Consider the following 72,089-nt stretch of genomic DNA (forward strand, 5'->3'; position numbering starts at 1 on the left):
TCTGAATTCTAAGGTCAAATGAGATCTTGTTTGTAAAGTATTTTTTTCATTTACAAAATTCCATTTTTGTGAGGGGTCATTATTACTTTTATAATTTTCAATTTCTTATTTTATTTAGTAGAGTTTAGATAAAAGCCATCCTGGGACAAGACACAACATTACTATTGTTCTTTTATGTTTCGTGTATTGTACCATGTTTGGTCATCCTTCATTTTCGAAAAGGACCAACAGCATCTTAGAATGATGTCTTGACTCATGGGTGAATTGGATTTAAGTGAGGCAGAAACCGTCAGCCTCACTCTCCCTTCCAGAGTCCTCACAGTCCAGTGGCAGGACAGAAGTCAAGATGACTGCTGATGGCAGTGGATGACCTTGGCTTTTGTAGTCAGACCAGCCTGTAAGTGCTCCACAGCATCTGCTTCAGCCACCTTCGTGGCTGTTGGAACAAATTGTTCTCGTTCACCCATTCTGCTACGTCACATGCTTGGGGTAGATGCCTCCTAACTCACCAATGGGTTTGAGGCTTGTCAGTTACCTTCAACGTGGTTGAGCCCATCTGCCAAGATGGTTTCACCAGGGTGTGGCCACTGGGCATACTACAGCTTTTTGGAGTCACAGGTGAGAGTTAGGTGGCAGGTGACACCAAAGGTAGATGAGTAGCCTTGAAAAAGGCAGCCCCAGAGGTTTTAGTCCTCCATGAATGCCCCATAGACCCCTGGGTGGTGCAGTGGATAGAGTGGGGGCCTGGAGTCAGGAAAACCTAAATTCAAATCCAGCCTCAGACACTTATTCACTGTGTGACCCTGGGCAAGTCATTTAACTCTATTTGCCTCAGTTCCCTCATCTGTAAAGTGCTCTAGAGAAGGAAATGATGAACCACTCCAATATCTTTGCTGAGAAAACCCCAAACGGAGTCACAAAGAGTTGGACTTGACTGAAATGACAAGAAATGTCTCATCTATCTCTAAAATTCTACAGTTTTGTGTGTAGTTATAGAAAATAGATACTTATATAGTCTAATAAAAAGCTAAAAGTCATTACTGTTGTCCCTGTTATTAACATCGTCTTTATTATTGCTATTCTGTGGTGAAAAGAGCAGTGAAATCCATGGCCCAACAGTAGAGGTGAGCCCAGCTTGTCCCCACCCAATTGTGTGACCTTGGGCAAATTCTCTCCCTTCTCCGAGTCTCAATTTTCTCATGTAGAAAATAAGAGTAGCAAAATATGAACCTGCCACTGGGTGTTGTGAGAAAAATGCTTTATAAACTCTTGTCATACTATATGAATATAAGCAAGACACAGGGAGGAAAGAGGAAGTCCCTGTTGAGCACCTTTATTGGTACATTGGGACCTTGGGATACTTGATCAAACACTCAGGGGAAGATCCTGGGATTCTGGGTATGCCCTCCATGGAGGTTTAATGGGAGAATGTGCATAAGGGTCAAACAATGGGTGAAGGTGGTCTGGTTCAGTGGTGGGAGGTTCAAACAGGAGGAGATTATAGATCATAATGATACTATTTCACTGCTAGAAAATGTTACCATACTTCACAGTCAGTACAAGGGGAAAGCAAGCCAGTGCTTGCATTGTACCTAATGCTAGGGTATAACATGAGACTGGAAGAGGGAGGGACAGCTTTTATGAGAAATTTCATAAGCCACATATTTGTCATTCCTGAAAATCCTGCTCTCCATAGCATGGAAAGATTCAGTGATAAGTCAAATTGAGTGCACTGCAGCGATGATAGTGCCTACGGAGAGTGAACAAATGCCTCTGGACAGCAACCTTTTGAAAGTATGTCCTGAGTCCAGGACAATGGAAGAGACAGAGATAGGAACAAATCATGGTTTCTGACCTCAAGGAACTGATAGACTCCTAAGGGAGACAAGACAGAGCACAAAAGCACAAGAAAGTACAAAGGCAATGTCGACCTCCCATTTGTTTTCTAGGGCAGGACGTGGACCTGTGTTTACTGACTCTGAGACATGTCTCCATGCTCAACTCCACAATAATGGCATTCAATATTTTAAATATTAATGATGGTAGCAATGTCCTTCCTGCTATTATTACTAATAACAATAGTATCAATGCTGTTATTACCAACAATGGTGGTAACAGTACTACTAATAATGAATAATAGCTCATCTTTCTGGAGGGATTTCTAATCTGCCAAGCATTTTTTCTCTCTTGCCTCTGTGAGGAAGAAAAGGTAAGAAGAGCTGATGCCCCCATTTTACAGAGGAGAAAACTAAGATCCCAATAAAGGCAATTATTTGCCCAAAACCAAGCAGTTCACTAGGAACAGAAACAAGATGAAGCTTCAGCTGCTTGACTCCAAGTTCAGTTCTTTGGGTCTTTGCTTATCCTATCTCATTAGCCATAAAACCAGTTGGAACATTAGCTGAACAAAGGCAACGTTGCGAATTGTCCTCAGCAGGCACGTCTTCCCAGGACAAATAAGATGCAACTCATCCAGACACCACTCTGGGAGCCCGGGTTCACTCTTCCAACATGGGCTACAGCCAAAGGTTGCATCTGTCAGGGAGCTAAGGTAGGATGGTCAAACTTACTAAATGTTAGGGACCTCCAAATAAATCAACTATGGAATATTCCAGTAGGGCTAGAAGGGACGTGAGATGTCACAGCCTCCCCCTCTCAGTTTATGGGAGAGGAATCCAAAGCCCAGGAAGGGGGTGGTCACGTAGGGAGAAAGGGAAGAAGTACAGTTTGGGATTCTGGATTCTCTGCTTCCTACCTGGGACTCACTGTCCTTCACTACCCACCTCCCATACCTCTATCCCCAGTCAAGTTGTCCCAGGGTTTACGATGTTTCCTGGAATTCTTCTCCTGTCTCTTACTCCCTTTCAAAGCCTCAGTTTTGTCATCACTGAAAAGGATGATAATCATCCTTGCAGAACTTAGCTCATAGAGTTGTTTAGAGTAGCAAATCAGAGAGCCTATGCCACCTGCCCACCTTCAAGTGGGGGAGCCAGGCTCTGCCTTCGCAAGTCCTGGGTTCATTTCCCATCTCTGACACTTACATGTAGGATGCTAGACATGTCTCTCTGGACCTCTTCTTCCTCCTCATCTCTAAATGAAAGAGTTGGACAACACCAGAGACTCATAATCCTGCTGTGTAGAAGGCCTGGTGAAGCCCTTCTCAGAATTACATTTTTAAATGCATAAAATAAAATCACAGTATGACAAAGGAAGCCATTTATAGTGAAATATGCTTATCACATATTAAATTTTTAAAAGTTCACAGACTCCGGGTAAAAAGTCCCTGTGTCCAGCCACAATCCCTGAGGTCTTTTCTGGCTCTGGATCAATGGTCTCCAGTTCTGGGTAAATGTTGGAGATGATAGTGATGTACCCATCGATGATCATCAAGAAGGAGAAGGAATAATATCATTGGAGTCCTTTCTCCAGGAGGCACAGCTCAAAGAACAATGTCAGATAATACCCAGTAGAGACTGTACTACCAGGATCTGTAGGCAATGCTAGCCAAGACTGGAAAATATTTGTATTTTGATCAACTGATAATGACCTTTTCATGCACAAAGGATCTTGCAGGATACAAAGAATCATAGTGGAGGTAATCCTTTGGAAAGAATCTTTTTACAAACTCCACTTTTTAAGAACACCAGAAAAGGTTCTGGTTCTGGGCTCAGAAGACTTGAGTTCAGATCCTTCTACCATTTATAATCTGTGACATCTTAGGCAAGTCACTTCCCCCACTCTAGGTCCCAGTGTCCTCACCTACAAGCTAGAGGTGGGAGGAGGAGACAGGCAAGGATTCCATCTGCCAGTCTAAAAAGAATTATCCTTTGAGTATGAATATCCCCTTTCAATGTTAAAAAAAAGTTATAAACAGATCTCTTCACATGAAAGCAGTTGTACTCTTGAGTATTCATTGATTCATAATTTAAAAAGAGAGGGTGACAGACTAGTTCAGTAATGTTTTTAAAATAATGTGTAATTTATCAATCAAATATATTATTAGGCATGTACATACATTTGAATAAATAGGCATAAAGCAGTGAGAGATAGGATCTATTTCACCTACAAGAGATGTTGCCTGCGCAGAGGGTTCCTGGCCATAGTTTCATGACCGACAGCCTGAGAACCACTTGATGACATTATCTCTGAAATCCCTTCTAGGTCTGACATTCTATATTCTATGTTCCAAGGTCATTCCTAACTCTGACATCCCATGTTGCAAGATGTCCTAAACATCTTCCCAAATTGAATACTTCATTTTTTTCTCTTTTAGGTCCCTCCCAATTCTGACTTCTCTTATCTCCTAAGGTCCCTTTCTGCTCTGACCTTCCCTGTTAAATTCTACAGTTACTCCCAGTCTAAAGCAGTGTAATGTGAACCAGAACCAGACCCTGGTCCATTTCAACCTTGCAATGCATCAGTTTAGCAAGGTAGCAACATTTGCTGACACTTACTAAACACTTTAAAAGATCAGTGTCCTAAAATTTATTTTCTCTTCCTTCCACCCTAGCTGACCCCCACACCCTAGGAAAGAAAAAGGAAATGCTTATCAAAAATGTGCAGGTCTGAGGAAAACAAATTCCTACATTGGCTGTGTCCCCAAATGGTTGTCTTCTTCTGCACCGAGGACATCATCTCTCTCTCAGGGAATGGGCATTTTTCATCCCCAGTTCTCCATAATCATGACGCACACTTCATCAGCATTTTTAAGCCATTCACAGTCAGTGGAGCAGCAAACACCCTGACACATACAGGATGACCTGCTAGCACAGGTTCTTAGATCTGCTTTTCTAAAAGGAAAGCAACTTTTGAGGGATCAGCAATCTTCTTTAATCACATTCACCAACAGAGGAAATGTAAGCAGAGAAATAAAGACCAACAGAAAAGACTTTTAACTGTCTGACCATAAGCAATACATACATCACAGATCAACAGACAGATCCAACTGCCTGACTGTTACATACATACAGAGTTACCAGAGACAGAATCACCATCATCTGGGTTTCTGGGCTAGGAGGAGGAGGGGGATCCTTAATGTTTACCCAGAGTCTCATCTGGCACATGAACCTTCTTCCAAAGAGTAAGCCCCCAAGCAAAACCTCACCTCAGAGTATATATATATATACACTTGTCAGAGCCAGAGGGCATCACAGCCATCATGGCCCAGTGCCTCATTAGCCATTAAGAAAAGGTGGGACCTTCCTACAAAACAAGCTTCCCTTAATGGGCTCCACCTGAGGTCTACTAATTTGTGGGGAAGATCTTTAACTCCCATTATTACAGTTATTTTTTGCAATTGTTATTGTCTAACTTGTTCTGTTTCTGTTCACTTCCCTTTGCATCAGTTCATACGAGTTCTTCCCAGATTTCTCCACAACCATTCCTTTGTCCTTTGCTACCACAACCCCTTTCAAAGGGCTTCACCCACGTTATACTATGTCTTCCTTACAACAGTCTTGTGAAGTCATCGAGGGATGCCTTCTAACCCAGACTGGATAACTTCTCCAAGGCTTTGAAAATGTCATTGTTACAAGCTGAATTCACCCCCAGTTCTCTTGACTCTAAACTCAAGGGCTTTCTACTCCCCCACATACCACCTACTTCTCCAAGGTGAGTCATAACAAGGGAAAGTGAGCATCTTGTCTCCCTACCTAGCTAAATCACTAAAACATTACCCAGGCGTGATTCTGGAAGAATGAAAATCTGTGTGTTCCATAGCAGAATGTATCAATACTCTCAGGACATCTTAACATTTCCTGTGCCTGATGTTTTCACTGAATTTCTTGACAGGGCAGAACCTGAGCCTCTTTCCACGGCCGTTATTGTCCAACCTGGGCTTCTCTGCCCCAAACAGCCCAATTGGCCCCTCACTCTTTGTCTGGTCACTTTCTTCATCTCTGTATCTTATGGATTCTCTGAATGAATGGGTCCCAGCTACTTGGATCCTGCCTGTGCTTCCCCAAAAGAGAGGGAAAACTAGCCACAGCAGAGCAGCCTTGGGGAGAAGCAGTTTCTACTGAGGTGTCAGCTTCAAGACTCAGGACTGGAATTCTAAAAGGCTCTTCTTGCTCTAGGTTCTAGGACCTAGAGAGAACCTTTATTTTATCTCTGGAAAATAGAATCTTTCTTGACTGAGGTTTTGGACATTATCCATTGCAAGATGGATGCTGGTGATATAATACAATGGAGTTCAGACAGAAGAGAAGCAAGGAACTGGGCTTCTTCAGCTACGGACACGATGTCTGACTTTAGAACCCACCTGGCTGTTCTCGAAACTTCCACTGAGAAGTGATCACCCAGCCTGGACTTGAAGGAGAACTTGCCACCTTAGAGAGGGTAAGCTTACAACCCCTTGGGACAGGTCACTGCACCTTGGGACAGTTCAAATTGTTAGAAAGGACTGGTCAAGAAAAACCCAGTCCTGGGAACATGAACAATCAGTATGATTCTGGAAGTTTGTGATAACATGGAATGGAGGGCACATGAACAGATATTGTGGGACTGTTTCCTTACCATGTGGCAAAGAAAAGATTTTTCATTTTTCATTCTCTTCTAAACCAGAACTGAGTGTATTTGCAAAAAGCAACAGTTTTGCAAACTGACATCTCTCTTTCCACTGTAGAGCGAGCAAAGAACTTCTGTGGTCATCCTGGTGAGGGCTGCCCTCTCCCCCCAAGGTCAACCTTGACTGGAAGATATGGTGACAATGTTGAGTAAGTTCCCTTAATTCTTTTCTGTTTAGGGAGGAGGAGGGTGGGGAAAAGAATGTGAGATATGAGATACCAAAGCACCCCCAGAGCTGACCAGCTGGCAGCGCTGCCACAGTATTGAGGGGCAAGCTTTTCCACCCAGTCCAGCAGTGGATCGACCACATCCTGAAAGCAGGGACATGGCTCATTCCTTCCCCATGCTGGATCTAGTAGTGAATCGGGGCAGGGCGAAAGCTTTGTAGCACCTTAGAGGCCACTATCTCTGGGAACTGAGGAGGGAAAATGAGCCTCGGATTATATGGGGACGTCTTTGTACTTCTACTCTTGCTTGTAGCTTCTCCGTAAATCTCCCTTTATAAAAGCTAATTGCTGTTAACTGGTTACTCACCATAAAGGAGAAACCAATAGGTTAAAATGATAGTAGGATGCTGAGTTCAGGCATCAGTGATGTTGAGGAGATGCTCAAGCAAGGAGCATGCCAGAATAAGAATTTGAACTGACAGTATTAGAATAGCTTAGAGTCCCTGGGGGTAGTTCTGGAACCTTAAGGCAAGGTGGAGCAGAAGCAGCACTCTGGACCTGAACTCTTGGCCAGTAGGGGTGAGAGCTGAGAAAGGAAGTTCAGAGTGGTGGTGGTGGGGGGGGGGGGGATGTTAACAGCAAAGTTCCATTAGTCTCTTTTCAACTTTCCCCCATTGCTCCTGGTTCTGTCCCTTGAAGTCAAACAGACTCTCCCAAATGATGGGCCTTGAAATGTTGGGACATGACTCTCCTGTTCCCTCCCACATTCTCTTATCTGAGCTAAATAGCCCCAGTTCTTCCAACCAGTCCTCACAAGACATGGACTTAAGGACGCTGGCCATCTTACTTGTCCTCTCTGGACCCTTGTGAGCATCTGGGTGCCCCTCACCCACACCCCAATGTAGCCCAGATGTGAATGTGGTCTGACTATAAGAGGACAACAGGAAGATGACTTCCTGCATCCTGGGCATTGGGTCTCTCTTAATACACGCCAATTTTGTCTGCCATACCATACTATTCATAGGAGATGTTTTGTTGTTCAGTCATTTCACAGTCAAGTTTGAGTCTCTGCAGACCCATTTGGGATTTTATTGGCAAAGATACTGGAGTGGTTTGTCATTTTCCTCTCCAGTTCATTTTACAAATGAGGAAACTGAGGCAAATAGGATTAAGTAACCTGCCCAGGGTCACATAGCTAGGAGGAGTCTAAGGTCCGATTTGAACTCAGGAAGATGAGTCTTTCTGGCTCCAGGACCAACATTCTGTCCACTGCAGCACCTCCTAGCTGCCCTTGAGTGACTAGGGACCTGAGGATAAAAATCAGGGAGTGTCCAAACAGGAAAAGATCACTGGGAGTAGTGAATGGAGTCCTAAATCTGGAGTCAGAAAGATGTATGTTCAAATACCATCTCTGATACTTGTTAGCTTTGTGACCTTGGACACATCATTTCATTTTTCTGGGCCTCAGTCAGGCTGGATGACCTCCAGCTCCAAATCCCATCTTCTTTATCCCTCTTTCAAGCTCCCACCCTCCTCTCAGTTCCCTGGCTCCTAACCTCCGAGTCATCCTAGACCATCACCGTATCTTACCCCCCCAGATCCAATCTGCTGCCAAGGTCTTTGGATGTCACCTCTGGACATATCCCCTTCTCTCTCGGACACTGCCCCCAGCCTGGTGCACACCCTCATCATCTCACACCTGCATTATTGCTGTAGCTGCTGGGGCAGGAAGTGTCTGCCTGTCTCAAGTCTCTCCCCGCTCCAAATCATCTTCCAATCAGGCAATAAAATGATTTTTCTAAAACTCAGGCCTGACCACGTCAGCCCATCCCACCCCTCAATAAACTCCAGTGGCTGCCTATGGCCTCCAGGAGCAAATAGGAAATGCTCTGCTTGGCATTAAAAATCCTCCCTGACCTAACCCCTTCCCATCCTTCCAGTCTTCCTTCACTCCCCACCATGTCCTCCTCAATCTGGTGACCCAGGTCTCCTGGTTATTCCACAAACAAGACCTTCCATCCTTCAGTTCTGGGCATTCTTTCCATGTGTCCCCGGGCCTGGAATGCTCTCCCTCCTCATCTCTACCTTCGGATTTCCCTTGCTTCCTTCAAGTCTCAGCTGAAGTCCTACCTTCCACAGAAAGTCTCTTCCAATCCCTCTTTATTCTAGCACCTTCCCTCTCTCAGAGATCTGTCTTTGTATAGCTCCTCATGTCTCCTGGGCACTTAGGAGAAGTCTGCTCAAGTGAACTCCAGAGATTGTGAGAATGAGGTTGGGGACTGTGTGAATTTATAAGAGGAAAAGAAATCGTACTGATTCATAAGCCCCAGGTCTGCGCTAGCGTTAGGAGGATGATTAGATTATTCTTTACTTAGGCAGTTAATGCCAGAATGGACTGGGCTGGGCCAGGCCAGTTCATTTTTCTTGATGAGGTAAGCCAGTGTATAACTGATTAAAACTCAGAGCTTAATTAACTTCAAATGCCCATACAGAGATTACGATGGTAGACCCCTAGAAAGTTAGGATTAGGAGAACACTCGGAGGCCATTTAGACCGAATCTGGCCCGAAGCATGGATCTTCTCTCCAATCCACAAAAGGTCAGTTAGCCTCTCCTGGAAGCCTCCAGGAAGGAGGAGCCCAAGTCCATCAAGTCAGCTCATTATGTAAGCACTCCTTGGGAAGCTTCCATTGGTAGGAAGAAACCCCTTACGCTAAACCAAAATCCCACTCACTGTTATTACAACCTGTTGGACAGAGTCTGGCTTCCAAAGCAGCCTCAAACTAGTCAAATCCTGTTTCCATAAAATGGCCTTTGAGGGACCAGAAGCCATCCATCCCTCTCACATCCACACATATGAGTCTTCTTGCCTCCTGTTTGAACATCCCCAGTTACTACAAACTGCCTTCCAGTTTAAGAGATGAGGAAACTGAGGCTTTGTGAAATGATCTTAGCAGTCATCAAATCCAACTGCCTCTTTTGACAAACCAGGATTCAAACTCCTTTCCAAGTAATTCCCTTGTCATTTTGTAGCATTGGCTGGATAACAAGGGAATTCCAGGGAAAGATCGCTGGAAGCTGGAGCTCAAGGATCTGCATTTGAATCTCAGCTAGTTGGCAGCAGAATGAGGATTACCCCCTAGCCTTTTTGCTATTCAGTGTTCTACACCCTACTTATTCCAGAGGGGGCCAGACTAGATGGCTTCCACTGAATGGGCTCCCGAGTTCTCAAAATCACCAGTTCTGTGATTCTGCCCCCAAAAGTCCTTGTCTGTACAGCATTGTAAAATTAAATGAGTCCTATGAAAGTAACAACAAATAGCAATAACAGTTATAAAACGCTTTAAGGTTTGAAAATGCTTTACAAATGTTTCCTCTTTATTCTCACAACAACCCTAGAATGTAGGGGCTATGATTATACCCATTTTACAGATGAGGAACCTGATAACTATCACTCGAGTGTCTTCTCAGAGTTCTCTAGTAAGTTTCTGAGACCAGATTGGAACTCATCTTCCCAATTTCAGGTCCAGTGTTCTATCCATTGCACCACCCAGTTGCTAAGTAGTTGGTAATGGTTAAATGCCAACATGGGACAGGTGTCAAGAAGAGTGCCCTAGAGATCTAAGGATTTCTGCTTGGTCTTTTCAATGACTGGACAAAGGCCCAGAAGGTACGTTCATCAAATTCAGAAGGCATCAAGGAGAATTAGCACAGTGAGTGACAACAGTCCAGGCCCAAGAGACTCCAGACATGTGACAGGATTGAGCTGAGTTGAACAAGAGGAAATTCAGTAGGAACAAATACCATCTATGCTTCAAAATAAAACTCAACTCTGCAAGTATAAGATGGGGTAGATACTTGGTTGAATTGAAGGTGATGAAATTCAATAGAGGTAAATGTGTAATCTTTTGATTTTTATACAAAAAAAAGTCAATTTCCTAAGAGCAAAGTGGAGGAAATATGGTCACAAGGCAATTTGCCTAAGGAAGATCTGTGGATTTTTCCCAGATGGAATGGGAGCTCAGTACAAGTCAGCAGAATGACAGAGAGAGCCATGGATGCCAATGAAAACTTGGGCTGCATTAAGATAGGCGTAGATTCAGACAAGTTGAAAATGGCTCCAATAAGCTCTTCCCTGGTCAAACCATTTCTGGGTTATCGTACTCAGTTCTGGGTTCTATAGTTAAGGATGGACAGTAGAAAGCTGGAGAATGAGCAGAGAAATGTACCCAAGACAGTGAAAGGCCTTGAGTTTTCACTAGGTGAGGACGGACTCAGTTGAAATAAGTGGAGATGTTTAGTCTGTAGAAGAGAAGTCTAGCCAGGGGTGGGGTGGGGCAGAATCTGGGGATTCTCTAACAAGTGGAGCTGTCCTGGAGAGGTCTGGGTGGCCAGGGAGATGGCGGGCACCTCCTCCTTGGAGGGCTGCAGCAAAGGGGCGGGGGGAAGAAGACGTCTCAGAACACAGTTTCTCATTTTTTATTTGTGACTTCCACATTTCTTCCTGCCCCTTCCTTCTTTCCATTCCCTTCCTGTTCTAGCATCAGAGGCAGACTGTCAGGGAAAGGTTGCATAGAGAAAAGCATTCTCCAAAGGATCATGGTATGAGGCTCTGCTTTGGCTTGGTATATAAGAACAACAGGCTGGATTCTGAAGAGAAAACTTCCCTGTGAATTTTCCTGTTAAAGAAGAAAGAAGAACCTTGAGTCAATTAAGCAGACTCTGAGAAAAATAATGACCAGGAGGAAATACCAGGGGAGAAAACACATTGTGCAGACTTGGCTGTGACGATCGGAGAAAATAACTTTCTGGAATCCAGCTTCTAATTTCAGAAAAGTCACAGTTGGGAACCAGGGGAAGCTGGGAGGCAGGCTGCCTCCATCTGAGTCCCAAAGGGGCCTTAACTAGAATACTGACAGCTCCCATTTATACAGCACTTTGCAGTCAGAGGGCCTCTGCACATATTACCCTCACCACGACCTTGAGAAGGAGGCAGTGAAGGTACTGAGATTCATATTTGACAAAAAAAGAAACTGAGGCTGAAATGATTCTGCTGAGGCTCCAACCTGGGGCTCTGAACTGGCAGACCAATGTTCTGTCCTTGAAATGATGTTGGGACTCAAAAAGCATGTTTTAATAATAATTAGGATAATTTTAGCTACCATTTCAAGGCTTGTAAATATATGCATTTATATGTTTAATATTGTATTGTATAGGAAAGAAATGCATATTCTACAATATGCATATTATATATAGTGTCTCTGTATTTATCAATAGTTATAGTTACTCAGAAAGCAGGACACAGATTTGGAAATGACTAAAGAGACTCATCTAGTGTTCCTGCATCAGATTATGAGGTGGGGTGTAAGTATACACACACGTATGTATGTATGTGTGTGTATGTGTGTATGTATGTATATTATACATATGTGTATGTATATATGTGTATATATGTATCTATGTGTATATTTGTGTGTGTATGTGTGTATGTATGTATATACACATATAACTTGAACTCAGGTTTTAAGTATTTACTGTGTCCAGAACAAACAGAGGAGCAAAAGACAGTAGCATAGAGATGACCTCAGGGTCTGGAAGACCTCCAGGTCCCTCCTCTGACCTACTCAGGCCATTTAACCCCAGGCAAAAGGCACTTCACCTCTAAGTGCTTTGGGCAGATCTCTAAACCTATCAATTGAAAAAAGATGCCAATAGAAATTGTGTGATGTGTGTGTGAGTGTGTGTGTGGGTGTGGGTGGCTGTGTGTGTATGTATGCGTGCGTGTGTGTGACTGTGCATCCTAATTTCAGATGCTCCCCTTCAGGAACTGGACTCTGAAGCTACAGTGCAACACCAGCCACTTCCTGACCCTGACCCCACGAGGGTCTGGCCTCCCTCACGTCCCTTGCCCCACCTTGTAATCTTCTTCATATCCAACTTTCTGATTCTCTGCCTTCCTCCAAGACGGTTCCAGCATCCCCTCCTCGTTGAGGTCTTCTCTGATTACTTGTACCAAAGTTTTTATCATACCTAAAATCTTCATGTTTTCTTTGCATCATACTTATCGATGCACATAGTTCATCTCCCAGTAGAAAGTCAGCTCCTTGAGATCAGGGACCATTTCATTTTTTTATCTTTAACAAGCAGGAGGCCCTTCTCATTTAAAAAGTCGTTAATTAATGGATTAATTATTTGAAAGAAGGATTGGCATGTACCAGAAAACAACCAATGAGAAAACCTCCTTTTCGCACACGAATGACTGTAACGGTCTACAGTGTTACTTGGGACACTAAGAGTTAAGTGCCTCGACCCTGGAGTCACACATCTGGTGTGGGACTCAAGACAGACTTCCTCACTCCAAGGCAGGTTGCCCAGCGAGCCACTGCTCTGCACGGAAAAGAAACAAAAAGTTTGCTGAATTGTACCTTCTTACTTCACCAAGGTCAGAGACTCCACCAGGCAGTAGCCAGAAAGGTTCCCTGAGGAGTCTGGACTAATCATAGAGACATGGATGCCTCAGTTTCCTCCTCTGTACATGGAGGGGGGAGGAATGCTTAGATCACCACAAAGGGCCATTCTGTGGTTCTACAGTTTCATGTTGGCCATCTCAGACTGGGGGGTCCCAGGAAGCAGGGCGCAGATTTGGAAATGATCCCAGGGGACAAGTCCGTTTTCTTGCCACCTATTGTTCTTAAATCAGATGTCAAAAAACGTTCTGCCCCATTGTGTCCTGAACCAGAACTCCCAGTACTTACTAACATGAAAGGGAGCGATGGGGTGTTGCATCAGGAGCGGCCAAAAGCAATGAAGAAGGAATACATGGTACAGCCATTGGAAAAGTCAAGGGCAGATCCCAGAGAGGCTGGAAGGGTGGAACTCACTCTCTGGTCGAAGCACCTTTCACACGAGCTTCAAAGATGAAGGCCCTTGGCATAGCCCGGCTCTCAGAGGGTGACAGCTCCTTCTAAGCTTTCACCGCATGAAGGAGGGCTCACTGGCCAGAGCATCTGAGTCAAGCTGTAGCTCTTCTGTTTCCTGTCAGGGTGACTGGATGGATCAGTTCCACATCACTTCAGTTTCCTCATCTATTAAATGGGAACAGTAATGTTTACCTTGTCTCCCTCACAGAAGACTGGAGTGGTCAGTTGTGAGGACAACCATAAAGACCTGTGGCAGGAGCTCAGTTTAAATCCCAGGTAAAGCAGGACACTTGCGAAGTGGAAAGTGGACAGATGAGGGCAGCCAGGAGAGAGAGTGCAAGGTCGTGAGGTTCCTATAACCAATCATGCAAAATTAGTTATAGGAACTGGATGCATTTAGCCTGGAGAAAAGGAGATTGGGGGAGAGAGATGTAATTAAGAGTTGTTTACAAGTGTGTGAAGGGATGTCATGGAGAGGAGAGATAATGTTGTCCTGCTTGGCCCCAAAAGGCTGAACCAGGAACAATAGGTGAGGGGCAGATTGCAAAGATGAAAATTTAATCTTTAGGTCAGGAAAAACTCTCATGATCAGAGTTGTTAAATAATAAAATGGGCTGTCTCTGGAGCTAGTGAGTTCCTCATCTCCCCATTTAGGGTTAGGGTTAGGATTACATCTTCAAAGCAGAGCCAATGACTACCTGCTACGGCAGGCATATGTATGGGTTGATCTAGATGGTCTCCAAAGTCCCTTCCTACTTGCAAATTGTGGAATTCTGACTTTATAGTCTTGTGGAAGAGACAAGCTACACATATATGAAAGATCTATCGAATGAAACTGGACCGAGTGAGCAGTGCTGAGGTCCCCTCTCAAGAACTCTGGCCTGGAGATCAGAAGCCCCATTCTGGCCCTGACTTTGGCCTCTCTGAAATTGAAGGGAAGGTAGCTGACCTCTCTAGTCCTCTGGCATCCCATTTTTTTCTATTTTGCCTTGTTCTAGCCTTGACAAGGTAATATAGAAACAAACATTCTGTTCTGTTCCTTTACAAATAAGAAAAACAAGATAATATGGAAACATTCCATTTTGTTCTAAAAAAAGAAGATAATGTGGCAACATGGGATAGGAATGGTTCATAATCTTAGAAACAGTACTCGTATATTCCATTTTCAATCCAAAATGAGCCTAGAAAATGAATTACTTATTGCATTCATAAAATCGTTCTTTGATTCACCCTTGGTTCCATGATCTGTTCTTCTGGTGGGATTCAGAACCAGCTGGTATCTCCAGGGGGTCCCCTGGACATGGAAAGACCAAGGTCTATGGTGTCTCCAGTCATAGAACCTAGAGCCATACCCAGGTGGCCATTTTGTCAGGGATGGCTGAACAGAAGATAGTCAGGCAGGAGACCTGGCTTCCAGCTCTACTTCTGGTATCATGCCACTGTAGGCAAATGGTTTCATTTCTCTAAGTCTCAGTTTCCTACTCTGACAAGAGGGATAAGGGTAATGAGAGAGAGAATGCAACAAAGCATGTCTCAAGTATTTACTATAGGTGAGACATAAATCCAAACAAGTAAGACAGGAGGTGATATTTTAATGGGGAAAACAATGCACAAAGGGGAATAAAAAAGACACAGAGGTGGAATTGGGCAGGAAGGGTCCTGGAGGCCAGATTCTGGACAAGAGAAGATGAAAGCACAGCTCTCAGAGTTTGTGGCTCCAGAGGCAAAGTCCAAGGATCCAGTGTGGGGGGAAGGGGATGATGGCCACAGTGAATGTGGCTAGGTGGGGAGATGGCTGGGAAGACAGATCATAGACAGCAGGAGCAAGATTCAAATGCAGATCCTCCAACTCCAGCTTCTAGTGACCCTTCCATGGAATTCCCTTGTTATCCAGCCAATACTACAAAATGGCAAGGGATTCTAGTAATTGTCTCTTGAAGGAAGACCAAGCCCTAAGTGGAGAGAGAAAGGCATGAACTTACACAGATCAAATCCTAGCAGCTCACTGACCTCCTCAGCGGAAAGGGAAGATTTGGAGCACACTTGGACCAAATGTGTCTATGCCTTCTGACTACTTGCATGACCTTGGTCAAGTCATTTTGCTCATTGGAGCCTCAGTTTCCCTTCCATAAAATGAGATTGGGTGGTCTCCAAGGACACTTTCAGCTTTGACACATGCACACACATACATATATACACACATATACACTATATATATATATATGTATATGTATAATGCCATAACTTCTACATCAAATAAGAATATTCCAAGGTCCTTTTCCACTCTAACATTCTGTATTCTAAGATTCCCCTCCAGCTCTGGCATTCTGTGTTCTAAGGTCCCATGTAGTTCTTCAACCTTGTAACTATGGTTTTGAAAAAAAATGCAAAGGGAAGACCAGCCAGTCCGCAGTTCTGGCCAGGGAGCCAGTTCTGAGTCTGTGTGGAATATCACCTAGTTCAACAGTAAGTCACAGGACCCTGTAGTCTAGCCTCCATACCCCAGCAGAAGGCTGCTGGAGCATTTGATTAACAGCACTCTTTGGAGACACTGGATTTTTCCTTTCTTATTCAGTCCCCAATACTGTATCAGACATCACTACTGAAATAATAAAGTTGAAAAAACAAAGCCGGTCTCCCAGATCCATGAGCTTAAAAAATAAAAAAAAAGCAAACAGCCAGGCAGGAAGAATTGTGCATTCCATTTTATTTAAAGCATCTCATTTTGCACGGGGTCCTTGAGGGCAGAAGACAATTCATATGTGTTACAAATTGGTAGTGTTACAGCACAATATCACCAGAAAGGAAGAACTATTAAGGGATTTTCTTAGATGAGAGGAAAAGGAAGGATTATCCTATGGGGTAACGTAGCAACACCTGCTTTAGATGACGCCCTTGTGGACAAGCCTGCAGGATAGACATCTGGAGCCTGATAGGCTACATGACTTGGCCCTGCAAAGCAACACCGCAGAGTCCTGTGTCTAGAGAAAGCATTGGCTAACCTGCAGGGGACAAGTTAGGTGCCTTCGGCATTGGTACAGAAAGTGAATAGCTGGGAGCCACTGGATAACATGAGACATCAGAGGTCAGAACTTCAAAGGATCTGAGAGCATCAGACAGAAAATCCAGATTTCAGAACACAGAGCTGAGAATGACGAAACCAGAGGGAGCCTACCCCGCTGGTGGTGTTCTTCAGTCATGTCCGACTCTCCGTGATCCCCTTTGGGGTTTTCTCAGCAGAGATACTGGCAGAGGGGTCTGCCATTTCCTTCTCCAGCTCACTTGACAGAGGAGGAAACTGAAGCCTGTGGAATTAAATCACTCGTTCAGTCACCCAGCTAGCAAGTGTCTGACGCCAGATTTGAACTCAGGAAGAGGAGTCTTCCTGACTCCAGGTTCTGAGCTCTATTATCTGAGCTTCCTAGTGCCCCATTGCTTAAAACATAGAACATAGAATCTAAGAGCTGACAAGAACCTAGGAGCATATAATGTAGAATTTCAGAGTGGGAAAATGTCAGCATATAGAATAAGAAATGTCAAAGATAAAAGGGAACTTAAAATATAGACCCTAGAGTAACAAATCTGAGAAAGAGATAGAGACACCTTAGACCATGGAATACAAGATGTCAGAGTTGGAAAGGACATTAGAAACCGGCTAGTCGCATCCCCTAATTTTGCAGATGGGGAAAATGAAACCCAGAAAAGGAAAATGACTTGGCCAAGGGCACAGCAAATTATTAGTGATAGAACTGGATGGACAATTCAGGTTTCTAAACAGAATCTCAGCTTCTTTCCAGCAAGCCAGTCAGTTGGCTTTATCAAAACTTCTCCGCCAGAAATTCAAAGGCTAATGTTTACATGACTGGGAAAGATTCAGATTAATTAACATTCGTAATTTTCTGACCTGCAGAAATAGGTTCAGGAAGCTTGAAGTTGTAGGAGATTATACAGTAACTAGGAGACTATTAACATAAAGCAATGATTGTTGAAAAAATCAGAGAGGTATCTTACCATAAGAATTTGGTCACTCACAGACTTAGGAAGAAATGTTCACAGTTCCATTGAGTAACTATCAATCCAAGTCAATATGTCATTATCGAGGACGTTCTGGAATTTTAGGGATCATGTTGAGGAAAATTCTTGGAGATCACAGAGTCCTCCACTTCATTGAATAGAAAAGGAAGGACAAGACCAGAGAGGGCATATTAGTAGGAGAGATGAGATTCAAACACAGGTATCTTAACTCCAAGTCCAGTGGTCTACCATACTGTACTGTGTATCTAGTATGGTGCTAGGCATGGTGTGGGATCCAAAAGTAGGTCATTGCCCTGGTTTGTCCTGCTCTCAGGAGAATAATTGGAGTGATTATGGAATAATTGGTGAGATAAGACTTACACACATGAAACAATTAATGAATTTTTCAGGGCAGAATCTCTTTAAATCCTCAAATGGATTCTACAGATTGGAAACATGATAGGTCAGAGGTGAGAGTGATCAGCATAGGCTTGTGTTGGGTCTGGAAAAATAGAATGTCATCCAACCTTCTTGTTTTAAAGATGAGGGAATTGAGGCCCTTCAAGTTTAAATAATTTGTTCAAAGGAGCCCAAAGAGTTCTGGTTTCATTTTATTTCAATTACAATTCATTATAAGCATTTCTTAGACAGACCAGTGCCAGATGCTGAGCTAGGTGCTGAGGATATAGACACATAAGGAAATATAAGAGTTCATGTTCTTGAAAGTGACAACAAACTTGTTCTGGTATCAGGGGTCCTGGGTACAAAATGTCCTTGTGCCTCCATTTTTTCATCTATAGAATGAGGGGGGCTGGATTGTATGGTCTCTGACATCCCTCTCAACTCTAAATCTGTAAACCAATGATAAGACAGAACGACTGATTTGCAATTGAAAACTTCTGAAGCCTCAATTTGGAAACTCACTGTCCAAATTCACTCTGCCCCAGACCATCGGTATGACCTTGGGGACTTCAATAAGCTTCAGATCCTTATATGTAAAAAGGAAATTAAATTCCCTGTAATAGGACCTGAAGAAAGTGCTTTGGAAATGGGGAAACACTTGAAAGATGCGAATTGTTCTTGTCCTCCCAAGAGCTCAAGCTCTGGCCCCCTCTTTTTCATGGCCAAACTCTTTGGCAAAGTTGTCTACACTCAGTCCTTTTTTCTCACCTGACATTCTCTTCTTGATCATCTACAACTTGGATATCAACCCAACTTTTCAAATGAAATTGTTCCCTCTAAGGTTCCCACTCGTCTCTTGACTCATAAGTTCAATGGTCTTCCTGGTCTCTTGGAAGCATTTTGGTCCTGAGGACCAGTCTCTCCTCATGGATGCCCTCTTCATTATGAGTTTTCCTCCCACTGACCTCTCTTGCTTCTCCTTCTGTCTGACTGATTTCTCTTGGTCTTGCTTCATGAATTTATGATCCATTCCCTGACCCCCTCCCCAATAGTGGGTGTTTCTCAGCACTATTCCTTGGAGCCTCTTTTCTTCTACTCTCTCTACTCTACTCTCAGCAACCTCATCTTTGTTCATAGATTGACCTGTCTTCTTAATGGAAATAATTCCAAGATCTCATCTCTTTCTCGATCTCTAGAGTTACATCTCCAAATTACAAATGCCTACTGGACACTTGCAAATGGATATTCCATAAGCATCTCAAACCCAACACATTTAAAACTGAATTAACTTTCTTTTCCCCAAAACCCATTTTTCCTCCCAACTTCTCTATTTTTCTTCAAGATACCATCATCTTCATAGTGATTTGGATTTCCATTCTTGGAATCCTCCTTGTTTCCCCTTATGTTATCCCTCCTTCTCCCACCCAATCAAGTGCCAGTCATTACCAATTCTACCTCCTCAAAATTTTTATATCTGTTCAGTTCTTTTCACTGATGACAAAACTCATCTAGTTCAGTAAAATACCTGGCATATAGGAAGGATTCAATAAAAGATTTTTTAATCTGTCTATCTATCTGTCTGTCTGTCTGTCTATCATTTATCTATCTATCCTTCTATTGATCTAGCTATCATCCATCTCATCTATGAACAAATTACTTCTTGCCTAGACTACTGCAACAGTCTCCTTCCTGCTCTCAATACTTCCAGTGTCTCCCCTGACTAATCCAATCTCCACAAAGATGCCAAATTAATATAACAAACCCCAAATATAATGACACCACCCCTATCCTGCTCAGGAAGTTTCTATGACTCCCTATTGCCGTTAGGATAAAGTGCAAATTCTGCCATTTGGCATTTAAAGTCATGCACAATTTGACTCCAACTTTTCCAGGTAAGTTATCTAATATTCCTCTTCGGTCTCTGTGCTTGAGCTAAACTGGTCTACTTGCTTTCCATACCTTTGCCTAAGCTGTTCCCCATGCCTGGCATGCTCTTCCTCCTCCCCTCTACTCCTCACTCTTTCAAAGATTGAATTCAATTGCAACTTTCTTCATTTCTGTTTTGGGCAGGTTTGAATGTCACCATATGCCCCCATTGCTTTGTAGTTGTTTGTATATGTTTGTATTTCTTAATCTGCAAATGAGTTTTATTCCACTCCCTCCCCCAATAGAGCCTGAGTCCCTCCAGGGTGGGGTGCCTCACTTTTGTGTTCCTGTTTCTAGCTCCTAATATCTAGGGGCCACTGGGCTGCCCCACAGTGCCTAGAGAGCTGGGCCTGGAGTCAAGAAGATCCGAGTTCAAATCTGGCTTTAGATACAAGCTGTGTGACCCTGGGTGCATCGGTCAGCCTCCATCTGCCTCAGTTTCTCCATCTGTCAATGGAGACAATAAGACCATTTACTTCTCAGTGCCATCGTGAGGATCAAATGAGGTGACGTTTGCACAGTGTTTGGCACATAGTGGGTGCTCTCTAACCGGCGGCCATTGTAATTATTATTCCCATGTAGATGCTTCATAAATGTTTATTAGCTGAAGGTTTCGATCAAATTACTCTAAACTTCAGTGTCCCTATTTAAAAATGAAGATGATGTTTTCACTATATATATATATATATATATATATATAATATATATATATATATATATATATATACCACTATATTAATAATAATCACTCAATAAGCATTCGTCAAGAGCCTACTCCGTCAAACACAAGTGGCCACACAATTATTGAACTCCAGGGGCAGTCAGGAAAATGCTCTGGAGACTCCAAAGCCACATAAAATTGGGAGCTGTTCTTCTATTAAATGTCTGCAGGAATGGCTATGAGCCTCAGTTTCCCCCTCCATAAAGCAGGGACAAAGATGCTTGTACTACCTTAGAAGAGCATTTAGAGGGAAAGAATCTGGAAAATCTGAAGGGGACCCAGAGAATGGATCACAAGCTGAGGTCAGACATCCAGAGGAGAGGAGGGCAGGCAGAAGACACCAGGGAGCAAGCCGGCCTCCTAAAAAACCGGAGAGGAGGAGGCAGAGGAGGAGCTTCAAGACTGAGGGCACCTTTGCACAATTCTAATAAGCCATTCGGCCCTGAGCACAAGCCAGGATTCTGATCCGATGACGTCTTGGAAAGCCACGCACATTTCATTAGAGAGAAGACATTTGGTAAGCCAGAGACAGTCCTGAGACCACATAGGGACATGAAGGAGCTGCTTCCCAGGACCCTGGGAAACATAGATGTGTTTCAGGGGCAATACCCTCCTGGCCCGTGGAGCAAGGGCATATGTGCTTACCCTTTGTTTTTTTACAATCTTCCGAATAATCTCTAGGCCTGGACCAATCTCTAACCTCCCATGACACTCAGTTTTTTATCTGTAAAACAGCATACAAATCTTTACCCTAATCAACTCACTGAGAACTTTGTAAGCTGGAAATGCTGGAGATATAGAAGCCACTACTCCCCCCTACCCCAGGCATGCTGAGGAACAGGAAGCCTTCCTAGTCTGGCCAGCTAGGGCCTTCTCCTCTCCGGCCCCTCTCCTATTTTGTATGCATCTTGTGTGTACCTAATGATGAACTTCTTGTCTCCCCATTCCTAGGTAAGCCTCCTGAGGGTAGGAATTCTTTGTGGTTTTTGTCCTCTCTATCCCAGACCTTATCCATCAGGGCATTCGCAAACATTTCCAGGGACATGTTTGAAAAAACCTCTAGGGTCTTAGTGGCCTGCAAATGCCACATGAGTGGAGTGGAGTTGGGCTGTGTCATCCAAGAAAACCTGTGAGATTTTGAAATGCATTAAGAGAAGTGGGAGTATTGAGCTCAGTTAGATCTGGGCCTCAGAGATTAGGAAAATCATTGACAAGCTAATGGATGTCCAGAGGAGAGCACCAGGATGTGAAGGGCCTCAAGGTCATGCCATATGAAGATCGAAACTGGGAATGATGAGACAAAGGGGAAAAAAACACAGCAAGGATATTGAGTCCTGGGGTCATTGATTTTACAGCCATAAAGGACTTTAGTGATAATGGGACCATGGATTTAGAGCTAGGACCATCTTTGGAAGATATTTTCAAGTTGGGGAAACTGATGCCTAAGCTTGCACAGGTTATTCATATTAACTGTGAGACTGGAAACTAAGTTTCCTAACTCCAGTGTAAGGGTTCCTTCCAGAAAGTTACTTTATCATTTATAGGAGATGGAAAATAGAAACAATTAGTACAGGTTGGGGAGGAGGAAGAGAAAGGGAATAAGCATTCATTAAGTACCTACTGTGTGCTAGGCACTTTATGAATATCATCTCATTAAATCCTCCCAACAACTATTCAAGGTAGGTGCTATTACTGTTCCCATTTTATCACTGAGGAAACTGAGGCAGACAGGGGCTAAGTGACTTAGCCAAGGTCACACAACTAATCAACATTTGAGGCTGGATTTGAAAAGAGGTCTCTCCTGATTCCAGGTGCAACATTTTATCCACTGAGCCACCTAGCTACCCCTAGGGTACTAGTCATCAGGGGAGGGGAATTTGAGATATCTTTCTTACAAAGCTGGTATTGAGCTGAGACTATAAGGACTCTGGGAAATCTGAGAAGCATGATTAAGAAGCATGTTCCAGGCTCAGGTAATAGTCAATGCAGAGCCAGGGAGAGGAGAACCAAGGAGCTAAGATAGAGGAAGAGAGAAAATCAGTTTGGCTGTGGGGTAGAATACTGCCTAAGGAGGCCAGAACGGGGCTACAGGGACAGGTGGAGAAAGGCTGGAAGCCCACCCAGGTGCTCTCAGCCTGTTCCATGCCTGTTTACGCCCTTCCATTACTCTCCAAAGAGGATCTGTCCTATGCACTCAAGGTGTGGCCCTTTGCCTTCTTTCATTTCATAAATATTACACCAGCACTTTGGGGGAGATCTACCATTTCTCTTCCTGACCCTTTATGTCTACAAAGATGTCTTCTCCATTATTACTGGAGCATATGCCATTACTGACAACTGACTGTAGCCAACTGATCCCCCTCAGATGTTTTACAACAGCCCTTTTACTCAGCTAGGTGATGCAGTGGATAAAATGATAGGTGTCGAGGCAGGAAGTTCAAATCCCATGTCTGTTTTTCCATCCCTAAAATAGGGATAATAATGCCTCCTATCTCCCAAGGTTGTTTTGAGGATTAACTAAGCTAACACAAGTACAGAGCTTTACGAACCTTTAAGTACAACATGAATGGTCAATATTTTACTATGATTTGGACGCCATTGGTGGAGTATACCAGAAGCATTGAATATAAAGTCAGAAATACTGGATTCAAATCCTGGGTCTGCCCTTTCCACTTCTGTGATCCAGGGCAAGTGACTTAGCTCTCTGGGCCTTAGTTTCGTCATCTCTGAAATGAGATCGTGCCTTAAGGTTCCTTCCAGCTCTGGGCCTCTGAACCCATCGTCCAAAATTGTGCTTCTTCTTCCATCGAGGAGTCCTGTGATTTGTTAGCCGTGGGTGATTACTGAAGGATATGAAGGCTATAAAATGGGCCCTGGCAGCCCCTGAACCTCATGTTTATATCCCCCTTAATGGTTTCCCAATTGCTTTCCCATCTATCACCCCATTTGATCACACAGTTACAGAATGTCTGAGCTGATTGGGGCCTCGGTGGTCTCTGAGCCAACCAGACCAATAGAGAATCCCCTACCCACCAGAGCTGACAAACGGACATGAAGCTTTTGCTTCAAAATCCCAGGGAACAGAAGCCCCCCACCCCTAGAGCAGCCCACCTGGCTTATGGACAAGCTCTACCTGTGAGAGAGATTCAGCCTTAGATCAAAGCAAATCAGCCAGTGTCATTTCTAGTCATTGTTCCTAATTCTACCCTCCAGGATCAAGCAGAATGAAACTAATCCCCCCATACACCTTGCTTGGCCCTTGGGACCAAGCAGAATCACGAAGATGTTATTAGCCTCCTAAGAGCCCTGTGGTGTAGGCTTATTTTTAGTCTATTTTTGAAAGTAACAGCCAGTTTTTCCTCCCAACACAAGAATGATTATCCTCATTTTACAACAGAGGGAACTGGGACTTAGAGACAGGGGAGGTGATAAATATGACCTTAGAAAGGCAGTGTGGCATGTCAGAAGAAAGGGCTTGGAGTCGGAGGACCTGGGTTTGAGTTGCTGCTTTGCTGTTTTCTGGGGAATTTGCAGTAAATCACTTCCACTCTCTGGGCCTTGGCTTCCTTATCTATAAAATGGGGGGAGGGTTATCTTTTAGGGGGCTCCTTTCAGCTTCGAGATTCCCCAGTTCTATGAAGGGTCAGGAAATCCTTCCTAAACCCTTTGTGGTACCCTGACTTCTGAGGTTCCTTCCAGCTATCAATTTTCTTTCCCTACACCCATGATTGATCATCCAAGGAATTAGTTGTATGTAGAACCCAAGTTCCCCAGATGCTCGGTTCAATGTTCTTTCCATTACCTGGGGCTGTAGCTCTCTGGATACCATCTGGGCAAGGAAGGAAAAGCCAGATTTTTTCCTATTTTCACTACATGGGCTCCAGGCTGGTACCTCCCTTATTTCTCAGGCTGATTACTAACCAGATGTTTACCACTTTCTGCTCCAGGTTACCCATATAGTTGATGCTGTAGAAGAATGTATTCTTCAGATTAAAGGATTTTAGAGAAGTATGTAGCACAGGTCTGCTAGTCAATAGGGCATTGAGTTTAGAGTCAGAAAAATGAGATTTTAAATTCTGTCTCAGACATTGCTAGCCTCGTGACCCTGAGGAAGTCCCTTAACTTTTCTCAATCTCAGTTTCCTCATCTATAAAATGAAGGAGTTAGGTGGTAGAGTAGATTGATCACTGGACGTGGATCCAAGAAGATCCAGGTACAAATCCAGTAAATACTTACCAGCACTATGACCCTGGATGAATCACATAACCTCTCATAACTGGAAGGGACCTTAGAAAATAGGATATCGAAGCTGGGAGGGAACTTAGAACATGCATCAGAAACAATACAAAAGAAAGCTCAAAAGAGGAAGAGCCCTGCAGAGTGCTTGGTGCAGTCCTCTGTCTCAGAGACAGCCTGTTCCTAAGCAGGTAGGTAACCAAGAGTGTCACCAACTTATGGCAGTCTAAACACTCTGAACTGAGCTGAAGTAAGAACGGTCCAACCCCAGCCTGAGCCTCTTCAGAACTCTGAGGATGGGGAGGGGGAAGGAAAGAGCCCCCAGTAGGATCTGCTGAGGTCACCATGTTATCATGGAGCACTGATAGGATTGAATTTTTATCTTCCCTCACATTCAGCATCATAAACATGAAGAGATATGAGGCCAGGGGAGGAACAGACTGCCCATTCTGTGTCCAGGGACAGGAGGAGGAGCCAGGACACGTTGTACTAGGTGGACATGTTGTAAATGTTTGCACACAAGATTGGATCTGGGAGGGGGAGGAAAGAGGGGGTGGGATGGGAAGGTCCTTCAGCCCAGAGCCTGGAGCTACCAGGAAAACCATGTGAACATCAGACTTAGAGCTGGGTAGGGCATTAGGCACCTTCAAATGGAACACAGAAGGAAACTGAGGCCCCAACGTCATACAGAGAGCTAAGGAAAATGTCACACATGGAGACAGGAAGACCAGAGTTCAAACCCTGCCTTACATGCTTACTAACATAAAACTGTGTGGCAAAGTCACTGGGCATTTCTGAGTCTGTTTCATCATCAGAAAAAGAGGTCTGATGACTTAAATACCTTCCATCTTGGTCTGGGATTCTCTGGCTCCTCTCAGGTCCACCTCCCTGCCATTCTAAGGCCAACCCTCTAACTAGGCCACCTGCTCATTCCTGGGTCCCTCAAGGCAAATGCTTGGCCCAATTCCCTTCAGACCCTGGCTATTCCAGATTGTATGTGGTAAAGACCTGCATGACCTTGCCTAGTGGGATTCAGTTCAATTGTGATCAGCTTTTATTAAAGCTCTCCTAGAAAGAAGCATGCTGTGCTCATGTAGGTAGCAATCAGCTAAGTCATGGCCTCTGCCTGCCCTCCGCAGCTCCCAGTCCAGCACAGCTAGGGGAGAGGAAGGGAAGCAATCAGCCAGTATCCAGGAGAAATCAAGTTGCCCCAAAGACCTGTGTTTATGAAATTGGTGGAAGCTGGAGAGTTCACAAATCTATTCAGGGAGCCCAAATCCTATGGGTAGTCATTCTGCAATTAAAAAGCTTCTAAAAGACTGATTTCCTTCCCTCCCCCCCCTTCCCCTGCACACAACAACACTTCTGGTCTGTTTATGTAAATAAATCTGGAAATCCATATGCTTTTTCTAGTTCTCCCGGCTTATATCATTGGAAGGGTTCACCTTTTCCCCTTCCTCTTCCATCCAGAAGCCCAATTACCATCTTATTACAATTTTTGTTTAACCAGCACCAGGTCCTAGCTCTTGTCACAGGTAACCCTGAATGGTACCATTGTGCTCATGAGATGAGAAGGGAACCGAAGCAACTAGAGCTAGATTCAAGTCCTGACCTCCCCTACCCCAACCCACCTCACTAGTCTGGTAATTTAGAGTAAGATAACATTAGAATGAGCCTGTTTCTCACAGGCAAGACAGGGATAATAATAAGAGTTCACATGTTCCTGCCTTGGGAGAGTGTTTTCAGCACAGTGGACAGTGGCAATACTGATTTCTCTCATTTTACAGCATAACATGGGGGACAATGCTAGGCCAAGAGACAGGTACTATTCCCACCTCTGGCTCCAGATGTGTTACTCTGAGCAAGCCACCTGATCTCGAGTACCCTGTATATCTTCCTAGGACTTACCTGTAAATTCACAGAGGTGCTATGATCAGCGTTAGAGGACGCATTTCTACACTGGGGATTCCCCAAACTCTAGCTCTAGACAAGTTGGAAGGGACCTTAGAGGTCACCTAGTCAGGCCCCTCCCTTCGTACATAAATTGAGAAACAAAGCCTTGGTGCCAAGCCAAAGGTCAATAAGTAGGTAGCATGGCTGGCATTCGAACTCAGGAGTTGTGACTGACTAAAGTTTCACATTCTTCTGGATTCACCAACCTGCCCACTAAGACACCTCTTTCCTCTCCACACACGAGACACCCACAGAGCTCTGCAGAGGGCCTGTGCCCCAAGAACAGGACTCTTTCTATCCATCATCCCTCGTTCAACTGGTTCTGGGGAACCCGCAGGGCTATTGTTGAGAATCAGTGAGGTCGTGGATAGAAAATCTGGAGCAGTAAGGAAACTTTGGGACTTTGGCTGGAAGATAGTGAGCTCCCTGCCCGCAGACCCCAGTTTTGTCTTTCTTTATAAACAAAGTGCTTGGTACAGTACCTGGCTTCTAACAGGAGCTTAACAAAATGCTTGCTATTCACTGGCTAGAAGCTGAGTTCAACTCTGCCTTGGAGGATTAAAATGTGTGACCATAAACAGACCACGGCGTCGCCAGGGCCTCAGTTTCCTCATCTGTCAAATGGGGTCAATGATACCCATAGGACCTAGCTCAGAGGCTTGTGAGGGTCAAAGGAGAAAATGTCTGTAAGGAGCTTCGGAAAGTTTAAAAGATTCTAGTACCAGGTATTATTACTCTTATTAGTCAAGTGTGACATGAAGACATCCTTCCGTCTGTTCCCCCTGATGGAGTAGAAAAGGCCCCATATGTGGAGTCTGAGGACGAATCTCAGTTCCGTCCCCTCTCTGCCCATATCATCTAGGATAAGACATGTCCTCTCTCTGGCCTCAGTTTCCATTTCAGTACCGGTGTGAGCTACACTCAACAGTTTCTAAGCCCCGGCTTGCTCCCAGTCCTGGGATCCCACCGTCCTGGCCACAGGGTCCCAGGCCCAGGGAGGAGGAAGAGAGGTGAAATGAACAGATTGAATCTAGGGTTCCCTGCTGCATAAACTGGCATGGGGGGGCGGCAGGGATCTGCACCTTCAGGGGGTTGTATGGGCAGGTCTGCAAGTGCGTCCGCGAGCTCTCGCGGTGGGGGCAATGCTAAGCATCTCCGTGGAGTCTCTAAAAAGGGGTTTAGCCGGAGCTCTGGCAGGGGCAAGAGGGCGCTGAAGGAAGGCGGTCCGCCCAGGGGGAGCTGGGGAGGCGGCCGCAGAGGCGGAGGCTGCCGCAGCCCGCAGGCAGGCAGGCGGTCCGGTCCGCCCGCTAGCTGAATGGGCCCGGGCTAGGGCGAGACTTAGTGGGGCGGGGCTGGCTCGGAGCGCTTTTATTCCCGAGGGTTGCCTTTGGCACAGTGCAGGGAAATGCGATCTTTCCGGAGCTAGGGAGCTAGGAAAGCCGTGGCCTCGGAGGGAGGGAGTAATCGCGAGGGGGCCTGTGGCAAGGGAGCGCGCCCCGTGTGCGCCCGGACCCGGGGCCCGCCTCAGCCCGCCACCCCCCTCCGGCTGGGCTTAGGTTAGCAGGGGAGGAGGGGGAGGAGACGGCGGCATGGGGGCGTGCGTGCGTGCAGGCGTGTCAGTGTGTGTGCATGGGAGAGTGTGCGCGTGTGTCAGCGTACATGCACGGAAGAGTGCGAGTGCAGGCATGTCGTGAGTGTGCATGGGGGAGTGTGCCAGGCGTCCCAGCGTGTGTACATGGCTGAGTGTGCAAGAGCCTGGCGGGGGGAGGCAGGAGGCCAGCAGGGACCCAGCTGGCGGCTGGCAGCCCTGCCCAGCGCGGCTGGGCCACGATTGACACCCTCCGGGGCCGCCCCCTGCTCGGGGAGGGGGGCAGGGGGGGCCGCTGCAGCCAATGAGCGCCGGGTGGGGCGGGGCGCCCTCCGCCGAGCGGGGGCCGCGGCTACTTAGGCAGGCGGCCGCTGTCGGGGGGAGCCCAGAGCGGAGCCGAGCGGGCTGGGCAAGGCTGTGCCAAGGGTGGTGAGCGCGGCAGCTCCGCCAGGAGCCGGGGATCCATCTGGGGGCCGAGGCGGCGCGGGGGCGGCGGAGGGACCGGCTGGGCACCGGCTGGGCACCTGCCTGGCTGCCAGCTCCTGCGAGCCCCGCGACGAGCAGAGCGCAGCCCAGCCGAGCCGAGCCCTTTCTGCGGAGCCAGCGAGCGAGCGCGGCGCACGGGGCCGGCGCGAAGCATCCCTGCGGTGCGCGCCCAGCACCCCCGGAGCCGCCGGGGCTGCCGCCCCCATGGGGCCGAGGAGACTTTGAAGGAGTTTGGGGCTTGCTTCGGGAGCAGGGAAGCCGCCGGTACGAGGCCCCACGGCGTTCCTTCCCTTCGGGGCTACCCCCTTCCCCCGCTGCCTGTCCCCGGCTCGCCTCCCGGATCGGGTGGCGTATTTCTGCGGGGTGCCTGCTGCGCCTCCCGCCCCGGCCTCCTCCTGCCTTTGTGCAGCTGCTCCTTCTCCCCCTTGGCCCCCGCTCCCCGCCAGCTTTCTCCAAGGCTGGAGAGGGGAGGAGGGGGCGAGCCGGGATCAGCCTCGTCCTGTGGCTGCCGCCGCAGCAACCCACGGACAGGTGGGGAGGGGGCGCAGCTGGCTCGAATGCATCTGGAGACCGTGGGCCAGGGAGGTTTCAATCCCAGCTCTGCCGCCTACCGGCTGTGTGACCTTGGGTTGGTCGTTTACACTTTCTGGACCTCCGCCCTCCCCCCTTCAAAATGGGGAGGGGAGATAGAGGATCGCCAATTTCCCTTGCAGCGCTAAATCTTTTGATGCTCTACTGTCCATTTCTAGTTATTAACTGAGGGAAGACTTGTGTATCTGTGTCTATGTCTGTGCCTGTGTGGACTCGGGGATATTTTCGAGAGCTCGCCCTGAAACACTAGAATTTGTTGTATTGAAGAAACAGGAGAGAGAAGTAAGAGGAAGCGTGTGTGAGTGTGTGTGTGTGTGTGTGTGTGTGTGAGTGTGTGTGTGTGCGTGTGTGTGAGCGTGTGTGTGCGTGTGTGTGTGTGTGTGCGTGTGTGTGACACAGAGGGACTCGGCAGGACTCCCAAGCAGTGCGCTCTGAGCTGAGCTGCGCTGGGAGGCGCGGGGGATTCCCGTCGTCACTATCTTCCCTCTAGGCCCTGGGGACCCAGAGACTTCCCCTCTGGGCACCCCTGCCCTCTCTGCCAGTCCCTGGACTCCTCCCTCCTAAAAGCCAGACTCCTCAGAGACACCGCTAGCTTCCCGCTCCCTCCACCCCACCCCCATCCCCCTGCAGCCTGGGCAAATTGGAGAGCTGCGCCCAGTAGCCCTCATCCTTCTTGGGCGCTGGGCACGTCCTGGCCTGAGGGGCGCCGAGGCCAGGCTGGGCAGAATGGGGACCTAGCCTCTGTACTTCGGCTCCTCCGCCCAGCCTCGCTCCGTATAGGCCAGACCCTGAAAGGGCTGAGGTGGGCGAGGAAGGAGAAGGCTGGCCCCTCCGAATCTGAGAGGAGGGGGTTCCGGAAAGTGCTAGGCTGGGTTGAGGTGGATCTTGGGGCCCGAGAGGGTTGGGAAGGGCGAGGCAGCCGCAGGCCTGATCCCTGGGAGAGTGCTTAGGGCGGGAACGAGCTTCGTCTCCCAGGCAGCCCTAGGCCAACTTGTGTTCCCCAGGACCCGCAGAGAGAGGAATTTGTTCTCTTTCTGGCAAGAGGAAGGGCGGGCAAGCAGTTCGGGGGGGCTTCGGTCGGCGGCCACCGCCTGTTCTGACGGCTTTTTTTCTCTTGCCTCCTGCTTCTCACGGTGTTTCTTCCCGGGATCTGGGACTGGCTCCTTCGTGCCCCGCGCCCAGCTCCCCGGCCTCGGCCTGTCCTTGATGGGAAACCAACTGGACCGGATCACCCACCTGAGCTACAGCGAGCTGCCCACCGGGGACCCGTCGGGCATCGAGCAGGACGAGCTGCGGGTCGGGGTCGCCTACTTCTTCTCCGATGAGGAGGAGGACGTGGATGAGAGAGGCCAGTCGGACAAGTTCGGCGTAAAGGGGCCCCCTGGCAGTGGGGGCAGTGGTGGTGGCGAGGGCGACGGCGACGGCGGGGGCAGCCCGGGCCCCGGGACGCCCACCCACCACCCGCACCACCTGGTGCACCAGCTGGTGCTACACGAAGCCCAGTGTTCCGCCTTCCGTGGGCCCGAATGCATCTTCTCCAAAGGAGGCGGGGGCGCTGGCGGGGGCGCCGGGGACCTGGGAGTCTACGCCGTGACTGCCCTGCCCGCGCTCTGCCAGCCCGGAGATCTGGTGGAGCTGCTGTGGCTGCGGCCGCCAACAGCCGCCGCCGCAGGGGAGCCCCCCGGGTCCGCGCCGCCGCCTCCCCCGCACTGGGCAGTGTACGTGGGCGGCGGCCAGGTCATCCACCTGCACCGGGGCGAGATCCGCCAGGACAGCTTGTACGAGGCAGGCGCTGCCAACGTGGGCAGAGTGGTGAGTAACTGGTACCGCTACCGGCCCCTGGTGGCCGAGCTGGTGGTGCAGAACGCCTGCGGCCACCTGGGCCTCAAGAGCCCCGACGTGTGCTGGACCAACTCGGAGAGCTTCGCCGCCTGGTGCCGCTTCGGCAAACGGGAGTTCAAGGCTGGCGGCGAACTGCCCGCGGGCAGCCAGCCCCCGCAGCTGCAGTACTATCTCAAGGTGCACCTAGGGGACGGCAAGGTGCACACGGCCAGGTTCCACAGTCTAGAGGACCTCATACGCGAGAAGCGGCGCCTGGATGCTGGCGGCACGCTTCGGGTCATCAAGGAGCTGGCTGCCCTGGTAGATGGCAAGGAGTAGCCCGGGACCCGCCGCTGCCTCCCTCCTTTCCGTCTCTCCCTCCCTCCCTCCCTTCCTTTCCCTTTCTGTTTCTTCACCTCTTCTCCTTACTCTCCTTCCCTCTTTTACTTTTCCAAAACGGTGGAAAACTCTATGTAACTCAACTCGACCCCTCCCTAACCTCAACAGGCCCATAGGCCCCACTTTTTGGCAACTGCGTTGCCCACACATTGCTAGGAACCGGCAAGCATGGGGTCTTGCTCCTCAGACATTTAGACCCTTTGGGGAAATCGCTGAGGTAGAAGGAGCCTTCTGGAGGAGAAGGGAGGAAGGGCTGAGGGTCTCCAACATGCCACTGAAGCCAGCTGTCCTGGCCTTAAGAAGGGGGATCCTCTCCCAGATTTAGGGACCGTAGCATGTGGGGAGGGCAAGAAGGCAGGGTTCCAAGCTGAGTGACGCCCTTTGCAGTTGGAGGATCAAGGATGAAAGGTTACTGGGTAGAATGGGCTGTTCCCACATCCAGTTTCCTCTTCCAGGTGGGGACTGTGCTCCCTGTGCCTCAACACAGCCCCAACAGAGAAGGGCAGGAAGGGATCTGATGGAGGCCCTCAGCTAGCTAGATTACCAGGCATCCTTCTGGAGCTCAGCGTTCTTGGATTTGGAGGATTTCTTAAAAAAGAAATAAATGGCACTACTCTCCTGAGCTCCTGTGAATAATTCTACAGGAACCCCTTTCTGGACCCAGGTAAACTGCAGTCTAGGCTATGCCATCTCTGCCCTGGCTCTCTGACCTCAGACCTCTTTGGCTTCTGGAGAGTGTTGGCTCCTTGGGATGCACTCCCAGCTCCCCATATTCCTGCAGAGGTGTCATCCACCCCCAGAATTCCTGTGGGCCTCAGGTGGTGGTGCTGGTGCTTCGCTGCTGGCTGGGAACTGAGGAGGCTGTTCCATCTACCCTCCCTCCGGGCCTGGGCACAGGAGGCCAGGTAGGCAAGATCCTGCCCCCAAGAAAGGGAGAGGGTGACCCCTTCTGGCAATCCTTGTAAGAGCAGCTAGATCCCCTCCCTTCTGGCCCCCCTGGTACAAGAGGGAGGCAAGGAACAACTGCCCAGGATAGCCCAGGCAGCAGAAGGGAAATCAGTATATCATACCCGGGCAACTTGGTTTGACTTTGCTAAGAGGTCTGACTCATTGGGACAATGGGCAAAGTTTAAAAGAAAAGAAAACACAGCAAGAACAATTTTCCAATTATGTCAACCAAGTCGATCCCGTTGATGTTTTATTGAAGCGTTTTAGAGACCTGCTAATAAAATTTCAAATTGAAATTTTTCTTTTCATGGCTTGAATCCATGATGGTTTAAATAACCAGAGGCCGTAAAGGAGAGATTTGTAGCGAAGAGCTTAGCTCACATTGCCTTTCACCGGATTTTGTTCTCAAATCTTCTGAGAATTCTTTCATGAATACTGTAGCTTTATTTTTGTCTTTTGACAACAGCCCCGGGATAGGCGAAGTCTCCAGTCAGTAGGTAGATGGGACTGAATTTCTCTCAGTTCCAGGGTTGTTTTTAAATTAGCTTATGGGAAATGGCGAATAGATTTCTCTTTCCTTCTGCTGTTTCTGTTTGTCATGTGCCACACACACACACACACACACACACACACACACACACACACACCTCTCATTCTTCTGATAGTCTGTTTCCACTTCTAAATTTCCCTTTATTTCCTCTCACGAATCTAGAGTGGGTCAAATCATTGCCCTTTCAAAGAGAAAAGGACAGACAGACACTGACAGAGATAGAGACAGTCACAGAAGGGAGAACAGTAAGTGGGCTGGGGCCAGGTCTTGTTCCAGGAATCCAGGTGGGGTGTGGGTTTACAACTTCCCCCCACTGTCCCTGCACCACCAGTCTGACTGGCTCTGACTCACACTGTACATGAAACACCCCCAGCATCTCCTGCCCTCACCAAAGAATCTGTCACCAAAATAGAGTTGGGGTGTGTTGAATCAATTGTGTCAGGCGATGACAAATCAGATCTACAGCTTTGATCCGGCCAGCCAGCAGCCATTCTGTTGGCCTGGGCTCTTTGACCCCAGGATGTACTTAACAAAAGTATGAATCGCAAAATTTCAAGAGGGAATAAACAGGGATGCTGAGGATGGAAGGCCTTTTTGTTCAGTTTTCCTCCTGAATTTATCTTTTGTCTAATTCTAATTCTCAGGATCGAAAAGTCAGAGCATTGTGGTAGATGTTTCTTATTGTCCTGGTGTATACCACTTCCATGATGAGATCATTTCTAAAAACGTAGAAAGTCTATATGCCTTTGTTTAATAAAGAAAGGAAGGAAGGAAGGAAGGAAAGAAGGAAGGAAGGAAGGAAGGAAGGAAGGAAGGAAGGAAGGAAGGGAGGAAGGAAGGAAGGAAGGAAGGAAGAGAAAAAATCCATCCATAATGATTAACTTAATTTGCGCTGTCTGCAGGCCCCCAAAGGTTCATTTTGCCTTAGCCACCACCAGACCCTTTTTTTAGAACCAGGATGGCCTATGCTAAAGCCTCATTCCTCTTTCTGAATATGTTGCACCCTTGCTGATAACTGTATCTTGGTTCCCTACTCTTAGTAAATACCATCTAAAATATTTGTCCCTGAGGCTGCCTCCTTGTTAATTTTCTTATCTTTGACTTTTCCCCTCTTCCCTACACTCAGAGGACAGGGATCCACAGGAGTCACCAGACGTATAAGGGAGTCAACCTCCCTTTGGCCATTGACAATGGGGTTTTGGTTCTGCTAAGGGTCTTAGCTCTTGAACTCAATGATTTCTAATGGTGGGGCCCAGGCTGGGGTACGGGGAGTGGGGGAATGTTCCACAGTTTTATATTTGCTGATACAAGGTTGGTAATAAAGATGTTGGTTTATCAGTTAATGCAGTGTTTGTTACTCCTGGGGGCCCTGGAAGGCATTCTGGGGGCCCAGGGAACTGACTGGAAGGGACTGCTGTTCAGCTGTCCAGGTGGACAGCTCCTAGTGAATGAGAATGTTATTTAAACATCCATTGGCTTGATCCATGACCTTTAAATTAATCAGTGATGCTGGAATGGTTTTCATTACCTTGTGTTAAGGGGAAAACATGCTATTTGCAAAGTAGGATTTTGATAATATCATCTAATAATCATCTTTCAAGGGAAAGAGCCTTGACTTTGGATTCAGAAAGCCTAGGTTCAAATGTGGCCAATATCCCTTCCTACCTTTGTGACCTTGGGCAAGTCCTTGATGTTCTCTGGCCTCAGTTTTCTCATCTGTAAAATGACAAGGTTGGATTAAAGGACCTAGAAGGTCTTTCCAGCTGATAACCTCTGATCTTGTGATCTGTGTTTATTTAATTGTGTAATCATGGACATGACCCTAACTCCCTGGCCACAGGTTTTCTCATGTGTAACAGGCTATTGGACGAGGTGTCCCCTAAGATCCCTCTGACTTTTTAACCCTGTCTTCTCATAGTGGTAAAAGTCTCTTAATGATGAGAGAGCTGCCCTAGAGTGGAATAGACTTCCCCTGGAGATCTAGTGAAAAATCCATGGAAAGGCTCCATGCCAAGGGAGGGAGGCAACTCTGGGTGATGAGTGTTGCATATCCCAACAAGCTTGATTAATGTGGTGGTTTTGCTAAATTGCTTTTTAAAAATCTTTCCTCTTTTGAACTTTTTTTTTTTTACTGTAAGGAATAGATCTGTGGGGTGGGGGAGGTTCTAAAATTTAAAAAAAAACAGCAAAAACAAATAAAAAAGGGTAAGTCCAAGACTTTCCATCAGGAGAGACTAGATCCAAATTCCAGCTCCCATGGTTTTTATCTTTAATTATGAGAAAGGAAACTCAACTTTCTGAACCAGGTTTTTTTTTTTCATTTATAAAATTAGAACTAAGAATATGTGTACACCTCACAGGACTGCTGTGAGAAATGCCTTATAACCCTCAAAGTGCTTCTGTGTAACCTTCGGCAAGTCAGTTGGACTCTCAAGGCCAAAACTTTTCTCACCCACAAAATGAAAGTGTCAGAGCTGATAATTGTTAGCATTTGGATGGTTGCATTGTATAGTCATTCATTCAGATCCCTACTGAGTTATACTAAGGGCAGCACAATACTGAATAAAATGGGGGGTGTTTAAAATGGCAGTTTCATTCTGTGATCATCAGAATAGTTCCTGTTTTTGACAATTTTAAAGTTAAAAAAAGCGCAGTATAGTGTTGTGAAACTATGCCAGGAGGTAGAGAGCGCATGTGTATTATCCCCATCTTACAGATAAAAAAACCTGAGGCTCAGAGAGGTGATGGCAGAAGGGGCAGAGCTCTGGTGCAAATCCTGGGGTTGTGACTTAAAATTCAGCATCACCACTATCTCCCCCTGAATAAGAAGAGAACTAGTGATGAAGGCTGGGGGTGGATAGGATGTCCAAGGATCCCAGCGGAATTCTGGAAGTAAGGCATGAGAGTGTAACAAAACTAGAATCACCAGGGATTCCTGAGAACTGCTCAGTCACCCTCAGTAACTTGTGGAGGTTGAGGCTGGCAAGCCCAGAAAGTGGTCCCTTCACCTGAGACAGGGTTTCCATGCCCAGCTGAGCCCTGTTATGATCACTCCCTCCTTGATGAATGGCTCCTTCTCCCCTGCTGAATGAGAAGGCTTCCCTCTCAAGGAATTTTCCTCGGATTTCTTTGCCAAAGAAGTTTTGAGTTTATTCCAAGATAGAAGAACTTTTCAAAAAGGGGCTCCTCATTGCTCTTTAACAGGGATGAAGGATGGGAAGGAATTCAGTTTGTGACTTCTATCTTTGTTTAAATGATGAGGACTGTGAAACAGGAGGTTTAGACTGGAATATCACTCACCCCACAGGACTAAGGCACAGAATGTTAGAGCATCCCACAATTTCATTTATTGAAGTCTCTGGCCCTCATCTTGGCAGAAATGATGAGAAAGGTCAAGGTCAGTCTTGACCCTAGATGTTTATGGAACAATCTTCAGGCAATCCCTACAATTTCTAGTCATTACAGTGACAAGTTAATGGATAGTTCCTGGGATCCTGTCCCTAGCAAGTAAAGTAATGACCACCCAATGAACAGGGGAAGACCCACATCTGAAGGAAATCAACGTTCTCTAATAATCACAGTAGAGCACTCTAGGACTGATTTTCTTCAAACATGTGTGGATTTTTATTATCTGATGATAATTTTTTCATGTTCTTGTTGAGGACAAGGGAAACTAATTCTAGCATCTGAGGAAGCTGGAAGGGACCTTGGAGATCTGTTTCTCCAACATTTCTCTGCATTCATTACAAAGGAGGAAACAGGCTAAGAGAGGGGAAATGACTTTCCCAGGGTCACACAAACCAGGAAGCTGCAGAGGTGAGGATCTTCTGTAGATGCTTCTCTCCTTGTACGTCCAGTCCTGCAGTGTCCTGCCCAGAAGTCCTGAGCGCTAGGGATACAAAACCCAATGAAACTCAGTTTCTGCTCTCCAGGATCTTGTATTCTATTGAGGGAATACACAGTAAACAAACAGTATATTCATGATCATTTGAAGAGAAAGGAGAGTGTGCCAGCAATTAAAAATGTCCAGGAAGGCTTCCCAGAGGATGTGGTATGTGAGCTAAGCCTAGAAAGAAGTTAGTGACTCTAAGAGAAGGAGTCGAGAAGGGAAGGCATTCCAGGCCTATGCAAAGATGGGAAATGGAATAGGAAGTTTGGTCAACCACAAGAGGCCATTGGGGCTCTACCAAAGTGTGTACCAAGAGGAATAATTCCCTCACTGCCATGAGTTGGCAAGGGGAAGCTGGTGGCTGGCCAGGATGAAGAGTGTCTATTTTACACTGGGACAGTGGGGAACATGGTGGGGGCTATCATCAGACTGTGATTGGGAAGACTATTTAGCAAAGTTGTGGAAAGTGAATTTGAGAGAGGAGGAGCTGGTGGCTGAGAGAATAGTGAGGTGGAAGCATTGAGGCAGAGGCAAGGTGGTGGGCCTGTGAGTAGAGAGAAAAGGAGACATCCAAGACACCCTGTGGAAGCAGAAATGCTAAGACTCCAAAGGTGGGGCCTTGGCTGCTTTTGGAGGGTATGCCTGGGGGAGGGGAAGAGCACAGTGACCAGTTAACAGATAGTCCCCGGGGTACTGTCTTGAGGTACTGGGGCATATGTGGCTGCAAGGTCCAATAGAAAGAGGGGAATGTGGGGGAGGGGTTCAGGAAAAAATGTTTCACTGGGGACATTTTGAGCTTGAGATGCTTCCAGGACATGAAAATATAGGACAAATCAAGGTGAACCTATCAAGTGAGGGAGGCTGTGATGCTTTTTACATTTATTTTAATGATAAAAAAAGGGTCCTACCACTCGAAAAGCTTGGAAAAAATCAAGCCAAGAATGGGCAACAGTGGTGCATTTGTCTCTCAGAGATGATCCTCCTACTAAAGTCAATGCTGTATTTTCCTGAAAGAGAAGATTTTGTTTTCCTTGATAATGTTTCCTGTATAAAAACCTTAGTTTTAGGAACTCCCTTAAAAACTGGTTACTCCAGATTGTACCAGATTTCTAACTACAGTTACAATCAGCATTTGGAAAGGGGAAAAACAGATGATCTAGGCAAAAAATGCTGGATGGCTGTGAGTATCCTTGGAGAAAATGATCTGAGGGTCATAGTGAATAATGAGCTATTTATGAACCAAGCAGAATAGAGCTTACTTTACAAAAAAGGCAATGGAATATATTTGTAGCTAGAGTCAGGAAGAAAAACCTCAAGTCCCAACTGTTACACCCGCTACCCGTGGGACCCTCAGTCATTCACTTGACCTCTTAGCGATTTAAGACAAAGTGTCAAACTCAGATAGAAATGTATCTATGGGGAATACTGAGACTTAGAAAACCACAAATTAACATTATCTAGGTTGTACTCTAATTCATTTTATTAAATATTTATCAATAACGTTTCAATCTGGTTTGGGGGTTCTGCGGGCTGCTTCAAATTTGACACTCCTGCCTTAGAGAATTTCCTAGTCTATGTTCTTAACTTTTGTTTTATGTCCCAGACTCCTCTGGCAGTCCCATGGAAGCTCTGGACCTCTTTTCAGAAGAATGTTTTTGAATGAATAAAATAAAATACATAAGACTGAAAAGGAAACAATTTATATTGAAATATAGTTTCCAAAATATACCTATTTTTAAAAATAAAAATACTTTTGTAAAATATATATTTGAAAAAGTTCACAGTTTCAAGTTTAAGGAGTCCTTTGAAGACTGTAATAAGTTCCAGACCAGGTGTTGGTTAATGACTGATTTACAGAACTCTACCTCAAGATGACATATTGGTTAGAATATAAAATTATAGTCTGGAAACTAAAGGGGAGTCTTAGAAATCAACTAGTCCAGTCCCCTGACTTGACAGAAAAGGGGAATGAAGGCCCAGAGAGGTTTGCTTTAGTCATTCTCGATCATGTCTGACTCATCATGACCCCAGCTAGAGTTTCCTTGGTAAAGATCCTGAGGTGGTTTGCCATTTTTTTCTCTAGATTTTTTATAGATGAGGAAGCTGAGGCAAGCAGGGTTACATGACTTCCCCAGAGTCACACAGCTAGTCAATGTGTGAAGCCAAATTTTAACTCAACTCGTCCTGATTCCAGACCTGGTACTCTATCCACTGTGCCACCTAGCTGCCCCATTTAGCCTCAGTTTACTCATCGATAAAATGGGCATAATGATAGCACCTGCCTCCCAGGAAGTCAAAGGAGATACCTATGTAAAGTGCTTTACAAACTTTAAAGTGCCGTCTAAATGTTGGCTACTGTTACTTTGGAGGCAGAGACCTGGACATCAATATGGCCTCTGATGTTTGCAACTTGTATGGCCCAAGTCAGCAGCTCTCCCTGGGCCAAAGTTCCCATAACATGCTTCTAAAGCACCTTCCAACACTACACCTGGGATTCTCTGGGGAGTTCAGAAGGATGCTCAGTGAGGGAGGAAGAACTCCCCCTTTGGGAGAGTCAAGGTAGGCTTCCTTGAATAGATCCCAACTGACCAGGACCTTGAAGAATGGATGGGATGCCAACAGGGCAGGTGGGAATGAGGGGGTGGGGAGTTAAATCACTATGAGCTATATACAGTGGGTAAGCACAAAATAAAATAAAAGCAATTCCACAACTGCTGATTGAGCACCTACTGTGTGCAAGACAAGGGACAGAATGGTATAGGAGACAGAGAACTGACTGTGGTTAAAAAAAAAAAAAACACATTCAAATTCTGATTTGGGCACAGCAGGTTTGAGACCAGGACTCCGGACCTGATATCTGGAAGTTCTAAGTTCAAATCCAACCTCAGACACTTCCTAGCTGTGTGATCCTGAGCATCTCACTGAATCACTATCTGCCTCAGTTTCCTCATATTTAAAATGAGGATAACAAAAATACCTATCTCCTAGGATTGTTGTGAGGATATTTATAAAGAGCTCAGCACAGTGCCTGGCACATAGTAGGTGTTTAATAAACACATGCACCGTTCCTTCCTCCTCACCCTCCCCCCTCCTTTTAACCTCTCTGTTGCACAAAGTTACTGAAAACATTTGCCTTGGTGAAAAGAGTTTCTCCCCATGGATAAAATCCTGTTTGGATCCCTCCTCTTCCCCTCCTACCCTGCCCCCAAATTAATGATAAATAAAACAGATACTGAAGATACAGCAGAGTGTGTCTCCTGCCCAGGGTAAGGCACTTGAAATCAGGATACGTGGGTGGAATCCTACCTGAGCCACCTGTTAGCGTCTGTGTGACTGTGGGCAACTGAACTCCCTTCTGGCCCCTGCACAATGGAATCAAGCAGTCACAGCAGCAGCAGCAGCAGCCCTGCTGGGCGAGTCGGGAGGTTCATCAAGCCCACAGGCTAGAGGATGAGTGTGGGGATGACCCAAGGGGCTTTTTCTTAGAGATGCTGCTTCCTTCTCGTCAGATGCCCCAAGCTTGGCTCTGATGGAGCTGAGGATCTACTGAGAACAGGATGAGGGACCTTATCTGTCTGGGCAACCTTTCTCCCATCTCCCCATGACAAGACCATCTACTCATGAAGGGGTCTGCACATCCTTGGAGTCCTCAGCAAAGGAGGGGAGCAGGCATGTGCATGGAGTCATGCTCTTGGATTCAGAGGACGGTAGTCAGTCTTGCCTGTGCCACCAGGCCCCCAGAGGACCTCAGAACATGGATTGAGAGGTGGGATCCAACCCCTGGGGCCAATTAGTCTGCCCTTCTCATTTTACAGATGTGGAAACTGAGGCCCAGAGAGAGGAGGTGACAAGATCACACAGGGTAGGATATGGCAGAGCCAGGATTAGAAGCCTGACTCTCTGACTCCAAATCCAGAGTAGTTTTCATTGCCCCTTCTCCCCCACCCCCAGTAGAACCTGGAGCAAGCTGTCCCTCTGTTCTGGGCTGCTGATGCCCCTCTGGATAATCGGGGTGGGGGTGGGGGGACACCAGACAATCTCTAAGGTTCCTTCCTGCCCCAGATCACACTGACCCATGAACCAACTGTAGAGCTCAAGGACCTTGTCCAAATTTCATCTCTACCCCACAAAATGAGGACGGTGATACTTGCTGTACTCACCTTTCCAGTTTGTTGAGAAGAAAACAGAGTGGAGATGCTCTGTCCTAGGCACTGTGTTTAGTGTTGGTGTATAAAAATACAAAAAGCTAGACAGTTCCTGCCCCTGAGGAGCCCACATCCCACTAGTGGGTGACAACACATGGAGGGTTGCCATGTTTGGAGCTGAAAGGCCAATGGAATGTGGAGCCAAGCAGGGGGGAAGGCGGGGGATGAAGTATAGGTGGACATGGCCTCTCGAGGAGTGATGGAAGTTCAGGAATATGAGTCCCAAACCTAATAGGAAGGGGGGATCTGGGAGGAAGAGCAGAGTGAAGCATGGCTGGGGTCATGAGACAGTCTGGGCCAATGGAAGCACTCACCAGGGGGACCAGGAGCTGCCTGGGCAGCCCCCATTCTCCAGGCAAGGGGGAAGATGAGCAGGAGGGAGGTGGAGAGCATACATCTGGAGGCATCTGAAGTCTCCAGGCTTGCTGAGTGCAGGGTCCAGTGATACTGCTGTCAGCAGAGGCAGTATGGTGTAATGGATAGAGCCCTGGACTTGGACTCAGGTCCTGCCTCTAATACTCAGTACACAGGGGACCTCATCTTTCTCATCCTGTTTCCTCATCTATAAAATGGAGATAACAGCAGCTCTAGACTCCATCAATCCACATGTAAACGCATTAACAATAATTAAGCATTTACAAAAACCAGGACTGTTGTGCAGAGCCAGTGAGAGAACGTCTATAGAGCACTTTGTGAGCTTTAAACCAATACATTATCACTAGATGTTATTAATGATTCCTTCTCTAGACCAAAAAAGCAGTTACTGAATGCTTATTAGGGGCCAGGCCCCAGAGGGATAAGGCCAAAGATGCAATTGACTTTACCCTCAAGAGGGTAAATTAAATTAAATTCTGCTGGGAAAGTAACAGAGGATTACACATTGAGAAGCTATGCTATCTCACCATCTCGTTTTACAGAGGAGTAAACTGAGGTCCACAGTCACACGGATAGTACGTAGCCAGACTGGGATTCCCTGATGGAAGCCAGTGTCATGTGGAGACAAAAAGAAATAAAAGGTAATGTCAGAAGAGAGGCTCTGGAGGAGGAGAACCAAGTGACTCGTTGAGTGCCCCAAGGTCACATGGCTGTCAGAGGAGAGGCTCAAACCCAGGGCTTGGTCATTCTCAATGCTCCATATCATACTCTGTGGCATATACATATATGTATGTATGCATATATACACACACATATATATACATGTATGTGTGTATGTGCATGCATGTACTTGTTTAGGCACATGTGTGTGTGTTCATGTTTATATAGATATAGAAATAAAGATCTCTCCCTCTCCGTATATATATACATATATATATATACATATACACATACATAGATATACTTACATGGGCTTGGACAGAAAAATAGAAAGATAGATGATAGATACGTTGATATATGATAGATGAATAGATAGTAGGCAAAGACAGATACATAGATGGATAGATGATAAAGAGACACATAGATTAATAGATAATCAGTCCCTCTATTTAGATTTCAACAGTTCAAGGTTGTAAGGCGCAAAACCAGAGATATTTCCTTGCAAAGACTTCAGATGCAAAGAAAACATGACATGCCTTGAAAGGATCTGAGTCTCAAACCTCCCAACTAAATTCAAGGAGGCAGCAGGCCAGGGCACAGGAGGCATTCCTGCCTTTGGCTCAAACCTGCTTCATCAAAGTCTTCATCAAACCACACAATGGTGTGGGAAGCAAAACCAGAGAGAAAGGACACTGAGGGTTGGAAGTTCCAGAGCTGGGAGTTGCCGCATCTATTGTTTACATACTTGCCTCACCTGCTCCTTCCCACCTCCTCTGAAAAGATTTTGTGTATATTTGGGGTAGAATGTGTATACCCTGGAGTTTTCTAGGGAAATGTTTTATAACTACTCTACTTGTTATGCCTTTTCTAATGATCTGAGCCTACTGGCCGATTGTGAAGCACTGGGGACTTTTGAGCTAATATTTGGAGGATGTATGTACATATGGATGTATACAAATTCACATATACACATGTACCTTTACACATATTTACCCATCTTCCAGATAAGGGAGTTGAGCCTGTGAGAGAGAGGAGTTTATAGCATTCATCTCAAGGACACACAATTCAGCAAGAGACAGAGCCAGGATTTCAAACTTGGCCAAAATCCCTTCCGCTATGCCAATCTAAACCACAGGTTGTCTCAATTATTTCATCCTTTTTGAATTATTTTCATTACAAAGCTGTAAGATTCAGAAGCTTCCGTGAAAGTCTTCCTGAGTGTTTTCACAAGCATCTTTCTCCTGTGGTGGAATCACGTTTTTAATGCCTTAAGAGTTGGTCCACAATGACTGGCCCAAGGGCCTCATTGCCCTGTCCCAGCATCAGTACTAGCCATTGAGACTAATGAAGTCCTAGAAAATTGAGTTGATTACCTTCAGTAGCAACTGGGAGAATCTAGTATACATATGTGTGTGTATACATATATACACATATATATGTGTATATATGTGCATGTGTGTATGTGTATACAGATATACACACATGTATGTAAATTTTTCATATACCGAAACACTCCTTTTGCTTTTCCTTGTAAAATACTATGCAGAATATTTACATAATTTACATTTTTTTAAACTCCTAAAGCAACCAGATTGACAAGGTCCTCAAGGAGAATGACTCGGGTCACTGTCCTGCCTGACCTACAGGACTGTCTTTGACATTAAAGAATAAGCATTGACAGTAGCATAGAATGGACTGGAATTAGTTTTTGAAGAGCAAGGCATTATGGTAATGGAGAGAGAGAGAGAGAGAGAGAGTAAGGGAGGGAGGGAGAGAGAGAGAAAGAGAGAGAGCTCTCACTGATGGCTCCAGCCAAAAACCCCATGTCCAGTCAGTGAATAAAACATTTATGAAGCACCTACTATGTGCCAGGTACTGTGCTAAGCCCTGGGGATACAACAAAAGGCAAAAGGCAGGTCCTGTTTTTGAGGAGTTCTTGATCTAATGGAGGAGACAAAAAGCAAACCAATGCTCACAAACATCTCTTTCCAGGGTAAGTAGGAAATAATAAACAAAGAGAAGGCACCAGAATGAAGAGGGATGGGTGAAGCTTCCCGTGGGAAGGTGAAATCTTAGTTGGGACTTGAAGGAAGCCAGAATCATTTCGAAAACCTCTTGAGAGAACACCAGGGGGATGGGAATGATTGACAGCATCAAGGCTCCAGAGGAATCAAGGCAGATGAGGGCTGAGAAAAGGCCTTTGGATCTGGCAGGAAAGAGACTCTGAGGGACTTTGGAAAAGGCAGCTCTGATGGAAGGACAGCCCTAAAGTCAGTCAACAAAAAGTTAAGAAAGAGAAAGCAAAGGAAAGGCAGGCACCTGTTGTAGGGCTATGGAGTTTAGACACAAAGTGGAGGAAGAGAGAATGACAACAGATCCTGAGCAGATAAGGGAATGTAAGAGCTCAGTGGTAAACATGTGGGTGAAGGGAAGTTCAAGGGCATGACCATCTCTGGGTCGGTAAGATTTGTTGGAGGTGTATTTGTTTCATGGTATCTGGGAGCTCCTTGAGAACATGGATTACCTTTTGCCTTTGTTTTTCTGGTGTTCAGAACAGGGCCTGGTACACAATAGGCACTTAATCAGGGTTAATTGACGGATTGAGAAGCCATTCATGGGAAATGGGTAAGTTGAGGAAATGAGAGGTTAGGATATTTGAGGGAATATTCATATATCCCTTAGTATGAAAGCAGGAGTTGAAGAGGAGAGAATGATTCTGAGTCAGTACTGAATTCATTGAGAAAAGGAGAGTGACCTGGAGCTGTCTGGTGGGCAGTAGCTACCAGAATTTTTCTTGAGTGACGTATTCAGATTGGGTGAGCTTCACAAAGGAGAAGACAATACTAAATGATGGTGGTAGAGGAAAAGATTGGAAGTGCCAATGGAAAACAAGGCATATTTCAATGTCCCCACTTTGACCAATGAGTGAAAGTGCAGCCAGTGCTAGAAAGAGTGACCAAGGAGGCTGTGTCATCAGAAGGGAGACAAGTCTCAATGAGAGTCAGGAGAAAAAAGAAATGGGAAAAGAAAAGTTGCAAAATAAAAGCAAGATTGTTACTTATGGAATAAACATTCCAGAGAGCACTGTGGGTAGGGTAAAGGGGTTTTAAAATGGGACATTTGAAGGGTTGGGGTGAGAGAGACAGAAGTAGAGGAACAAACAAGAGGGGGGCATTGAAGAACAACATTGGGGGATTCAGATGTTTTCACTGCCATGTGGCCACTTCTCATGCTACAGCTTTCTGGAGATGTAAGTGAGAGCTGAGTGCCAAGTTGACTCCTAAGGTGGGTGAGCAGCCCTAAAAAAGGCTCCATAGTCCTCCTACCAGAGATACTAGCCTTCCTCGAGTAGCCCCTACATCCCTAAACACTAAATAAATGCTTGTTGACTTGACCTCAATGGCCTGCTAGTCAAATTCATACCTGAAAAAAATATTCTCTTCACATAATTCCTGAGAAATGGATTCATAGTCCCTTTCTAAGACCCTCCACTAATGTGACCTCAAGGGAGCCCACTGAATTTCTGGAGCTCTAATGGCTTGTGACATCGAGCCTAAGTCTCTGCCTTTTGCAACCTCTACCCACGGCTCCTGGTTCTTCCATTGGGAACATAGATTATATTTTAGAACTAAGTCAATATGTTGCCTGCAGGGATCCTTACTACAGATTAGTGGCCTTTGACACCACTTTTCTAAGTTATTTGCTGTCCAATGTGACATCCTACACTACACAGATTTACAATATCTTCAGGTTTGGTAAATACTATTAAAAATGTTAAGTGACCTAGAACCAAGGCCAGATCCCTAGAGCATTCCATTATAGACATCCTTCCAAGATGATATTATGTCATTAATTACTAGGACCTCCTATCCCAATTCCTACATGAAGTAAAAATCTCTCTGGCAGCATCCTCATCAAGTGATTGCTCACCAATTGCTTGAACTCTTACAATGATGGGGAACTCACCATCTGCTGAAGGAGTACATTCCATTATTGAAGAGCTGAGATTGTTATAAATTGTTTCCTTTCATTGGGCTAAAATTTGTCTTTCTGGATCTCACTCCCAGTCATTCTGTTTTGATCTCTGGGACCAAGCAGATTCAATCTGATATCTCTCCCTCAGGACAGTTTTAAGGTACTTGATGAAATGCATATTAAGTGTCAAATATGTGCAGCCACCTTGCTGGGTCTGGAGATAAAAAGGTAAAATATGACACAGTCACAAACCCATGCCTATTCTGTGTTTTCTCTTCTTCAGACTAAGAAACTGTAGTTTCTTCAACGCACTGTCTAATAGTGTGATCCCAAGTCCAGTTGCTCTCCCAAACACTTTCTGCTGGATATGCTCCATTTTATTGCTGAATCTCCTACAAAGTGCCCAGGATTGGACACAATAGTCCAGTTGTGTGGTTGGATGGAGTCCACACTTGGGCAAAGCAAGATTACAAGGTTTTCTTATAATTTCTCCTATCACTATACATGACCTTCACGTCCCCAATTCTATGCACCCAACCTCCAAGTCAAGGGGCTTGTCAGACAGTTGTCTCAGGATTGGAAAGACCTGTTTGCAAATGTCAATCAGCTTTGCCAGCTACAAAAGAGCAATCATGAAACACTTCCATGAGTCAATATTTACCTTAGCCAGTTTCAGAAAGAGATCTCATGAGTCAACTCTGGTCTTTTCCATTCGAAAGCAAGGACAGAATCCTTGTGCACTCAAGAATTCTTTGAGATCAAATAGATAAAATAATTCTGAATTCAGCCTAGCAGCTCTGTGCTTCCTTTGGTCATAATCTCACCATTCTCTATGTATTATGGATTAGCATCCAACCACACCATCGGTGAGGGAGTTGGTGCAAAGCAATTGGAAACACTATTGAACTCAGTGTCAGAAGACCAGTGTGGAGGCAGGACTCTCAAAGTCTTAGGATTGTCATCTTCAAGATGGAAGTAATGTTACTGCAGTTCTACTGCCTTCCTTCCAGGGCAACCCTAAATACCCTATCAGGGAATGGGTCCCAATGTCAGGCACTATAAACATTGGCTACATTGCTTAGCTCCCAATATTCAGGAAGAGAATTTTAAATCAGAGCTGGCAAGGACTTTGGAGAGCACTGTCTACCTCCAAAATGTCTCTCAGATCCATCCCTTTCTCTGCACTCACAATTCAGGAAGCAGCTTCTGCCTGAAATAGTCTCCTAAGTGAGTTCTCTGTTGTCAGTCTCTCCCCACATCACTCCACCTTCCACAGTTACCCAAATGACATATGGCCCAAATAATATTCTACCTTCAAGTCTAAGGTTGGTAAGTATCATGGGCTCCAAACTGAACTGTTATTATTAATATTAACATTAAGCTGACATTAATTACTTGAGCCTCCAGGAAAGGGGATTACCAGGTGACCTGATGAGGGTCCGATGAGCCTAGGCTGTAAAACAAAGTAGGTTAACACTCTTAGCCACTCGTGAGCTGCACCTGCACTTCTATCCTCAATGAAGCAGGGAGAGAAAAATCCTTAAAAGAAGAACAAATGGGGGAGTAACTGGGAAGGACTTAAGTGGGCTATTGGTCCCATCCCCCATCACTTTGCACATGATGAAACCGAGGCCTGCAGAGTGTTGTCAGCATTTGTGGGAAAACTAGAAGTGAGATCCCTTAGTTCCAGAATGAGTGATTTTTGTACTGGTCCATACTGCCTCCCTTCCTCCTTCCCATCTTTTGTTGTGGCCTCTCTCAGCTAGGGGGTGCTGCAGTGGATAGAGCACTAGGCATGGAATCAGGAAGACTCATCTTCCTGAGTTCAAAGCTGGTCTCTGACTCTTACTAGTTGTGTGTGACCCTGGGCAAGTCACGTCATCCTCTTTGCCTCGGTTTCCTCTTCTGCAAAATGAGCCTAAGAATAAAATGGCAAACGACTCCATTATCTTTGCCAAGGAAAGCCCAAATGGGGTCACAAACAGTTGGACACAACTGAAAAACGACTGAACAACTTTCTGACTTGGCCACATGGCTTCACGGCAGGAGATTGTTTTATTTTGTTTTGTTTTGTTTTAAAGGTCAAAAACCCTTGGAGACTTGGAGCACTTGGAATAAGAGTAAACTTTAGTGCAGTGATGTTCCTCTTAGCCCCACCAAGTCTCCTTGGCAGTGCCTCCAGGGGGGTGGGTCACAATAATAAAACAACACTTCCTAAAGATTAGAGTTATCCAATCCAATCATATTTGATCATCTTTGTAAAGAAATGCTTGGCACAGTGCCTGGTTCATGTATAAAACCTTCTTCTCTTCCCTTCCCCCATCTAAATGCTCTCATCCCTGGAGGGCTTCAAGCAAAGGCTGGCTGACCATCCACTGGCCATTCTTCTACAGCGACATCTTGGACTCTATGCCCTACGAGTTCCTTTCCAACTCTGAGATGCAGTTTCCTTGAAGTCAGTATTTTCTTTTGATGTTAAGATTCTGAGCAATCTCTCTTTGCCTTTCTCTCAGGCTGACCGAGATTCTTTGAGAAGGCACAACTTTATCCACTGCTCTAAAAAACAGAAATGCTAGAAAGAGGAATTGGTTATTTCTTTGACCTTGGGAGACAGATGATGCAGGCTACTGGCCATGGTCCTGGAGTCTGCTCAAAGCCAAAAGCATCCAGTGTTTGCTGAGCAGCTGCAGGGAATGATTTCAAAGGGAAACAATTAAAAGGGTGACTTGATTGTTTTAAATCTTGTTTTTTTAATGTCCATTAATTAGAGACAGAGTGTGGAGCTTTGAACTTAGCAATAAATTGTTTTCCATTCATCAGTAATGGCAAAGAGCAGTGGTGTCTTCTAATGATCTGTTGTTGAGCCCTGGGGTTCGAGGTGCTAAGCATAAAACAGAGCAGGGAAAGTAGAAGGAGCAGAGGCTCTCTGCCTGGAGGGTTAGCAGTGGAGATCATTATTCATGCGTAAGGAACCAGACGGCCATTTTCTCCCTCTTCTCTACCCAGCTAAGGTGAAGTATTAAATGGCCTGTTTCTCTGCACCCCCTCCTGCCACACCCACTGTCCTGTTCTTCTTATTCTGGTCCCACCCTACGGCAGAGGAGAACAGGCACTGGGAGTATGCTTTAAGGAGGTGGAGAGTGAGGAATCATTTCCATGTTGTCTCTGTGATAGCTTAATGATGTGTCTGTCCTTACAGGTTTAGAGTGCTTTGAGTTTTGCAAAGCCAATCTATTTCCATTTTTAAAAGCATGATGGAGTAGGGGAGGTCATGAGTGCGAGGATCCAGAAACTTCTGTTCAAGGAGAACACAAGGTCTAAAGACTATTTTTGTTAGTCTTTCGGTGTGCCCCTGATACCTGAGAAGCTGGTCAGAGTGAGTAGGATCCAACCTTAGATTATAGAAGCTCTGGGTTCTAATGTCTTCCTCCTGACACACACTAGCCCCTGTAACCTGAGCAAGCATTTAGCCTCTCTGTGCCCTAAGACCATGAATACAGAGCTGTTGGGGACCTAATTGGTGAAGGAAATGTAAAAACTGAGAGTTCTTCCATATCAATGAAGTTCCCTAACCTTCCCTTACAGGCCCCCCACCCAAATCCCCAGCACCACATTCAGTAACTTTCACACAGTGGTCACTCAATCAATGTTTCTGAATTGAAGTAAAGCCCAGTTCTGCCAATGACTCATGGCATCGCCTTGGTTAAGTCACTGTCCTTGGCTGGCTGGCATTTTCCTACAATATAAATGATGGGAATTGGAGCAGATGTTTGCTAAGATCCTCTAAACACTGGGATTCTACACCTGTATCATAGTGTTTCTACACCTGTGCCTGGAAAGATCAGGATGCCAGAATATCCAAGCTGGCAGAGATGTTAGGACACAGAGCATAATTTTTGTTGTTTTTCAGTCATTTTCAGTTATGTGACTCTTGGAGATTTTCCTTGGCCAAGATACTAGAATGGTTTGCCATTTCCTTCTCCAGCTCATTTTACAGAGGAGGAAACTGAGGCAAACTGGGTGAAGTGATTTAACCAGGGTCATACAACTAGTGATTGTGGTTAGATCTAAATTCAGGAAGAGTCTTCCTGACCCAAGAAAAATACTCAACGCACTATGGTGCCACCTAGCTGCCCCAGGAGAGGCCAACAAATGTAGAATGTCAGAGCTGGTAATCATACCCCTTCTTTTTGAGAGGTAGGGTGAAACAGTGGAAAGAGCTCTAGATTTGAAGTTAGGAGAGACCCAGGTTTGGATCCTGCTTCTGTGCCTTCCTAGTTGTGTGAGAATGGGCAAGTATACTACTCAACCTTGCCGAGCCTCAGTTTCCTTTTCTGTAAAATGGGGATAATAAGCATTGCAGCAGTTAAACTTCATCCTGGGGTTTTTTGGTGCATCAGATGAATCTATAATACTTTGAATTAACATGGCTAGCATTTCTGTAGCTTTCTCTAAGGTTTGCAAAGTACTTTGTGTATGTTATCTCATTTGATCCTCACAACAACCCTGGGAGGAAGGTGCTAATATTATCCCATTTGCTAGATGATGAAACGGAGGCACGTGGATGTGAAGTGGCTTGCCTGGGATCACCTGCTAATAAATAAGTTTCTGAGGCAGGATTTGTACTCAGCTCCTACTCATTTTGTCCTTTAGTTGCCTGTTGGTGATAATGACCCTAAATCGCTTTGTCAATTTAATAGAGATATAGAAATAGCATGAGTTATTTTTAACAGGAGACTGAGGATCTAGAGGTGATAGGACTTGCCCATAAGCTAGCAAGTGGGAAAAGTCACACTTGAACCCAGGTCCTCTGATTCTCAGTCCAGCTTTCTTAGAGGAAACTTCTGGCTTCATCTGAAAAGACTGGCAGCTATCGGATTATTTCAGGTTCTTTCTCCCAGACTCAGACTTCCTCAGTGGAGATCAAGCCATGGGTTACCATGGGTGACAGCAGAAATTTCTCTGAAGTGTCAGCCGGTGAGCAAACCTGATGAAAGCCGCTGCCGTTCAGAGGGTCTCCAGTCCATCCGAACTCCTTCAGCCAACAGGCCTTGCTCCGCAGTCTGGGCGCCCCCTCGAACACAAAGGCCGGGCAAGTGGAGGGCGAAGTCTTTCATTGTGAGTCTTGGTCCCCGGCCACCCAACCACACTGACTTTTAGATCGAACCCGTCCAAGAGCTCTGCACAATTCGTTTTATCTCCGCAGACAATTGGCAGGTGCCAAAGGAGACGCATTGACGCGGCCCAGAGTGCCATGGCCAGGGCTTCGCTACGTCTAGCCCGAAAGCTGACGGTGCTCTATTCAGAAGCAACATCAGAGAAAACATCAAATGCCAGAGACTGGTGAGTCACCAAAGCCATCTGTTCCCAAACGGGAAGGAAGCAGCTTCTCCCTGGAGATGCGAAAGATGCAGTGAGCTCTCAGAGGAGGCTGTGGAAGAAGCCAAACGGACCGCCAGCACCGGAGGATCGATCCCTGAGACCCGCAGGAGCAATGATGGGGGAGAAGGGAGGACTTGAGTCCGACCGCCTGCAGCCAGATTCTGACCTTGGCCTTGAGCAAGTACTCAGAGCCTTGGCCGCTCCCCCAGGACCTCCCACAAGTCTCTAGGCTTGTCAGCTCCTTGTCGGGTTCACTTTCACCCTTAGAAGGTGAGCTTCTTGAGAGCAGGGACTATCTTTCTGTTTGCTTGTATTTGTATCTAGCCCTTCGCACAGACTAAGTAATAGACGGCTGCTTCCTTCCTTTCCTCTCTGGGCCTCATTGTCGTCATCTGTAAGTTAAGGAGGTTTGATTAGGTGGCCTCTCTCTAAATCCAGGATACTGGGATGATCAGAATATAACGATATTTAAATGACCAGATAGAGGACAAGGATTGTTATATCTTATTAATGTTGGTGTAGCTGTTAGGGGTGGCTATGTGGCACAGTGCACAGAGTGTTGGCTTTAAAGGCAGGAATATCTGAGTTCAAATCCTGCCTGACCCTGGGCAAGTCACCTGTGTGAGCCTCAGTTTCCTTCTCTATAAAATGGGGACAGTAATAGCGTCTACCTCAGGCTGTGGTGGGGATTAAGTGAGACAATATCTCTAAAGTGTTTTGCAAACATTAAAGATATGTAGATATGTGCTAAATAGTAATTGCAGTGTATACCATTTAATGAATGGTATGAATTTATATATTTATTCCATATTAAGCATAATGCTAAGTGGTAGGGATACAGGTGTAAAGAATCAAACACTCCTACTCCCAATGATCTCATATTCCAGTAGGAAGGCACCAAGCACACCTACAGGAGAATGGGAAGAGGATACAAATCATCACAAGGAAGCGGGGGAGGGCAGATATTATATATAACTAAGCGTGACAAAATAGCACTTATATATGAAGCTATAAGGTCATGAACTAGAGAGACTTCAGGGTCTTCTCCAGCTCTCAATCTTATCCTGTTGAGGTGGGGTGGGAGAGATACAGGAGAACAGACTTTTAAGGATATATGAGTTCCTGGCTCCCTTTTTAGAAACTGAATGGTCCTTCCCATGATGCCAAGCTGTTCCCTAATAGAAACCCCCAGCTTTTGATAACCTCCATTCATCTGTTAATACCAAGTGGCCAGGGAAGCCCTGGAGACTTGAATTGAAGTTATAGAGACACATGCAAAAGGATGTGGGTGCATCAGGGAACAAGAGAAGGGGACAGCCTAGACCTGCCTAGGACTCCTCTGGTGTCTCCCCAATAAGGACAGGGGAGATACTCTATGGAACACTGATGGAAGAGCAGAGAAGAATCACAGATTTAGAAGGTGTGCTGGAGCAGTGACCTACTTTCTTGGGGGGAATACATACATACATAGATCAATGAGAGCAAAAAGCCACTGAATTATTGAAGACATTCTTCAATACATTCTGAAGACAGACACGACATTCTGAAATAATGATAGAGAGATACATGGAAAATGAATAGACAGATGATAGGTAGATAGACAGATGGATGGATGGATGGATGGATGGATGGATGGATGGATGGATGGATGGATAGATGGATGGAGGAAGGAATAAGCATTTCTGTATCTTCTATTTCATGCCAAGCACTGTGCTAAATGCTTGTAACAAATTTCTCATTTGATCAACATAACCATCCAGCAAGATAGGTGCTATCATTATTCCCATTTTATAGTTGAGAAAACTGAGGCAGACATGCTAAGTAACTTACCTATGGTCACACAGCTAGTGAGTATCTTGTTTGCTGCTTGTCCTTTGTTATCCAAGAGGACCATGACATCAGGGTGATGCCATGGCATGCAAGTCAATTGGATTTAAGTGAGGCAGGGCTGTGCAAAGTCATCAGCTTCACTCTCTTTCAGAGCCTTCTGGGTCCAGTGGCCAGATATATGGAGATAGCCCAGGATGCAGTGGGAGACCTTTTCAAGCTGAAGTCTTTTAACAGGTCTCAGTTTGACTGAGGAAGTGCCTGTTCAGTGATTAAGGCTTAATAAGAAAATAATGAGACAAAGAATGGCCTTTTAAAAAAAAATAGATCTACGGAGGGAAGAACCTTGAGATTTCTGTCTGAAACAGAAACAATTGTTATTTACATTCGTTCTGAACCAATTCCATGCCAAACAGTGACCAAGTAGAGCTTGGTCTGGGACCAGAGTGATTTGGGGTTAAGGCTGATCTTAAAGGGAAAACAAAACAAAAAGTTTCAGAGATTAAAATTTACATTCCCTTTGGACAGGGCAATAACAGGTTAGCTTGTGATACCCTAAGTGGAAAGAGAAGAAAGAAAAGGAAGGAAGAAAAGAAGGAAGCAAGGAAGGAAGGAAGTGAGCATTTCAGGAAAAATTTGAACTCGGGTCTTCCTGATTCCAGGTAGTTAGGTGGCACAGTAAATAAAGTGTTGGACCTGGAATCAAGAAGACTCATCTTCCTGAGTTCAAATCTCACCACCTTCTAGCTGTGTGGCAAGTCACTTCACCCTAGAAATGGCCAACTACTCTGCCAAAGAAACTCCAAATGAGATCATGAAAAGTTGGACACAAATGAAACTATTGAACAACAACTTCCTGATTCCAGACTCATAATAGATGGTTGGATGGATGGATGGAGGGAGGGATGGATGGATGGATAGAAGGATGGATGGATGGATGGAAATAGATCACTTATCAAGTACTTAGTATATATCAGGCACCAAGACCTTGTTTCAAGACCCAGTACTGTTCCAAATACAATGTGTGGCGTTACCAACCAACCTCTCTGGGTGTTGCTTATTTGTAAAACAGAGGTAATTAAATCTGTCCCCACCAACCTAAGAGAGGCATTGAGAACGGTCAGTGAAATCATTCATATTGGGGGCTTTACAACTGAAAGCTTACAATTACAGCTACTGCATTCCTCATGCCACCAGCCCCCCCCCCCACCTGGCTCTGGGATATTTTTCCAGGCTGACTACACATTCCTCCTGGCCATCAGCCCCAAATTGTCACCAAAATGGCTGATTTGACGATTTCTATCCCCTACTCTGTACCTCTGCACAGGGTGAACTCGTAGGGTCTTAAATGGTCTCTCTCTTCATTTCTGCCCTTGGAATTCTTAAGTTCTTCCTAGGATCAGTCAAGTTCCACCTTTACAAGAACACACATTCTCTCTCTCTCTCTCTCTCTCTCTCTCTCTCTCTCTCTCTCTCTCTCTCTCTCTCTTTCTCTCTCTCTCTGTCTCTCTCTCTCACACATACACACACACACATACACACACAAAGCTGTCAGCTCTTTCTTTGCTCTCCCAATGACTTTGGATTTACTTTCTGAAGACATCATATGGAGTCATTTCTGTCAATGGGGTTCTCCTCCCATGGAATGGGAATGTGAGCTACTTGAGGGCACCTGACTGGTCTTGAAGATTTCCATTTGGAATCCTACCTCTTCCAGTCTGGCTCCCTCAACACTGAGGGAAGAGCCTTCAAAGACAGCTCTCCTTCTGGTGTCATGCCCAATTGGAATGCACATAGAGTTACCCAAGGGTTCTGGGTGACCTTGTTGTGTTTTTTAATCAGTATAAATTGATCATTTGTAATGTAACTGTCCTTTATAACTTATTTATAATTGTAAACTCTTCTGGCCCTGATTATCATCCAAGAAGCTGGAATCCCAAGGCTATCAGACAGGATTCACAGTAAATACAGAATTGGAAGAAGGAGCCAGAGTGAGTGGAACTTGAATCTGAATTTAGGTTCAAGTTCTGGTAGTAATTAACTAATAGATCTTGGGGGGTGGGGTCACTTCAGTTCTAGAAGGTTCAATTTGCTTATTTGAAAAAGGTGGATTGAATTCAATTAATGATGAAGTACTTGGATAGGAAAAGAAGCAACCATTTCAAGCTTTAACCAACACGTACCAACTTGGGCTAAGTGCTGGGCTAGGGGGATGGGCATCTGAAGAGGAAGAGGAAGAAGAGACTCTGCCCTCAACAAGCTTAGATTCACTCTAATAAGGACACCTAACATTTACATAGATGAACAAATGCAAACTATTTGGAGGAAAGTGAAGGTGGGCATGAGTTGAGGGATTCCCACTGCACATGACCTGAAGCTTCCAGGAAGATGAGGATTCTAGGAGGGGGAAATGAGGATGGAATGGGTACCAGACCTGTTCCAAGGCACAGAGGTGGGAGACAGAACTCCTTGCTCCAGGGGAAGAGGACATGGGTCAGTTTGGCTGGAATGGAAGGGAGAGGGAAGGGAACAAGTACTTCCTAAGTGCCTGCTGTGCACCAAGCACTGTGCTTAGGGCTTTACAAATAACTCTCTTGATCCCCACAATAACCCTGGAAGGTCTGTGATAATGTTATCCTCCTTTTGGAGATGAGAAAAGTGAGGCAAACAGAAGCTGAGTGACTTGTCCAGGGTCACACAGCTAGTAAGTGTCAGAGGCTGAATTTGAACTCTGGTCTTCCTGATCCAGTGCTCTAGCCACTACACCACCTGGTTGCCTAAGCTAAACACACATACACACACACACATTTATGTATACATATATTCAAACATATACATACATGTGTATATGTATGTATACATATGTACACATATACATGTATAATAATCCCATATAGAAAAACATTTTATATACATAGAGAATATGTGTACACATATATACATATATGTGTATATGTGTATGTATTCACAGCAACAGTGATAATTGTTGTAACCTCCCTGGAAGGAAGAGGTTGCTTGTTTTTACTGAATGGCAAAATAAAGGACCTCTAATTTGAACTCATATCTTTCAGACTCCAAGCCCAATACTCTATCTCATGTTGTTGTTCATTTTCAGTTGTGTCCAACTCGTCATGACCCTATTTGGGGCTTTCTTGGCAAAGATATTAGGGTAGTTTGCCATTTCCTTCTCCAGCTTGTTTTACAGTTGAGGAAATTGAGGCAAACAGGGTTAAGTGATTAGCCCAGGGTCACACAGTTAGTAAGTGTCTATCCTAGATTTTCATTCAGATCTTCCTGGCTCCAGGCCCAGCATTCTAACCACTGTGCCACCTAACTAATGTGTCTCTTCGTCAGAAAGGGCTAGACCTGGTGGTCTCTGAGGTCCCTTATAGTTCTAAATTGATCATCCTTTGAAATGAAATTTGATAAGCAATAAATAGAAAGTCCAGCATATGGATTAGAAAAAAATCAGCTTTAGAAATGTAAGATGAGGGAGCAATGAGTAGATAGTGCGATTCATCTTTAAAAGAACCACTGGAATAAGTGGGCTCCAAGTTCCATAAAATTCCATCGTGTGACTGTATTTGATTACCTCCTGGTGTGAGAGCCCTGTCTACTCTTTAATTTCATAGCTAGATATTGGAAGTTGTCTGAGGCTAAGGGAGTTCACATGACCCATCCAAGGTTATCCAGCTAGTAAGTGTTTGGTTGTTGTCCTTCATCTTCAAAGAGGACCAAAATGACATCACCATTGTAAAGTGAAATGTCAGTGTGTCCAACTGTGGCCGATCAGACCAATACGAGCTCAGAATGCTCTACCACAGGTTGGGCACAGATAGTCCTTGTGAATATTTGGGTGAATATCCCAAATTTGCGCATCCTGCATTCACTTTGTACTGTCTCAATTCTGCTTTGCTCAAAGAACACAGCACCCTTTCTGATGTGGGCACGCCATGCTAAGTGGTCCTGTGCCAGTGTCTCCCATGTTGCACAGTCAAATTCGAAGTTCTTGAGAGAGATCTTGACAGTGTCCTTGTATCGTTTCTTCTAGTCACCATGTGATCACCTGCCCCATGCAAGTTCTCCATAAAATAGTCTTTTGGCAAGTGTACATTTGGCATTCGAACAACATGGCCAGTCCATTAGAGTTGTGCTCTCTGAAGCATAGTTTGAATACTTGGTAGTTCAGCTCAAGCAAAGACTTCAGTGTTTGGTACCTTATCCTGCCAGGTGATCCTCAGAATCTTCCTAAGATAGTTCAAATGGAAATGATTCAGTTTTGTGGCATGGCACTGGTAGATTGTCCATGTTTCACAGGCTGTCAACAATGAGGTCAGCACAATGGCTCTGTAGACCTTCAGTTTGGTAGTCAGTCTAATACCTCTTCTCTCCCAAACCTTTCTTTGGAGCCTCCCAAACACTGAGCTAGCTCTGGCAATGCATTCACCAACCTTATTGTCAATATGTACATCCCTGGAAAGTAGACTACCAAGGTAAGTGAACTTATCCACAACATTCAAAACTTTTTCATTTGTTGTAATTGATGGTTCCACGTATGGATGGTGTGGTGGTGGCTGATGGAGCACCTGGGTTTTTTTGGTGTTAATTATTAGGCCAAATTAGCACAGGTAGCAGAGAACTGATCCATACTTTGTTGTATCTCAGCTTCAGAGGCTGCATTGAGTGCACAATCATCTGCAAACAGAAAATTATGCACCAACACTCCCTCCACTTTGGTCTTGGTTTGTAACCTTTTCAAATTGAAGAACTTACCATCAGTATGGTAGCTGACCTTGATGCCTTGTTTATCCTCATTGAAAGCATTTGTCAACATGACTGAAAACATCATGCTAAAAAGCATGGGAGCAAGCACACAGCCTGTTTCCCTCCACTGGTGACCAGGAAGGCACAAGAGCATCGTCCACTACCCAGAACTTGGGCAAACATGCCATCATGAAATAGATGTACAATACTGATGAACTTCTTTGGGCAATTAAATTTTGACATTATTTTCCATAAGCCCTCATGACTAACAGTATCAAAGGTCTTGGTCATATCTACAAACTTTGTGGACAGACCTCTGTTCTGCTCCTGGCGATTCCCCTGGAGTTGTCTGGCAGCAAACACCATATCAACTGTTCCTTGGCCCTTTCTGAAGCCACACTGGCTCTCAGGTGTATGACCATCTTCCAGGTGAAGGATCAGCCTATTGAGGAGGACTCTAGCAAGAATTTTGCCAGCAATTACTAAGAGAGAGACTCCCCCTATGATGGTCACAGGACAATCTATTTCCTTTACCTTTATAGAGATGGACAATGGAGGCATCCTTGAACTCCTGGGGAATAACCTCCTCTTGCCATATAACCTGAAAAATTTCAGTCAGCTTTTGTATGAGCAATGATCCCCCTACCTTGTAAATCTCAGCTGGAATAGAATCAGCACCAGGTGCTTTGCCACATGAAAAGAGCCTAATGGCCCTCAAAACCTCTTCTTCATTTGGAAGTTCAGCTAAGGAAGGATTGACTTCAACCTGAGGTAAATGGTCAATGGCCTCAGCATTGATTGATGATGGTCTATTGAGAACACCATGGAAGTGTTCAGCCCATCTCTCTAGGATCACGTCCTTAACACTAATCAATGTGACTCCATCAGCACTGAGTAGTTGTGATGTACCATAGGTTTTTTGTCCGTAAATAGCTTTCAGGGAATCATAAAAGTGCTTTGGATCGTGTTTAAGGCAAGCTTGGAAGGCATGTTTTCCTGACTCCATGTCTGGGACTATGGCTTTTAGATGCTATATCTGCTGGCAATTGCTTTTGACCCAGTATCCTTCTCCAACCAGATCTTTTTGGATTCAGACTCATCATCAAATATGGCAGCTCTCCGTTCCAGCTTTGTGTCCTCTGTAGATGTAACAAGTATACCATCAACAATTAATAAAAATGTGGAACAACAGAGGACCAGGTCCAGAAACATGGGCAATAAAATGGAGTTAATATTGATATAAGATGATCAATTTAAAGCCAGAAAGGTCCCCATTAAGGTCATCTAATTCAACTCCCTCATTTTACAGATGAGGAAACTGAGGCCCAGAGGTGTTCAAAGCCTAGGTGGCAAAGGGAGGATTCAGATAGAGATCAACAAGGAGACATAAAAAGTTCCTTATGAATCTCTAAGCACTATATAAATACCGGCTGGTATTACATTCATGTCTGGCCACTTCAAGGTCAGTACTCTTTGCATTATAGCATGCAGGCCACTACTGGAAATATTTATGCCTATACTCTGGGTTTTGTGGCTTGGTCTTACCTTAATCCATCTAAATATACTGTCATCTAGTCCATATTTCTCCATCTTTTTCAAAAATATAGTGTAATGAGATAATCATGACCTCTTTCCCCTGTTCCCTGGGTAGATGCTCAGAGAGCTGAGCTGAGCTACTCCTTGGACTAAAGGAGCTAAAGGAGTTAAGTGGGCTAGTTCAGGGTCTAAGGACTTGGCCCCTTGGGGTGATGACACAATTCTGATATTGACCATTGAACCAGGAAAAGCTACTTACTCAGGAAGCTTTGAAAGGAAAGAGAATTTCTCCCCTGGCTGTCATCTCTTCTTTCTGTCTAGGGTGTACGGCTTAGAGCTTTTCCCCTACTTTCCCTAAGCTGCTTAAAGAAAGGCTGTCCTGCTGAACCTGTGACTGAACCTTGGGTCCTGGGTAACCCTAATCCTGAGAAGAGGGGGGGAAAACAAGGACCCTATGATGGATATTTACATTAAGAGTCAACTCTGTGAGTCTAAAAACTGGGGGCTCCTAACTCTCAGCTGTCAGGAATTACTGGTGGGAGTAGGTTTATACAATTGAATCCTCTGGAGCAAAGATGACCCTGAAGGGGTCATTAGTCCAAGCCCCGGCCTGTTTGTCAGAAGACATGGACCTCAGCACTAACTGCACAGAAATATGCTGGAGTCAGCTCCTAGGGGCTTGCTGGAGTCAATTGTTAAATGCTCAATGTGAGATTTTACACCTTCAGAAATCAGCAAATGCTACAAATCAGGGGCTTGATTTATTATTGTGCTGATTCTCAAGACTTAAAAGAGTAATGCAGAACATATTAATAATGCAGATAAAACTTAAAAATGTGTCATGTGTTCATTTTTTCAGAGAGCCAGTAGTTAAATATTTACCAGCAACTCTAAACATTGATGAGGTGCTGAAATGACTATTTAACTCAATGTTCCATATTGTAATGGTTAAATATCAACCTTCTGGGAGGGTACAGGAAGAGTTATGGGCCATTGCTTTCTGTTTATGACTTTGTCAATGTCTACTTGTCCACCTTTCCTTTCAAAGGTTTCTTTTATCTGAAGAAAATAAAAAGTTGGTGGATGTACTTCATCTGCATTCTACAGGGAGCACCTTTACTCTCCCTTTTGGAGAGAAGCCAAACCTGAGGCCCATGGGATTTTTCCTTGAGCCTCTGGAATAGGAGCAAAAAAAGCCAGAGACACTGAAGGACATTCTCTGTCTGATCCTCTGTGTCTCTGTCTCTGTCTCTGTCCATCTGTTTCTGACTCTCTCTCCCTCTCTCTGCCTCTGCCAGTCTCTCTGTCTCTATCTTCCTCTCTCTGTCTGTGTGTGTGTCTCTCTGCCTGCCTCTGTCTGTCTGTCTTTGTCTCCTAACCCTAACCCTACCCTTTTCTCTTTCTCCTCTCTCTCTCTCTCTCTCTCTCTCTCTCTCTCTCTCTCTCTCTCTCTCTCTCTCTCTCTGCCTCTTTCTCTAAGTCTCTCTGCCTATTTTTCTCAGTCTCTCTGTCTCTTTCTCTCCCTCTCTCTGCCTCTGTCAGTCTCTCTGACTCTATCTCTATCTCCCTCTCTCTGTCTCTCTCTCTGTCTGTGTGTGTTTCTCTCTGGCTCTTTCTCTGTCTCTCTTTCTATTTGCCTCTCCTTTCCTCTCCTTTTCTTTTTCCTTTTTCTCATCTCTCTCCTCTCTCTTTCTTTCTGTCTCATAGACACAACCAAGCCTACCAAGCAGGATATACATGTTCATGGGCTCAGAGCTAGGAGGTCTGTTAATGGGCAAGTCTAAGTGTCCCAGTCCTCCTGGGTCTAATCCTCATCAGCTGTTACAATAGCTGAAGAGACTTGGTCCAGTGCCTCCCAAATGTCTAGACAAGTTTCATCAACAGTATTCTTCTGATCTGCTGCTTGAGTGACCTTTACAAAGACCAAAAGTAACCACGAGGTGAGTCTGGGAAGGCCGCTTCCTGATGAAGTCAGGCAGGCTCTACGATCACTGCTTCCTTTCCTAGATGTTGGCAAAGCCTAACCCTTAAATGATATTACCTACTAAGAGAAACAAGTTCTGGGCATGGGGGTTCAAAGCAAACAAGGAACACCTAGGGAAGCTGAAGGGTGAGAGGAGGTCATGCACATTATTGTTCTGTTGGTTCAGTGACTGACTCTTTGTGTGGGGTTTTCTTGGCAGAGAGACTAGAGCAGTTTGACATTTCCTTTTCAAGCTCACTTTGCAAATGAGGAAACTGAGCCAGACAGTTGAAGTGACTTGACCAGTATCATAGTCAGTAAGTGTCTGAGGCCAGGTTCAAACACAGGATGATGAGCCTTTCTGACTCCAGGCCCAGCACTCTATGCACTATGGTGTCAAATAGCTGCCATAGTCATTCCTAGACCTTCTAATTGACGTTCGACCACAGAAAATTATTCCAACACAGAGGTAGGGTTCAAGGCAAGTGCTGATCTCATGAAATGCCTGCTTATCTAGGCTGAGCACATACATTATTTTTAATAAATGAATTAAATAAATGAAAAGATACTTGAAGAAATCCAGTAAGGGAAATGTTTTCTGAAATTTTTTTTTCGGAGATAGTCCAGATAACTGCCTGGTACCTTACAATTTCTCTTACCTTTTTAAAAAATCAGGACAGAATTGAACCTTTTCCAGTCCTGTGGCATCTCTCCTATTATCCAAGATGGTTCAAAGGTCATTGATTTACTCAATGACACGCTGATAAATATTTAACAACTGGACCTCCAAAAAAAAAAAATCTGTGCATGACACATTTTAACATGCATCTAGACTAGTGTTGGGTCTGGAGTCAAGAAGACCTGAGTTCACATTCAGCTTCAGACACTGACTAGCCTTGTGGCCCTGGTACTTCACTTTGTTTGCCTCAACTTCTTCATCTGTAAAAGGGGATAATGATAGCACCTGCATGAGGAAGAAATGAGATCACAGTTGCAAAGCCCTTAGCACAGTGCCTGGCACATAGGAAGTAAACATAAATGGTTCTTATTTTTTAAGGACAATCAACCAAACAAGAAATCAAGCCCCTGGGATGTAGTGCTTCCTAATTTCTGAGGCATAATTACTCACAATGAAAATTTAACCATTTGCTCTCAAGCACACCTTGCATAAGACTGTTCTTTCAGCAGAAAATGTGCTTCCACAATGGTCACAGATTGGTGATCTGGACGCTGAGACGCTCTCCTCTAATCTGACTACTTGTGTATGGACACTCATCCATTTTGATCAGCCCTCTCCAACCCAAAGTTCATTCTTCTTGGCAGACAAAACAGAAATCAAATGAGTTGATCAGTTCTGCCTTCTGTTCCTCATCCATTATCCTTGTCCCATCTGCCCCAGCAGGGATCTGGAGCCTTCTTTGCTCCTCCTTCCCAGCCCCTTCCCTGTCCCTACGTAACTGAAGCAACAACAGCTAAACCTGTGTTTTTGTGCTTGCATACTTGTCCTTCTTCTCCAGCCTTAGCTCATTGTTGACTCCAGCAGCCCTTCTGCTGTCCTTCCAGCACCATGCCTTGCCTTTCTCCTCATGCTGCTTATGGACTTATTCTCTTCTTCTCTACATTTTCGCTTTTCATTCAAATCACTCTTTCTTTTTAGCCCCAGCACCCAGCACAGTGCTCAGCGTACTTAGTAGGTGCTTCGTTAGTTGATTCATTGACTGATCCTCACAAGCATTTCCTTGTACAGCTTCCCCTTATCCTCTTGAATGGAATTATATGTGCACGTGTGTGTGTGTGTGTGTGTGTGTGTGTGTGTGTGTGTGTGTGTGCGTGAGAGAGAGAGAGAGAGAGAGAGAGAGAGAGAGAGAGAGAGAGAGAGAGAGAGAGAGAGAGAGAGAGAGAGACTTCAGAATTAAATTTCCAGGAGCTCCCTATCCCTGCTTTTGTTTGAAGCTTAGTCTATGGATCCTACCTATCCTTGCTCAGAACCCTTGAAATTTTTCACAAAATTGAGGGGTCTGTCAGAATCTCCTTAGAATGTCCTTTTTATCACAGGGTCTAAGAAGAGTTGATCATCCTCCCAAGGTTCCCATCTTTTCAAAAGCAACAACTGTTTGTTCCCTATTAGCATCAGTTCCAAGATCAAATTTTCTGTTGTTTGTTCCTTCACTTTCTGAAGGATGACATTTTGAGCTCAATCTAGAAAGTATTCACAGACATGCTTTTGGCAGAAGATTCCTGGATGACTGGATTTCCCCATCACTCTGATTCTGGTGTACATATTTTTTTTCTTTTTCTAATAAGAGCTTGTGGCTCATTAATATTAGTAGTTCCTGATGAAGAAATTTCTTCTGCCAATGCAAATCTGCAGCTATTCTCACTTAGAGGAACGTGTGGTCACACAGCAGTATGACTCAGAGATGGTGCTTGACCTCAAGTTATTCTCACTCTGAAGCCAACTCCATACTCATGAGGCCACATTAGCCCTCCCCTGACACACAGGAGACACTGAATCAGTGTTTGACAATTGACATCCTATCTCTTTGCCAAGTTTGGGACCCATTTTCCAAACTCCTCATCAATATCCTTTTATCCAAGCAGTCTAGTATACAATATTATTGCACAACATTGATGACTATATTATCTATAAGTCTTTCTTTCTTGATATTCATACAAATGCTCTCCCTCAACTTACCTTTGACTCCTGGATTTCCTCATGTGCGCAGACCTTCTTACTAGAATTATGCTACCTTGTTCACCACGCGCCTTCCTTATTCTGCTCATGTTAAATGTTAGGACCTTCTAGAGCCTTGTTCAAGTCAATGAGCATTCACTAAGCTCCTACTGTGCGCCAGATACTGTACTGTGCACACACCAGTCATTGGCTGCATCCCACCAAGTCTCCATGATGCGTGTGATGACAAGTGTGCCTCTTCTTATTAGTATCTCTACTTCCTATTATTTCCAAGGCACATTTGGGCATTTATGTATAGGCACTGAAGGCCAAAGATTTTATTACTATGCTTTGCTCCTATTTCTAAGAACTCAGTATCACTGTTGCTACTTTTTTTTTTCTTACAGCATAGATACTTCAAATCTATTGCATCTAAGTTGGCAGATATTCCATACAGTGTTCTTTCTTGCCTTTCTTTTTTCATTTAAAGACATTAAATTAGATTGTAAGACTCCAGCCTGATACATTATTAGCCTTTCTTTGCTGTGATCCATCTCTCGCCAGAAGCTTGTCATTTGTATATTTTAAGCCAAGGTTCAGAAGTCAAAATTCCAATCGTAAATACCATCCTTTTTTATGAATGTTACACAAGATTGAAGAAGGGTAAAGGTCGAGATTTTTTCAAAATGAAACAGAGCAGATTTTCAAAACTTCAAACCAATGAGCTTGACTTGGAACACTGGCCAAAAATGTAAGATATACTTTTGAGAGTTGGTTAGTGCAGCTTTAGAAAAGGGAATGGTGGTTAAGCATGATTGTAATGACATGGAAAAGACATTTCCAACTAACCTCCTGTTCTGATTCAGTTACTGAACTGGTAGATTAGGGAAATAGGAAATGTAGATAAGCTAAAATGTAGCAAAGCATTGGGCCAAACCTCTCAATCCATTCCTGGGGGGTGGGGGAGAGGAGGGAAGGAGAGATGTGTGCTAGATGCTTGCATAATTAGGTGTGTTAGGTACTAGGGTGAATCCAAAGAGTACCCTTTAATCGTTTCATAGCAACTTGTTAGGAGCTCCTTAGTTGAATATCTCCTCCCCCTAAGCCTGTACTGTCTAACATTTTTGCCTATTTTGGCATATGTCCTGGATAATATCTTGGATGAATGCATGCTCATCAATTTTTCTGATGGCCAAAATTTGGTAGAGGTAACTGGTAATATCAGGAATTTTAAAATATTTTGATGTTCTAAAACACTGGGCATTCTAAAATACTGAGCAAAACCCTTATACGATGAAACTTAATAAGAATAAAAGAAAACTCTTACACCTGGGTTCAAATTAGTAATGTCCCAAATGCAAAATGGAGGAGGTATGATTAGAGAACAATTCATCAAGCAGGGAGCTTGAATCTGCTACTAACTCCATACAAGTCAAGCAGACTCAATACCAGCCTAAAGCAAGTGATAGCTAAAGAGCTCTTAGACTTCATTAAGAGAGGAGCCACACCCAGGACTGTGGCAGTTATCATCATACTACAGTCCTCTCTGGTCATATCATGTTTGGGTACCTGTGCTCAGTCCTGAGTCCTGTATTTCAAGAGTGACATTGGCAAGCTGGAGACCATCCAGAGGAAGATGACAAGGTTGTCACCAAAGTTGAAGACCAGGCCATGTGACATATGGCAGAAGAAACTAGGAATGTGTGATCTGGAGAAAAGACTGTTTATGTGGGACAAGAGAGCTGTCTTCAAGTATCTGAAGGGCTGTCATGAAAGAGGCAAGTTTGCTTGACCCAGGAGGTCAAATCTCGAAGCAACAGGGAGAAGATCCACAGAGGACAAATCAGGTTCAACATAAGCAAAAGCTTCTTAATAAGCAGAACTCACCCTACGGAGAAAGGATTGCCTCAACAGCTGCTGGTTTTCCCAACCTCAGAGTCCTCCAAGGCAGAATGCCTACTTCCTAGGAATGTGGTAGAGAGGATTTGTGTTCAAGTACTGACTAGCCTAGATGGTCCATGAGGTGTCTGTCAGTCCCAAGACTAAGTCTATTTCCAAATGCAAAGAGAAGATTTTAGCCATGGCACTACCACACAGGAGCTAACATTGTTATAGAACTTTGCACAATCCAAAATGTGTTCCCATACTCTTGCAAGTAGGAAGTGTGAATATTATTATAACTTTATGTACAAATAAATTGAGACAGAGAGGAGAGGGGACTTGGCCAAAGTCCAAAGACTTTGAAACACTGAATCCCGTTGCAACACTTTCCTTACTATCCTTCATTCATTCGTTCCTCTTTGGGCTCTGCTCTTTTTTCCAGCCTCCTCTCTCCATCATCTAGCAGTCTTCTGACCCTGGAAGATCTCTCTGCCTCTGCAGCTCTTTTCCTCTGATGGGTCAGTTCCCTCTAGATTTTTATTTTAAAGGACATGTCTTGGTCAGTCATTTTCCTTCCTTCATCCCCTTGGGGCTCCACTCGATTCCTCAGCTCTGCCATGCTCCTGGGCACCAGCCCTTCTAGCCTCACTCTCTTTAAGCTTCTGTATGTGTGGTCTTCCTCTGTTAGAATGGAGGCTCCCGGAAGGCAGGACCCATCTTTGTTCTGTATTTCTATCACCAGCTCCAGATGAGACATTGGACATTTATGGCCAGTGTTCTGAGTCAAGCTCATTGATCAGAAGCTTTCAAAATCTCTCTGCTTCATTTTTAAAATCCCATTTAGTACAGTGCCTAACACACAGTGGGTGCTAATAAATGCTCATTCCCTCCTCAATGCCTATATAATAGACTATAATTGTAGAGCCAGCATGTGGCAAATGAAGACCTACGAGCCAAATCTGATCTACAGATTGTTTTGCATGACTGGGAGCTAAAAGTGGGTTTTTACTTTTTAAGATTTTTAGTTTTTAAGTTTTACTTTTTAAGTTTAATCATTCTTAGTTTGGGGGCCATAAACAGCAGGTAGGGGGCCAGATTTGGCCCAGGGGCCATAATTTAACACATCATTCTCCTAGAGGACCATGCCAATGGCAGAGCAATCTTCTCTAGATCAACTCCCAAAGAGTGGTAAGCTTACAAAGGCTAGAGATTCTCTTCTTTCTCCTCCAGATCCAATTATATATGTTCACAAAATACTTTGTGAATCAATTGATATATAAATGTCAGCCACTCTCACAATCACCATCATTTCTGTGGTTACATGTGGTCACTTGACTTTTGGGGCTTTCAGTGAGGATTCCCAATCATCTGGGAACTCTCTCTCATAGCTCACACACCAGATCTTGAATCTATACTATTATATTCTTTTACTTGGATATATTTATACATTACATGACATATAAATTTCAGCTATTATTACTATCAGGGCCATATAGGTGGTGCAGTGGATAGAGCACCAGGCCTGCAGTCAGGAACATCCGAGTTCAAATCTGGCCTTGGACACTTACTAGCTGTGTGATCCTGGGCAAGTCACTTAATCCTACTTGCCTCACTTTCCTTAGCTATAAAATGAGCTGGGAGAGGAAATATCAAATCAATCCAGTATCTTTGCCAAGAAAATCCAAAATGGAGTCATGAAGAACTGAAAAGGAAATGGTAAACCACTCCAGTATCCTTGCCAAGAAAATGCCAAATGGGGTCACAAAGAGTTGAGAAGGAAATGACAAACTACCCCAGTATCTTTGCCAATAAAACCCAGAATGGAATCACAAAGAGTCGAATATGACTAAAACAACAGAGCAACAACATAATTATTCTTATTAAAGAGTGACCCCTTTTACCTTTATGCCCTTTGAAACAGTTGGAAATTCACCAAAAAATAGTGAATAACAAAACTTTCTAAAGAGACTCTACTTTGCCAAGACTATAATTCACCAAGGGATGAGGTGATTATAATTTTAGTTTTAACCTCTCAACTAATTTAAACTGCTGTTTACTGCCTCCATAAAGTTGTCCTCTGGGAGAATTGGCAGGTGAGGATGGAGAAGAAAAAGAGGATTATTTTATTAAAAATCTACTTTTGGAGCTATATTCATATTAAGTTCTGATTGTTTGATTCACTAAAGAAGTTTTTGCATGTAGGCAAAGCACCCAGAGTCAAGTGGAATGGTTTGGATTCCACCCTTACACATCTTAAGAAAGGATATTCTTTTGATAAAATCCAGGAACCAGAACGGAGAAGCATCATGGAAAAGAGAATCTGGATGAAGACCAATATAGCTACATACACACACAGAGTTATTTTTGTCTTCAGTGTATATTACAGATCATGTGGAAGAAATAGATGAAGAGATGGGAAAACAGATCACAAACCTGTCACAGAGGCACGATCATTCATGGGGTGGAGTAACAGTTGTCTTAGCTATCCCTTAGAGATTTTTCATTCTCTAAACACAGAGCAGTGAAAGCTTCCTTAGTTAGATGGATGATAATTTTGTACTTCAAAAAAATGGAAAAATCAACAAAGGGAAAATTCTGTCTGAAGGGGAAAAAAACTTAGTTTCTGGGGTAAAAACGATGGAGAATTTAGGAAAGAGTGACATGCTAAGAATGTGAGATAGATAAGGAGAATAAAGTCAAATATAGATGACAGGAACTTGGGATTTGGAGAACAGAAAAAGGATAGGTAAATTCCGTCCACTGAAATTCTACAAGGGAAATCACCTTGGGAAGAATGAGAAACTCAAGAATTAAACTTTGGAGACACAAAGGGAAATTATTCTAAGAAGGAAGAAAAACAAAGAGTTGTCTGAAGAGACCAATATTTATCTGCAAGGAATCCACCTTAAATGGATGTGTGTGTATGGGTGTGTGTGTGTGTGTGTGTGCCCGCACGCGCATGTGTGTGGGAGTGTATGTGTATGCATCATACGTATGTATGTATGTGTGTATATATATATGTCTGTGTATGTATATGTCTGTGCATGTATATATAAATAGATATGTATATGGGGGTGTGAGCTTATTTGTATGTGTGTCATACATGTGTGTATATATGTGTGGTGTATATATATGTATATACATGTGTACATACATATATATGTATATATACATATGTGTGTGTATATATATGTATATATAATCCATAATAGAAGAAAGACCAGAAAAGAGAGTCAATATGGTCCTCTCTATTATGAAATCTTTTTGTTCATTTTTACGTTTTGGTAAATTTATTTTCTTCTCTATTTTTCTTAACTTTTTTTGTATTTTCAAAGGACACTTCTTAATTTTATCAGTAATACTAGTTTTAATTTCAAGTTTCTCTAATTTTTTTTCTAATTTTGAAGATTTATTCTTTTGCACTTGTACATTTTCCACTCTGAGAGCTATCTCCCCAATTCGTGATCACAGGAGAAAGAGGGGTACCCAAGGTTCAAGTATCATATTGATCTGCACTGCTGAAGTTATTGCTCAGGACCCCCCACTAGTGTGCTTATCTTTAATAATGAGTTAGATGACACAGGACAAAGCAAAGGAACTTACTAAGATAACATAGTATCAAAAGTAACTGAAATATTTTCGCTATAAAGCTGGGGTGAATTCTTTCACAAATATTCATAGCACCGATGGACAGAACGGGCATGAATTTGGAGTGTAGAAATAGGAATTTAGTGAGATACGCACGTAAGGAATATATTTGGCCAAGGCAATTCATGACTCCAATGCTCTCAGGGACCTGATGCATTTTCTCTTTTCATGGTGTCTTCACGACCTTCCCTCAGCGTATAGTATTTTACTGGACTAGCTGGTTCCCTGGGCCTGCTCTTCTCCACAACTTGATTCCCAACTGCCTGAGCAAACACTCTAGAATCAATAACTGCCCTCCTTCTCTGCTACCGTGGGTAATATCTTGGGATCAACTTCCACTTATTATCTCCACTCCTCACTGATTTAGGCACATATTATTTGATAAATAACTTCACTGTAACATACCATGACCAATATTGGCTGTGGAGGAAGAGAGAAAAATATTTTCCCCACCTTTTTCTGCTGCCTTCTAGAAGATGTATAATGAAAAAAGCAAAGAGAACCCTCTCAAGAACTGGATTCTTCCCACATCGCATGGTTCTCCTCTAAACTGATATAAATAAGGCCCCACAAAAATCTTCTGTCTCTATACTATCTCCAGAGTTGGCAAGTGAGTTTTCTGAAAGTCTCTTAGGGTGATGTTGGTCTTTGAATAGCTCTCTTCTTAATTTAATCAAGTTTGTTTGAACCCTGCTTGATAGTTTATGGAGGGGTAAAAAAAAGATCAATTCTTTATACTTGCTTTAAAACTTTAATACCTCTTTGTCTCTACCTGCCCATTACTATCTATGATTAGATCACCTGGCCTTGTGGGTAATCAATTGACCAGGGTATCCTAACCAACTTCCTTTCCTCTACCATACTTGTTTAGGGTTGTTATTTGTGTATTTTTACTCTTCAAGATTACACGCTTACCCAAACTGATAAACAAACAAGTAGTTCTCAAAGAGAGAAATCCAAGCATCTATAGCTATATAAAAATTCTTCAAATCATTAATATCTAGATGAATGTATATAAAAGTAAATCTGAGGTTGTGCCTCACATCCAGCAGATTGGCAAAGTTAAACAAAAAGGAAAATGAGAAATGCTGGAAAAGCTGTGGTAAAAAAAAAAAAAAAAGTACTTTGATGCACTACTAGTTTAGTTGTGAATTGGTTTAGCCATTCTGGAAAGCGATTTGGAAGCACTGCTCCAAAGTTATTAAGTTGTGCATGACTTCATATCAGTACTGAGCCTATATTACAAAGAGATCTAAGAAAGAGGAAAAGATCCCATACGTACAAAAAAAAAATAGTTACTCTTTTTAGGGTAGCAAAAACTCGAAAGTGGAGGTTTCTTGGAGATACCTATCAATTGATGAATGACTGACTGAATTATTACATGTGAATGTAATAGAACACTACCATGGTTCAGGAATGTATAGAGAGAATAGTTACAAAAAAACCTGTGGGTAGGGGGCAGAGTCAAAATGGCAGAGTGAAAGCAGGGATTCACCTGAGCTCTTCCATAAATTCCTTTAGATACCTCTAAAAAGTGAATCTGAACAAATTTAGAGTGGCAGAATCCACTAGGAGACAAAGTGTGACAGATTTCCACCCCAGGACAGCCTGAAAGGTCAACTGGAAGGATCTGTTACACTGGGCTGGGGGAGCATTGAGAGTGCAGACTGCACTAACACCATAGTGGAGAGGGAATGACCCTGGATGGTCTGAGTCACCAGTTGTGGTGCCTATTCCCAAACCTCTCACCATAGGACTCAAGTTAGGTAGAGCTGAGTGAGAAAGAAGTCTGGGGTTCACACAGCAGTAACAGTGACTACTCCTGGGGCCATCAGTCCACAAACTGAATGTTTGAAAGTCACTTACTCGAACTTCCGGGAGACAAGAAGGCAAAGTAAACTATAAGTGCTCTTGCCCTCCCTTGTTGACCTTGAAAAGCCCAGAGAATGTTACCCCAGGAAAAATCCAGGAATAGTAGAGTCTGCAAAAGAGGTATAGCAGTCTTTTGGCTCAGGAGACTGTGGA

General features: G+C 44.7%; 1 protein-coding gene across 2 annotated transcripts; it reads left to right on the forward strand.

Moving 5' to 3' along the window:
- Positions 1 to 28,366: 28,366 nt before the first annotated feature.
- Positions 28,367 to 35,055, forward strand: LRATD1 (LRAT domain containing 1). 2 transcript variants are annotated; one of them, XM_072642553.1, is made up of 2 exons: positions 28,367 to 28,458; positions 30,750 to 35,055. In XM_072642553.1, exon 2 carries the CDS (start codon positions 30,774 to 30,776, stop codon positions 31,725 to 31,727), a length of 954 nt encoding a protein of 317 aa, XP_072498654.1. In that variant the 5' UTR covers positions 28,367 to 28,458; positions 30,750 to 30,773; the 3' UTR covers positions 31,728 to 35,055. The 2 variants fall into 2 exon arrangements, with proteins under 2 accessions (XP_072498654.1, XP_072498577.1); XM_072642476.1 differs by lacking the exon at positions 28,367 to 28,458 and adding an exon at positions 29,105 to 29,240.
- Positions 35,056 to 72,089: the final 37,034 nt, after the last annotated feature.

Source organism: Notamacropus eugenii, chromosome 1 (assembly GCF_028372415.1).
Source record: "Notamacropus eugenii isolate mMacEug1 chromosome 1, mMacEug1.pri_v2, whole genome shotgun sequence".
Taxonomy (NCBI): domain Eukaryota; kingdom Metazoa; phylum Chordata; class Mammalia; order Diprotodontia; family Macropodidae; genus Notamacropus; species Notamacropus eugenii.

Bases quoted from the DNA above. Each gene is read 5' to 3' on its own strand.
- LRATD1 (XM_072642553.1), top strand. From the start codon at position 30,774: ATGGGAAACCAACTGGACCGGATCACCCACCTGAGCTACAGCGAGCTG.